The 72,089-nt window shown below is 33.5% G+C and overlaps 3 protein-coding genes, 1 long non-coding RNA gene and 1 pseudogene across 14 annotated transcripts; 1 reads left to right on the top strand and 4 right to left on the bottom strand.

Annotated features, from left to right (window-relative positions):
• Window positions 1-57: 57 nt before the first annotated feature.
• Window positions 58-4,153, bottom strand: LOC137820900 (filament-like plant protein 3). 10 transcript variants are annotated; one of them, XM_068625212.1, is made up of 6 exons: window positions 3,707-4,101; window positions 3,503-3,564; window positions 2,963-3,217; window positions 2,483-2,660; window positions 813-2,065; window positions 58-500 (listed from the first exon to the last, which is right to left on the bottom strand). In XM_068625212.1, exons 3-6 carry the CDS (start codon window positions 3,071-3,073, stop codon window positions 174-176), a joined length of 1,869 nt encoding a protein of 622 aa, XP_068481313.1. In that variant the 5' UTR covers window positions 3,074-3,217; window positions 3,503-3,564; window positions 3,707-4,101; the 3' UTR covers window positions 58-173. The 10 variants fall into 10 exon arrangements, with proteins under 10 accessions (XP_068481313.1, XP_068481315.1, XP_068481317.1 ...); XM_068625214.1 differs by lacking the exon at window positions 3,707-4,101 and adding an exon at window positions 3,272-3,353 and having other exon boundaries at window positions 2,963-3,163; window positions 3,503-3,686; XM_068625216.1 differs by lacking the exon at window positions 3,707-4,101 and adding an exon at window positions 3,272-3,353 and having other exon boundaries at window positions 2,963-3,153; window positions 3,503-3,686.
• Window positions 4,154-21,078: 16,925 nt separating this feature from the next.
• Window positions 21,079-25,578, top strand: LOC137820320 (CBS domain-containing protein CBSCBSPB3-like). Its single transcript, XM_068624349.1, has 13 exons — window positions 21,079-21,588; window positions 21,672-21,804; window positions 22,879-23,049; window positions 23,167-23,245; window positions 23,351-23,464; window positions 23,637-23,703; window positions 23,852-23,957; window positions 24,034-24,092; window positions 24,378-24,484; window positions 24,561-24,688; window positions 24,800-24,882; window positions 24,975-25,064; window positions 25,173-25,578. The coding sequence occupies exons 1-13, from the start codon at window positions 21,322-21,324 to the stop codon at window positions 25,344-25,346; spliced, it is 1,578 nt and encodes a 525-aa protein (XP_068480450.1). The 5' UTR covers window positions 21,079-21,321; the 3' UTR covers window positions 25,347-25,578.
• Window positions 25,579-27,520: 1,942 nt separating this feature from the next.
• Window positions 27,521-30,644, bottom strand: LOC137820321 (uncharacterized). Of its 2 annotated transcripts, none has more exons than XM_068624350.1 (6): window positions 30,453-30,644; window positions 29,970-30,060; window positions 29,548-29,633; window positions 29,341-29,415; window positions 28,970-29,048; window positions 27,521-27,702 (listed from the first exon to the last, which is right to left on the bottom strand). In XM_068624350.1, exons 2-6 carry the CDS (start codon window positions 30,048-30,050, stop codon window positions 27,610-27,612), a joined length of 414 nt encoding a protein of 137 aa, XP_068480451.1. In that variant the 5' UTR covers window positions 30,051-30,060; window positions 30,453-30,644; the 3' UTR covers window positions 27,521-27,609. The 2 variants fall into 2 exon arrangements, with proteins under 2 accessions (XP_068480451.1, XP_068480452.1); XM_068624351.1 differs by having other exon boundaries at window positions 28,970-29,056; window positions 29,355-29,415; window positions 30,453-30,622.
• A 1,954-nt stretch (window positions 30,645-32,598) lies between these two features.
• Window positions 32,599-38,184, bottom strand: LOC137820620 (uncharacterized; annotated as a pseudogene).
• Window positions 38,185-46,597: 8,413 nt separating this feature from the next.
• LOC137822880 (uncharacterized) lies at window positions 46,598-48,018 on the bottom strand. The gene is made up of 2 exons (XR_011083015.1): window positions 47,321-48,018; window positions 46,598-47,076 (listed from the first exon to the last, which is right to left on the bottom strand). It is a non-coding gene; the product is annotated as an uncharacterized lncRNA (long non-coding RNA).
• Window positions 48,019-72,089: the final 24,071 nt, after the last annotated feature.

Here is a 72,089-nt window from a genome sequence, read left to right as displayed (position 1 = left end):
ATTATGACATGGATGAACACAACCCACTCTGTAATTCTAATATTTATGCGTGAGCCATTTTAATTCTGCAAAAGGGTACTATTTATATGTAAACAAGTAAGATTGAAATTTATACACGTTGAATCATTATTGACCACATTTACAAATTCTTTTTTTTTTCTTCACCTTATTTTTCAGTGATCTCTTGTTCTGCTTACACTTTTGCTTCTTGGGTTGAACCTACCAAAACTATTACGGATTTTTTCATGGGTAATAGATGATGAGTTTAGTGAAACTGGTTCAGAATCTCTTTTGATCAAACTCAAATTACTATGTAAGTTCTTCAACTGCTCATCACCATTGTGGGGACCTGGTCTAACTTCACATGTTAACTCCATAGGGCTCTCTGAATCCAGTAGAAAGTCTTCCAATGTTGCTAGGGACTTCAACTGCAGTCCAAGAGATTCAATGGTTTTTCTGCATTCAGCAAATTTAGTAGCAGCCAATGCTAGTTCCTTCTCCTGCATTTAAAGATGCTAAGCTCTTTATATGAAAAGACTTGTGTACAACATTGTTTATGCAACATATTTAGACAACAACCATCACTTGTATTTAGCTACTTAGTAATCAAATGCAGTTCCAACTGATCTTCTGTAATTTGAGTCTGCATCACATGTTAATATTTCAACTAAATCTTTGTTTTGAGCATCATGCACTTGACAATATTCATCATAGAAAAAGAAAGATTATTAGCCAGTGTGTGTTTAAACAATATAGAATACATCGAAGAAGGCTTAAATTGTGGAGTTCGCATTGTGTGTTACCAAACTGACCTGCTTTAGCTCACTATTAACACCTTCTCCGGGAAGAATCTCAGTTTTTTGCTGGAGTTGAGCTTCATGCTTCATTCTCAAAAGCTCATCCTCCAACTTCCCACATTTGGCCAAATTCTTTGCCGACAAAGCTCGCTCTTTCTCAATCTCTTCCTCTAACGAACAAATTTTTGAGACCAATTCTTCTGCTTCAGTGTATGCAACACTGAGTTTTGATTCAGCTATCTCTTTCTTTTCTTGAGTTGCTTTTAGTTTTTCATATGCTTCTTCATTTGATTTGTTTGCAAGAGCTAACTTAGTTTGAAGCTCTACTACCTCTAACTCCACTTCCTTTATCCTGCTCAATGATGCTTCAAGCTGCTTTTGGTACTCGGTTATATCCATCTCCAGATCAAGTTTCTCTGCCTCCATTTTCTCTAGTTTCCTTTCCAATGCAGCATTCTTTTGAACCATACCTTCCACAAAAGCATTCATTGTGCCATGGCCAACACTGAGTTGGTCAGATGCAGTATTTACAACGGGAAAGCTACTTACACTTTCAGTATCTGGCAATGCAGCAAGCCTCTCCATTTCAAGGAAATCATCCATCAGATTGATCTCAGTTGAAAAGACCGTGTGATTTTCTCCGGCAGTGTTTTCATTCAGATCCCAGCCTCCCAATTTCGGCATATCACTTTCAAGTACTTGTTGCCTTTCTCCAATATCTGACATGCTATCAGTAAATGACTCTACATAAACTGAAGAAGCAGCTAAAGATCTGTGATCATTAGCAGAGAATGGTTTGCGAGTCACAGCTTTCAGTCTCCTGCACTCGGCTTCTAGCTTAGCCACCATTTTTATAGTTTCCAAATGTTGCTTGCTTGCTGTTTCAGCAGCCTGAGTGCTCAAATCCCTTTCTATGGTCCTGAACTCTAGTTCCTCAAGTCGAGATTGTAGCTCTATTTTAAGACTTGAATTCTCTCTCTCCATATCTTCAAGCCTCCGGTGAAGATCAGAGTGAACTAATGCAGCAGCAGGATCAACAGCTTCCCACTCATGATCAGGTGTTTTGGATTCCAAGCCACAAGAGTTATTTGATACAGCTTCATGAATCTTTTGCTCTTGTTCGTCTTTAGATTGTCGAAGCTCCCACATACACTCCTTGAGTGCCCCATTAAGATAACTAACTTGGTCTTGAAGAACTGAGTTTTTCTGTTTTGCATCGTCAAGTTGTTGTTTTAAAATCAATCCTTCATTTTCAGCATTCTCCCAGCCTAATCCCAAAAGCCATGTAATTAGTTAATATTTTAGCCCGAAAAAAGAACAGAAAACAAATTTCTTTAAAAAATTTAGATTAAACTTCCCAATAATCCCCCTAGAGCAGAAGTTTATGATATAGACACGGCTTCCCAATAATTCCCCTAGAGCAGAAGTTTAGGATATAGCCATGGCTTCCCTAGGCAGGCGAAATGAATCATTGACAAGCAGGTGAAGCACATTTTAGAATTACCCCTGAATCATGTTTGGATAGCTTTAGATATTCATTTTCATAAACCATAACTAAGATCAACACTTGAACAAACAGGAAGTCGATTGCAAATGCTCAAAGCCTCAATTGATTTGTCATTTAGATAAACTTTGTCAAATCAAGGGGAAGTTATTCATACGCAAGATGGTCGAAAAACAGATACCTGAGACAGCTTCTTCAGCAACCTTAGCATGCTGCTTTACCAAGTCTTCTTTGGCACTAGAGTTTAATAGAGCAGCAGATAACTGTTGTGTTAGAGTCTTCACATCAGTAACTTCTTCATCATTTGTTGCACCCTCCTCGCACATGACTTCTGGAGGTGTAGTATGTGTGGTATATACCTATACATCATGGTACAGAAACACCATTCATCAAATTTCCCTCAATTTATAAATATTTGAACAATCAGAATCTCAAACTAAAATGAGGGCAGAATGAATGGTCTATGTAAGCTTTAGAAACTTATATTCATGTCAAGTCTACAAAACAAACAGTTTCTGCTTGCCTGGAAACTTCAAATCATCTCAGGCAACTGACTAGTGGGTAGAAAAAATGAAAATGACGAAAACAAATATAACTAAACCATGATAGCATGCAAGAAAAGAAGCTAACAATATAAAGAACTAAAAGGGGGTGCTGCTACCTGATCATCATAGAATCTTTCTGAATGAGATGACATTGAGCCAGAACTCTCAGTTTCACCTGGACTTTTCAAAGATGACTTCCTGCGCCATAGCCAACTCCTCCGGTCCATCCACAATTTAGGCAAAGCAACACCTCCTTATGCCTTCACACAACAACATGAGCACCAGTGCCCCCAACAAACCCTTTAGCCTGAACAGAACTGGATCTGAGGCTATCAGTGGAATGAATAAGAGGAAGCAGGGAAATGTGGCAACTTCAAGCAAAACCCACAATTAAAAAAGAAGAATGTGAGAGCCAGGTGTTCAACCTTAAGAAGTAACTTGCAAAGAAAACAGAAAGTAGTTATGAGAGAGAGCTTTGCTTAGAATTCACTTTCCACTCCCATCTACCTAGATTTTAACATTAAGGGATCAGTGGTCAAATGTAGAAATATGGAAATAAAAAATAAAATAAAAAAATACTTTTTTGAAGTCTATCCTTTGGCCATCTACTATGATATTCCTTTATACACAAAACTCAGAGTGTGAGGGTTACGCACCTACCATGACTCCCCAATTTCACGCCATGAGAATGGACTGTCGATCTAGCAAGTGGTGAATCCTAAGATTGAAGAAGACAGAGAAATGAATAGAAGGAAGAAAAGAGGGAAATGTGAGAGAAAGTTAAGATAAATGATGGAAGATATTATTGAAGGAAGTTTGTGTTGTGATGTGGAAAGAGATATTGGGAAAAGGAGATGGACCATGTGGTGACAGAGAAATAGGATAAGAGTGTGGAAGTGTGAAAGGGGTCTGAAAAAGTCCACTGATTTAGCTTGATTTTATCATCTGTAGATCATATATGTGCAGGTAAGGTAACTTTGTCGGGATTGTATTCAAACAAACTCTGCCTTATTCCCGCTTATTGCTCCTGCGATTCACTACAGCCGTTAAAATTGTTTTGCCTTTCCTCTGTTTTTGTCTTGTTCTTGGTGTTATTATTTCTGCCACTTTTTGTGCTTCTGCTATTACGTTGTCTGTTCCTGCCTCTGTCCTTTCTTGAACGCAAATTGCGGGTACTACCCTGTCACTACTGACCCCTGTTTTGCTTCCTCTTCGCACGCACTACACAAAGCTACAAGTAATTCTAAGGGCAAATAACTCAGATGCTTGAAGTTTCTGTTCGCTTTAAAAGTGTTGTACAATGTCATGATGATTCAATATTAGTTGATTTTATTTTTAAATTATAAAAGCTTTCATGTAACTTGATATCTCAGTTCCTCTAACACTTTAAATAACAACAATCATATGTCATTACATGAAAAAAAATATTATTAAAAAAAAAATACAAAAATATGGGGGATTGGACCAAAACTCATATGTTAACAAAAACGATACATATTATACTTATATTACCGAACGGTCGACAAGGCCGAATGAACCTAAGAACAGACAATAAACTCGTAATTAACTGTAATTAAACCAGTTTAATTATAAACTATGATTAAGGCACAATTGAGTTTTCGCTTAAATCCAAAAGCAGACCCATGTAGGGGTGGCAAAGTGGGACGGGCCAGCCCTCTGAAAAAAACGCGGGGCGAGTGACTTATTTCAACCCGTTAGCCCGCCTCGCATAACCCGCACGGGCCAAGTTCGGGGCGGGACGGTTGGCCTGCATTACTCGTATAACTTTAAAATGTATAAATTTTTTTTTGCACCCCCATATTTTCTTCATGTAGCCTCATATTTCAGATTTCGAAATTTTTAATTACATCTTATTACGCATGTCTCATGAAAATAATATTATCAAACCATTTACCTAATGCATCTAAATAAAAATTCAAAAAAAAATATTTAAAAAATATTTCTTATGCGTACTAACCTGTAGGCCCGCGAGCCAACTCTTATGCAGGACGAGCTAGAAAAATCAGTCCGCAAATTCTATGCGGGGCGGGCCAACCCGGTTCACTTTTGCGGGCCAAGTGCGGGGCGGGCCAGCCCGCATTGTCACCCTTAAGCCCATGACAACTGAGGCTCATCCCAAAGTTATAAATACCAGAGGAGACCCAGTGTCAAAGGTAATTTTTTACTCTTAACTCACCTACATATTGTTCTCGGACTAACTTGAGCATTGAAGCACCTTCGCAGGTTCCTCACCTCGCTCATCTCGGAGAAAGGAAGTACAAACTAGAGATGATTAAGCTTAGAAGCCGTGAGGACGAGAAGACGAAGACAAAAGGAGTCACTCTAAGAGGAACTCGACCTTGTAAGAACATTTTTGGCACCCACCATGGGGCGGGAAAGAAACCCTTTAGAGTGTCCACATGGTAACAACTAGAAACGTGACGGGAAACGACAGAAATACGTAAGTAGGAGAAACTAGCCAGCTAGATCCGATGGCATTGATTTTACAAATGAGGAAGGAGATGGAACTTTTAAAGAAGAAAAATGAAGAAGAGGTTCAAGGGATGAAGGGGGAGAATGAAGAGGAGCTAGCGGCATTAAGAAGAGAAAATGCTCGAATGAAACAAAAGCTTAATGGAGAACCAACAGTCCAAGAGACTATAGAAGGAGAATGTCCTTTGACCAGAAACACTCATCTAAGAATTGAGGAGGCCGGAAGCTCTCATCAAGAGAACACTCAGCCAATTTCAATGAGCACTTTGGGAACGGTCTCTTGTCGGAGTCCTTTTGTGGAGTCCATTATGGAAGTACCCTTGCCAAGCACCTGGAAGAATCCAACACTTGACAAGTATGACAGAACTACCGACCCAGACGAGCATGTGGATGCATATATAATGCAAGTCAGTTTATACACTGCCGAGGATGCACTTTTATGCCGAGTATTTCCCACCTCCCTTAAAGGAGCTGCTTTAAGTTGGTTTACTCGATTACCGACATACTCCATTGATTGTTTTGACACCTTGGTCAAGAAGTTTGGAGCGTAGTTTGCTACAAGTAATCCACACCATCTCACGTTCATTGCTTTGGTTAACATTCGGCAAGAGAAGACAAAGTCGTTACGAACCTTTGTGGAAAGGTTTGGCAAGGTGGTGTTAAATATACGCAACCTAAGTCCTTAGGTAACCATGTATCACATGGTAACTGCCCTCAAGCCTGGTCCGTTCTCGAACAGTTTATGTAAGAAACCGGTCATGAACCTATATGAGTTACGTTAGAGAGCTGCCAAATTTATGCAGTTAAAAGAATTGAGAGAATTTTGTGCCAAGACTCAAGCACCAGAAGATGTCGAAAGGAGGACTGATAAGAACAGACCTATGTCATCCGGAAGGCTGAGAGATTTCCCTAAGCCATTGTGGTTTACTCGCTACACCCCTCTGACCACCGACAAGTCAAGGATCTTGGAGGAAGCTCTTAGTGCCGACCCCTTGACAACGCTGAAAAGGACAAACACACCATCGAATGCAGATCAAACTAAGCATTGTCATTATCATCGAAATTTTGGTCACACAACGTAGGATTGATGGGCTTTAAAAGATAAGATTGAGGAACTGGTGTAGGTTGGCCACCTCCGTCGCTATGTTCAAGGTAATAAAAAAGATATAAAGTTGAGAACCGACGAAAAGAGAACACGAGACTTTACTGATGATAACTTTAAAATTATTGACCCGAGGCATGATAATACGATTGTAGTGACTATCGAAGTGGCCAATTTTGTAATCATGAAGATGTTGATCGATCAAGGAAGCTCTGTAGACATCCTTTACTGGAAGACTTTTAAGAGAATGGGTTTACCCCTAGATGTTGTGGTGAATTTCAATGAGCAAAAAATCGGATTCTCGGGGGAAAGAGTAGACACTCGAGGATACATTGATCTTGACACAAAATTTGGCGAAGGTAATGAATGTTGTAAAAGTATAAGAATCAAATACCTGTTGGTGGATGCGAAATCCTCGTATAACGTCCGGTTAGAAAGGCCATCCCTCAACAAGTTGGGAGCAATACTGTCAACTCAACTTGCTATGAAATTCCCTTCTAACAGTAAAAGTCAAAGTAAGAATGTTGTGACCCTTCACTCAAACCAAAGAATTGCTAGAGAATGTTTTGCCGTCAGCCTGAGAATTCCCGCTCTGGCACCAAGTCGAAGGCCGAAAGTTCATCAAGTCACAATTATGAATGATTTAGATCCTAGGCCTAATGATGAGCCTCATGTAGAACCAAAGGAAGAGACTATCTTATGGCAACTAGGCAAACCGGGCTAAAATACCTATATGGGTTCAACTCTTAAGGAGGAGGAGAAGGAGATGATCACCACAATTTTGATCAAGAATTCTGATATGTTCGCCTGGACGACATGCCGAGAATAGATCCTAGAATTATCTCTCACAAGCTCTCGGTTTGTGAGGAGGCAAAGCTATTAGCTCAAAAAAAAGGAGGCTCGGAGGAGAAAGGAGGATGATTACAGAAAATGAGGTGCACAAACTCTTGGAGGCCAAATTTATCCGAGAGATACATTATACTACTTGGTTGGCAAATATAGTGTTGGTCCAGAAGAAGAATAGGAAGTGGTGGATATGTATGACTACATTGATCTTAACCGGGCTTGCCATAAAGATGCATACCTTTTGCCCAGTATTGACCGATGATGACTTTTTACGGCAAGTGCACAGCGTTTGTCAAAAGTAATAATTGTCCCTAAGGACGGATATCGATCCCACAAGGAACAGTGAATTATCGAGTACAATATTCGCTAAATATAACAACAGAACAATAAAAAGAGTTTGAAGTGATGATGTTGGCACTGATCAATAAGAAAACAAACAAAGAATTAGTTGCTTCAATTGGAAAAATAGAGATTAGGTTTCATCTCTTTCACTCTCATGTATTTTGATTACCGTGTTAATATTAAGTTTCTTTAATTGAAATTGATGCCCGTAGAAAATTCATTTATATCGATCTCTCGCATATAAAATTCTTAAGAATGTTTCTTAAATATCGATCTCTCGCATACTTATAAAAACAACTTAGAGCTCACACTCAGACGTTAATGGCAATTAACATTTCAAGTTTATCTCTAGCACTCAAATATACTAAGTGTTGATGTTTAGGTCTGAACCCTAAAAATACCTCTCGGTCAGATTTAAGATTCTCAATTTGTCACGGAAAGTTAAAAGTAAAACAACAATACCAATAATCAATCAAGAACCAAATATTAATATATAAAATATCACCTCAAATACATAAGAGTTTGAGCAGATTACTCTCAATCCCAAATGGTAGAATTAGTCATGCATATTTCTAGCACCTTCCATTCTCCCAATTGGATTACAATTCACTATATGGTGTTTTCCTCTCAATCTGGCACACTAGGGTTGAGCCTCTAGCCCTCTATTTATCCTAGTTTTCTAAGGTTAGGTTGTTTCTTGTGTCGCGCTAATGGGCTAAATGATAAAACATAAAAAAGGCCCAATTTTTCTTTGCATCTTTTTCTATTATGGGACCTTCCGGCTTTATCTTTTTAGCTCAAATTATTCTCCTTTATTCCAAATCTTCAATATTCCCTAGAAATCTGCAATTAACACCAAATTTGGGAATAAAATGCTCTTATTCAAATAAAGCTCATAAAAATGTAAAAAGGTATAAATTCATAAATTATGGATTATTTTATATGTACATTAGCAATAAATCCTCATAAGTACCTATATTTTTTAATATGAAATATTACTGAAATTATGCACTTATCAACCGATTAGTAGATGGAGCGGCCGGACACAAAGTGTTAAGCTTCCTTGATGCGTATTATGAGTACAATCAAATACCCATGTATGCAGCATACCGAGAGAAGACAACTTTCCAAACCGAGAATGCTAACTTTTGCTATGAAGTTATGCCTTTCGGATTAAAAGATGTAGGTGCAACTTATCAAAAGTTGATGGACCGGATGTTCCGAGAGCATATAGGGAGGACAATGGAGGTATATGTTGATGACACGTTTTTAAAATCTGATAGCACCAAGCAGCATACGATCGACTTAGCAGAGATCTTTGGCTAACTTAGGCAGTACGACATGCGCCTTAACCTTGAAAAGTGCGTGTTTGGTGTGGAAGGTGGTAAATTTTTAGGTTTCATGCTAACTAGCCGGGGCATTGAGGCAAACCCAGATAAATGTCAAGCCTTAGAAACCATGAGAAGCCCGCAAACCTGAAGGAAGTCCAATGACTGGCGGGAAGGTTGGTCTCGTTGTCTAGATTTATGCCAACGCTAACAGATAAGATAAGACCAATTCTTAAGCTCATGAAGAAGGCCGAAAAGTTTTCATGGAACGCAACATGTGAGGAAGCATTTAAAGCCGTAAAAAAAGCCTTATCTCAACCTCCCATGTTGAGCAAACCGACACCAGGAATGCCTTTACTGGTCAACCTTGTCGTGTCGTCGGAAGCCGTGAGTGCCACCCTTGTCCAAGGTAAAACTTATCTGAAACTAGTTTACTTTGTGAGTCGAGTACTGCAAGATGTCGAGACTAGATACCAAATGATTGAGAATGTGGCTCTAGCTCTTGTACATGCTTCCAAAAGGCTGCAACTTTATTTTCAAAGTCACGAAATCATTGTGCGAATTGACTGACCTATTAGTAAGGTGTTGAGGAAACTCGAATTGGTAGACCAAATGATCGGATGGTCAATAGAATTGTCTGAGTTTGGAATCAAGTATGAACCTATAGGGCCTATAAAGTCACATAGTCTAGCTAACTTTACTTCAGAACTGCAAGACAACTTAGAGCCGGAAGCAACATGAATTTTGTATGTAGATGGATCTTCCAGTAAACACAGAGCAGGAGTAGGAGTTGTCCTTGAAGGGTCGGGAAGCCTCTGCATAGAGCAGTTGTTACGTTTTGGCTTTAAAGCATCAAACAACCAAGCTGAGTATGAAGCGCTCATAGCTGGTTTGCTGTTAGCCAAAGATATGAGAGCCCTAAAAGTTGAGTGTAAGACAAACTCACAGTTGACGGTCGTCACATAAATGGGAAGTACCAAGTGAAGGACCTGTTGCTCCTAAAGTATTATCCCCGAGTGGTAGACATCATGGTAAGATTCAAAAGTACTATCGTATATCACATAAAATGAGAAGATAACTCTCGAGCGGACATGTTATCAAAACTGGCCAGTAATAAGCAGAAAGGCCAACATGACACTGTCATACGACAAACCTTGTTTGCTCCGTCGGTTGTAATTGAGGAATGCATGGCAACAGGCAGAGAGGATGTCAATTGGATTTCTGAGATTAAGAATGTGCTGGAAGACCGAGAAGATGGGAAGGAGTGCAACGATCTCGTTATGAGAAAAAAGGCCTCTCGTTTTGTATTAGTAGGTGATGATCTATACAAAAGGGGATATTATACTCCGCTGCTTAAATGTCTCAAAGGCTGAGGCCGAATACATCTTATAAGTTTGTTGAGTTCTATGACAGTCTCGGTGTCCGACACAAAACAAGCTCGATAGAACATCCACAAACTAACGGACAAGCTGAGTCCGCAAACAAGGTCATCTTAATAGAGCTGAAGAAGGGATTTGGTGGTACGAAGGGAAGGTGGATAGAAGAGCTCCCTGAAGTCCTCTAGGCCTATAGGTGCACTCTGCACTCAGCTACAGGGGAAACTCCTTATAATCTTACATATGGAACAGATGCCATGTTACTAGTTGAGGTCAGAGAGCTGACTATTCGATGAGAGCTTGATAATCTCAAACTCAATGAAGAATGCTTGAAAACTGAGTTAGATTTACTTCAAGAATGCACGACAAAACAAAACTATGAGAAGAAACATGTAAGAAAAGAGCAGCTAGAAGATACAACTCTAAAACCAAGCCACGCTCGTTCCAATAGGGTGATCTGGTATGGAGAATGAGAGGGGAAGCTCGCAAGCCGTCAGTAGAAGGAAAGTTCAACTCAAATTGGGAAGAACCATTCAAGGTAAAGGAAAACTTGCACAATGGGGCTTATCGTTTGCAGCGTCTTAGCTGATATGTAATGTCGATGTACTCTTTCCTACTATCGGTCTTTTTCCCAAAAAGGATTTTGGCTTAAGTAGGTTTTAACGAGGCATCATATTAATGAAAACAAACTTGTCAGCTATATGAAGTGAACTATTATCAGCAACATGTTAAAGAAAACCTCTCGATCAAGGTTGATTCATTCAAGAATCCTTGTCGAGGGCACGTTAAAGAAAACCTTTCGGTGAAGGTTGATTCACCTAAGTGAATCCTTGCCGAGAGCACGTTAAAGAAAACCTCTCGGCCAAGGTTGATTCACTCAAGTGAATTCCTGCCGAGAGCACGTTAAAGAAAACGTCTCGGCCAAGGTCGATTCACCTAAGTGAATCCTTGTCGAGAACACATTAAAGAAAACCTCTCGGCCAAGACCAATTCACCTAAGTGAATCACTGCCGAGAATACAATAAATAAAATTTTAGGCTAAGAAGAAGGAAATAAGAAGGTGCAATATACAATTTAATAAAAAGTCCATAAAATTCATAAAAGCCCGAATGGCCGTCAATTTACACAAAAAGGGGCACACGTTTACAAAGGAACAAGTACGTGTGCCCGATCAAAAGGAAGAGGAACAAGAGACCTAAAAATCTAAGTTTATCCTCTCGGCACCTGGAGTCCCTGACGGAGCCGACACGACTTCTCGGGACTCAGAATCTGATCAATTGGTAAGAGCTCTCCCTCATAGAAGTCCTTGTCGACATCGAACTTTCCCTCGTCCAAGGGAATGTTGTAGAAATAAGCCGCTTCATCGAGAGTCTTTTGAAAGCCGAGTTTGTGTTGTTCTATAACGTTGTTCCACCTTCTCCTCAGACTGGTAGTTCAAGAGGAACATATCCGAAAGGCTTTCCTTGAGCCCTCGAATCTCCTCATCCGCCTTCTCACCCACATCCCTTCCAGTCCTCTCGGTCTCAACACATAGACTCTTCCATTGGTTCACCTCGGCCTCGTGGTTTTTGTTCTTGGCCAGGAGATCATTGTTCCCTTCTAAGGTCAATTGAAGGTTGGCAGACGACTCCTCCAGTCGAGAATGAAAATTTTTCACCTCGGCTGCATTCTTGTCCCTCTTCATTAAGTCAAAAGCCATGCGCTTGCCGAGGACGAGAGTACGCGAGCAAAGCTCCATGAATGCGTCATGGACTTGCGAAGGCTAAGCCGACAAGAAAGAATATTGTTCACAAGGGTTGAGGGTCATGGTCACTCCCTCGGCAACCTGGAGGTCATGACTGGAGAAATCAAGACCGCTTGAACTCAACCCTTCAACACCCCGGCCTCGCTTCAGAGACTTGCCTGAAGATAAACGCTCTCCATGACGCCGAGAGGAACGACCACGATCCTTCCCATGGTCATCTGTTGTTCTCTTCTTTGGATTGACAGGAGGACAAACGTTATCCAGTGTCGGCACCACGATTATCGAAATGGTCGCTTTCGCAACAGGTGTGGAGCTTTTAGCACCTGCCTCTGCCGCTTGAGTCTTTTGTTGCCTCTTCAAGCGCAACTCCTTGAAATAGTTTTTGTTCCCCCTTACCGGCGTTAAACCTGTCATGATATCTGCAAATAACAAGGATTAAGTCAAACGTCAAAGTAAAAATGCACCGAGACGAGTAAAAATCACATACCGCCAGCATACGCAATTTTATCATAGGACAAGTAGGCACGGACGAGAGCATGGGTTGGGATCTTGTGGGGAAGCCCGTCCAAGACAGATAGTACCTCCACATCGTCCTCGATCATCAAGGTTCTCGACCACATATAGAAACATTGACACTTAAGTATACTTGGAAAAAACCTCACGAACTTTGTTATCTACCCACACATAATCGGCCTCTCGAGTTTCCTCCCCCGTGGTATGCACTCAAAGAGGATGACATTGTAGGTTTGGGGCTATCTCGACTTAGAGGACCAACAGCTCGAGAAGACTCCTTTTTGCTCTCGGTATCACTAGACACAGTATTTATGGCCATTGGCCTTTCCTTACTCGGACCCCTAGACACCGAAGAAAATAAAGTGGTGACGGAAAGGGAATGGAAAAACCAGTACACAGGCAATGGAAAAACTACTCTGCTCTTGGACTCTCGAAGCTAATTCACAGTTTACGCATGAAAAATGGAACCCACCACCACGTCTATTTATAGGTGAAGGAAAGGGCGAATATGAACCGTCATGCACGATCTCCACCATTGGATCAACTCGACATCAACGACTCAGATCACGCGAAATTATGCCCCCTGACATCACATCACATCCATGTGCCTCGAACGAAGTAATGAACTTCTCCACCCGACCTCTAGGATGCATAAACAAATCACATGGCGTAACGAGTCATAAAAACTCTCAACCAAAACTTACTTGCGACTTCTCAACTTGTTGGCCACTTTAAACCCTACAGTTCTTCTATAAATAGACTCTATGTTACATTTTTATAAATTCCACTTGAGTCCGGGGGCATATGACCTGGGATAGACGTACACCCAAAGACATAGCAAATTTTCTTTTATAGCCTTTACGTTACATTTTAATAATTTCACTTGAGCCAGGGGAGCAATAGTACTACCGGATGGCCGAGAGGCCGAATGGTCGACAAGGCCGAATGAACCAAAGAACAAATAATAAACCCATGATTAATTGTAATTAAACTAGTTTAATTATAAACTATGATTAAGGCACAATTGGGTCTTCGCCTGAATCCAAAAGCAGGCCCATGACAACTAAGGTCCATCCCAAAGTTATAAATACCATAGGAGACCCAATGTCAAAGGTAATTTTTCACTCTTAACTCACCTTGTTCTCGGACTAACTTGAGCTTCGCAGGTACCCCACCTTGCTCATCTCGGAGAAAGAAAGTACAAACCGAAGATCATTAAGCCCAAAAGCTATGAGGACGAGAAGACGAAGACAGAAGGAGTCACTCTAAGAGGAACCTGACCTTGTAAGAACAATACATATTCATAAATAATTCTAAGAACAAACTAGATTTAAGCCTATTATACTAATGAAATAATTCTCTATGAATAAATCCTAAATTAGTCAACTTATCAGCACACGTATTCCCTTCACGAAAAATACGAGTAACCCTAAACTTGATTTTCCCACAGTAATTAAGACAAGTTTCCATTGATTACAAAACATCCACAGAACATTAGTCCTAGCAGTAAACGCAACACAAACTAAGGCAAAATCACATTCAAGCTAGACATTAGTAAGTCTCATCTTTTGAGCTTCCTCCATAACAAGTATAAATCCACAAAACTCAGCAACCATAGCAGTCTGAACTTCAAGAAATGCAAAGAAAACACCAATAAATTCTCTCATATTTCCACGAAAAATACATTCACAAGTAGCAAGACTAGATACCCCTAGCAGCACCATCAATGTTAATTTTAACTCATCCTGGTAAAGGAAACTCCCATCTAACAGCAAGAGGACGAAGAATTTTAACACTACGAGTATTAATACCAAAAAATTTAATCACGTTGAAATCCAACATATCATTCTTCACTAGAGTTTTAAACAAATTTCTCACTAAACAAGTTAAATCTTTAATTACCGAAATAGCCATAGAAATCTCAATCTTATCCTAAAATCTAGCATAATTCCTCATACGTCATATAATCCAAACAGAACAAGTTATCACAACAAACTTAATCAATTTAACCAAATGACTACCATCACTCTTAATAAAAGAAAGAAGATGATACATAACATAATCAATTATATATTAAACAATTATATATTAAACGAAATCGATGTTACAAATTTGTAATTAATTATTATATTTATATTTATATTATAAATATATATAGTATTTTTTATTATAATATATGTAAAGTGTTATTTTATATGTGTATAAAAAAATAATTAAGGATAATTTTGACTTTTTAATAGTATTATGTAAAATTTTTTTAGCTTTTTTTTTCATATAGGGAGTTGATTTAATTTATCTCTCATAAATCAACGTTTTTCAATCGTTGTAATTGAATGAAATTAAACAAAAATATTTTTTCTTTCACTCATCCAAATTGAGCATAAGAAAATATGGGCAAAAAAAAATCACTATTTCAAATTCGTTAAAAGGAGGATAGAATAATAAGAAAATATGATAACATAAACATTCTCTTCAAAATAAGATATTATAAACATTAAAATAAATCAACCTTACATAAAATATTATATTTGCTCTTTCGGAAAACAATGAAGCTGTATGATAGAGATAATTAAAAAAAAAAAACTAGAATATGATTAAAGCTTTACTTAAACTTAGATAAAATTCTCATATGAGAAGTCTAGCTCTCATTAACCATTCTTCCACTTGAAAATTGGATACTTATTCATATATTCTTTTTCCATAATTTCTCAAAGATAATAATGAATTTTTTCATAGAACAAAAGGTTGAATTGTTTGTAATTTGAAAAACTTTTTGGAATGTCATAACATATAATACTCTTCTACTACTTATTTTCAACTTGTCTCATTAAGTTTTATGCCAAACACTGTCATTGCTTGTTACTTTTATACTTTATAAGGCTACAATAGTATCCAAAACACAAGGTAATATATAGCATGGAAGTATATAATACTCGAAGCATTTTTTATAGTTTTTCATTAATTATTAAAATGATTTCCGTGTATTTTCCTTCATAGTCATGATGTTTCCTTAGAGTCTGATAAATGCAGGTGGCCTAAATACAAATATAGGATATATTTTAATATGATCTTATAAATTGAACTAATTCTTTAATTAATATAACAAAATTATATTTTAAACTTAAAATCTAACACAATTTTATAAGTTACATTTAAGTCTTATCAGGTTATAGTTGAGATAGTCCCCACATATATCACGATTAATGTGAATTAGGAATAATTACCATTAAAGTGATTTTTCTAATATATATAATCCATATCTATGAATAGTTTATTATTGAAAAAAAAAAGTGGTAAAATTTTACGGAATAAGACCTTAAATACGTAATTATTTTAAGAAATGGAAGTTTTCGTAGTGAATTGTTGTTGAAGATGTAAATAATACGTAGTAGTGAATTGTTGTTGAAGATGTAGATAATATGTAGAGTATGCATAAGTATCATGTCATGTATATATTTTCTATATAAATTGTATTCTCTATCATAATATATACAGATATTTTTTTTTCTCCCCTTTCTTTGTTTTTTTTTTTCTATCTCTATGATAACCTTTACATGATATCATGAGTTAGAGTTTTTTTTTTATCATGTCTTTGTCTTTATATATGTTCTCTTATCCAAAAATAGCTATCTCCATTCATTACTTCACTATTTTGATTTTCTTTCAAGTTTAACGATGAAAACCTTCTTTCGTGAAAACATCAAATTCTCACCAAAATTAATGGATTAATGTTATCCAAGTTTCTTGATGGTTCTCAGGTTCTTCCATGGTACCTTCCTTCCACTGATGATTCCCAATCCAGTGATGAGAAAAACGCACACGAAAGAAACACACACAATCACGAATCAACTGCAGAAAAATAAACGATACAAGATTTAACATGGTTCGGTCGCTAACTGCAACCTACATCCACACGGGCAACTATTAGGTTTTTATTCTATCATGTTGCACACCAATTACAAGTACAATGATCTCTTTAAATAGAGATTATAAAAGTGACACAGTGATTAAGCCCACTCACTAAACATGTGTCTAGTCAGCCCAACCCAATTGGACCTAGCTTCATACCCAACAATCTCTCACTTGAAGCCGCGGAACAATGTTCACTTGCGCTTCAACTGTGTACAATGATTAGGCACACTCACTAAACATGGTGTCTAGTCAACCCAACCCTATTGGTCTTGACTTCATACCCAACAATCTCCCACTTGAAGTCACGGAACAATGTTCATCTGCGCTTCAACGGTGTACATGTACTTATGTAATCTGTCGATGGAACTCAATGTTCCACCTCTAGTTGCCACCAGCCTTCTTAATCATTTTGAAGACTTCGTTAAAACTCCCCTGAGTTTCAACATGTTAGTCACTGACCCGTTCTCTGTTCCTACCGGCTCCCACTTACAGGAACTGTCGGATCCTAGAACAACCTGAGAACAAACACTCTTCATATTCAACAAGAAATTTTCTAGAGAAGTTTCAACCACTGGAATACTGGTTCTCCTAACCCACTGTCGTCTAGGAACCTCAGCTGAAGCACAACCCGTGCTCCCACTGCCACAAGTACCTCTGACTGGTCTACCTGAACCTTTCCATGCTCGCTCGTTCATTCTGAATCTAACCTGTGGCTCTAGGTTTCCCTCTTGTAAAGACAACCATCTTCTGCCCACAAGATTCTGTGAACCAGACTTTGTTTATCTTCTGAACTGGGATGGTTACTCCCTCAAACGGTAATCTGACTCTATACAATGAACCTCTCTTTCTTTCGCGAGCCATGACAAGATTTCCCTTAACGACCTTCCACTGCTGATAACTTCACTTCATGTCCCTCTTTGTCCAATTGCCTAACAAAAATCAAACTTTTCGTCAAACTTGGAACAACATTAACATCCTTCAAAGTCCAAAAACCAACTGGTGTCCACTATGTTACCCATGCCCGTAACATCAAGAGTTTTGTTGTCCGCTAGTCTTACCTTTCCAAAGTCTCCAATAACTAGATTTTGCAATGCTTCAGAATCCATGACCCATGAATCCACATTGTTATCCGCGCAACAGACTAAAAGGTCCTCTTCTGCAGAGTCTTCTGCAATGTTGACTTGTTTATCATTTGGGCATTGATTCCTGAAATGCCCCACCTCCTTCTAGTTCCAACATGTTACACTTGAGAAATCCGAGTCTTTGACTGACTCCTTCTTTTGTTCTTGCTCCCACTATCTCTGATATTTTTCTTACCTTTGATGACATATAGTGATTCACTAGATAATTCCTCATAACTCCTTCTTCGGACATCCTCACCAAGAATGAGATCATGAATCTTCTCAAAAGTGAATTCATCTGATCCCGCTGAACTGGTAACTGCTGTAACCGTTCCGGACCAACTGGCAGGCAAAGACAGTAGCAATAGTAAATCTTGAACTTCATCATTGAACTTAATGACCACTGACGTAAGTCTGGCTAAGATCATATTGATGTGCTCAGTAACTGAACTCACAAATCCTCAATTTGCATTTTCCACCAACTGAAATTTGTATCATCGAATTTTCAATTCGGAACTTCCCGTTTTCTGCCATCTCAAACGACTAGTCAATATACTCGGTACAACTAATTTCAGATCTTGACAATCCTTTTTTTTTAAATCAAGACCACAAAAATTGCACCACCTAAAATCAGTCACCAACAGACCTGGATGCAGTCCCCAATGCACTGGCGCTCCACCGCACTAGACTGCAGCTGCCAGGACGCACACCGCCGCTGTTCGCGCTCTGCACCACCGTTGTTGCACTGCACTTCGTGCCGTTTCAAACCCGCACACCTGTAGAACGCACATGCAACCCTAACTTTGGGATGTCGTTGCCGCCCCTACGAAACCCTAACTTTGGGATACCTCTACGAAACCCTAACTTTGGGACACTATTGCCGCTTCTGCGAAACCCTAACTTTGGGACGCTACTGCAGCCCATGCGAAACCCTAGCTTTGGGACGTTGTTGCCGCCTATGCGAAACCCTAACTTTGGGACGCTACTGCAACCACAATTTTTATGTCTCGTCGATTAATTCTGCTGATCGCATCTCTAGTGTGTAAACGAACCAAAGCTCATGATACCACTTGATGGGAAAAACGCACGCGGAAGCAACACACAATCACGAATTAACTGCAGAAAAATAAACGACACAAGATTTAACGTGGTTCGGTCACCAACTGCAACCTACATCCACACGGGCAACTATTAGGTTTTCATTCTATCCTGTTGCACACCAATTACAAGTACAATGATATCTTTAAATATAGATTATAAAAGGGACACAATGATTAAGCTCACTCACTAAACATGTGTCTAGTCAGTCCAACCCAATTGGTCCTGACTTCATACCCAACACCCAGATTGCATCTGTTATAAGCAACAAGATAGTCTTATTGTCGCATGGATGCTAGCCTCGATGATCACATCTCTTCTAACGAAAATTATGTATTTAAACACTACTAAGGAGATCTGGACAAGATTAAACATCTACTTTTCGTCGCACACCATAGCTCAAATAAAAAAGCTATGTATTCTTCTTAAGAATCCAAAGAAAGATCGCATGGTCACTACCTATTTATTAGACATCAAGAAAATGGTCAATTCTTTGGCTGCAATTGGGGCTCTTGTCTGTACTGAAGAACATATAGAGGTGATTCTTAGTGGTCTTTCTGACGATTATGATCCCTTTGCCACCTCTATTTTGTCAAGAACGGATCCTTACACAGTTAAGGAAATTGAAGCTCTCTTTCTTACTCAAGAAGAATGATTTAATAAACATCGTATGGTCAATCCTCTCCCTATTCTAACTAACCTAGCTACCACTCACTAGATGTCTTCATAGGTTCAACGTGATAAACCAAAGTATAAGTCTAATACCAATCACGATGGACGTAGTTTTTCAAGACACCAAACTTCGCTCGCTTTCCGTGTTTGTGTCGAGTTTTAGCGAACTAATTTTCTTGTAGTGACTAATCTAAATATTAATATTGATATATATTATTATTTATAAAAAAAATAGATTCTTCTTCCTCAATAAATTATTTACAAATAATACAAAAGAGTACAAAATGTTTCTTCACTTCATATATTCATAGCACAAAAAAAATAAGTAAAATAAACTAATTTAAATTAAAATATCTATCACATGATATATAACATATATATCACTGCTAACAACAACATTTACATCATTTATTATTTACAATATTTACATCATTTATAATTTAAATGATATATAACAACATACCTATATATCAACATGTACATTATCAGATACAACAAATACATATATACCAACATGTCCATTAACACACATAACTAATGGATTAATTACATGTATATATTATTATACACCATATATATTGCACAACACAATTTGTGAATTACATAATTGCATTGTCAATAAGATAAAGATTTCCCTTAACAACACTCATGATTAATAACTTGAGTTGAAATATTATCCTTAGTCACATCTCAATGTACAATATAACTGCCACAAGATACCTTCCAAAAGACTCACATTTGTATCAAGTATGCTCCATCATAGATTAACATTTATCTTAGCCCAGGATATTTTATACACAAACTTATCCACTATATTTAGCTTTTTACCATTTGATATTTTAATTTATGTGACCAAACCATCATTTGAGTTATGATATTTTCATTTAGTTAATGAAGTAACACGCTTAGTAACACCAACCATGTCATTATATCATTCCAAAGTATCTCACACCCCTATAAAGCACTACATCCCACAAGAACCATACAAATGCAATTACCTTTAATAGGAATAGATTCATTTACCTAAAACTTTTAATAGGAATAGATTCATTTACCTAAAACTTTTAATAGGAATAGATTCATTTACCTAAAACTTCACTGTGATGGGTAGACAAGAATCTTCATGCAAACTCCTTAAGAATTTAATCTAAAAACACTACATGATCTAAATATTTTTTAAACTTAAAAAAATGGAAAATATAAGTTGGGTGGAATGGAATTTTAAACGAAATAAAAAATAATTATTTATCCTATAAAAATTTAAAATATAAATATTAAAATACTATTAATTTTCAATAATAGAGTTAATCATCCTTAACAAAAATTTAAACCTCCATTGATGTTATTCCATATTGAGTTGTCATCAACATGGGATGAAAATAATTATTATTGTAATTTAAGAAGTGTATAGTTTCCATTCATATGTGATGAAAGTATTAATCCTATAATTAAAAACTGAATAGATTTTAATATGGTGTACGATATGTATCAATATTTGGAAATGAATGCATGTAATTAATATTTGATGCTGCAATGTATAAATTATATGTTCCTTGTCCCTTCCTCGAAGGCAAAAGAAGTTTTTGTCTGAAATGCCTCCATGGAATTTCGAAGAGCGTATTATAGTTTATATTTTGTGTTTAAAAGAGTGATATTTAAGAGGTTGCAATGGTGATTAAAATTGTATAATATAGGAGATTAAAATGATTGGCTTATAAAAAGGAGAAAAGAATAAGAAGGTGTGAGTGGTGGGAAAAAAGAAAAGAAAGAAAATAAAAATTATCTTAAACTGGAGATGAGGGAAGAGAGAGGGCCCACAGAACCCTAACCTCTGTGATGTGATAAAGATTGAAAAAGGTTCATAAAAACACAAAAATAAGCGCCAAATCTGATTCATACGAACACCACACCACCACACACCATACACCATGACAACCCCTAACCATTCCTCCAGGAAGACCAAACGCCCTACTAACATTCACAGAAAGTCCATGTCCCTCCCCGCTCGTAACGGAATCTCCACTCCGGATGACGACGGAGAAAGGACCGTTAAGAAGCTTCGCTTGTCCAAAGCCCTCACCATCCCCGACGGAACCACCGTCTCCGAAGCCTGCAGACGCATGGCCACTCGCCGCATCGACGCCGTTTTGCTCACCGATTCCAATGCTCTGCTTTCCGGAATTCTAACTGACAAGGTCACCGTGCAATTTCACGCCGGTTTTTTTTTTTCCATTAAATGTCGTTTGCCGTTGTTCACGGTTCTGCGTGTCGTTTTCAGGACGTCGCTATGAGAGTCGTCGCCGAGGGGATGAAACCGGAGGAGACCGCGGTGTCCAAGGTCATGACGCGGAATCCCGTCTTCGTGACGTCGGATACCCTCGCCATTGAAGCGCTTCAGAAGATGATCCAGGGTTAGCTTCGTAAATCTTCTCTTGCAATCTCGAATTTCTAGTTAAATAATTGATGCATTTTTTTCACAGATTTTCGAATTGCATTCTGCGCTTTTTTTTTTCTTCGCAGAGGATGATCGTTGTCGGAAGTTATGTTAGTTAAGGGATATTAGTTGTTTTTTTCTACGTTACATAATTGCAGCTTGTGGAGCCCTGTGGTTATAAACATGTCTGGTCCATTTAAGTTAATTGAATTTGGAGGAAGCACTTTCAGAGCTAGATATGGAAAAAGTACATCACATGACGTATGTTAGTGTTGGGTCATAACTTTATTGCCTTTTACTACTGCCTCCAATTTTTTTTATGAGAACAATTAAGTAATTCTGGAAGATTAAGAAAATTATTAATTTAATTTATAGTATTAACCATTTCTTAAATTCATTGTTAAGGCAACATTTAGTTATGACAGGTACTGTTATCTTATTAGATTTAGAGTAATCTGTATAATAATAATTTCATTAAATCTTAATGCTTATTGCAGAAGTGAAGCGGAGAACAGTGTTAACAGAGTATCATAAATATTGCATTTAAGTTTTCTTTTTTCTTTTTTTTTGTATTATTCGCAACGTTAATGAAACACTTGTGATTAATGTATTTCTTCATTTACTCATTGAGTTAAACGTCAGGTTGATTTTGTGAAAAAATAATTAATTTAAAAGATAGTGTTAAGATATTTTAAGATTGATTCTCAGCAAAAGTACCCAACACTGCTTTTACTAATTGTTTCATTTTTTGTTTGTTTGTCCTTAAGTGATTCCTCAATATTTCTTTGGCGCTGAATGGCTTCAACTTTGTTGTCTTTCAATCCTGGTCACCTTGTGTTGTCCTTTGTAGAGTTTTTGTCGCTCTGTTTTTGTTTTATTTTATTTTTGCCCTTTACGTTTTCTTCTTCTTTAACTAGTTGATTATGCTAGAATCAGGCAAGTAATTTTAATAGATTCTCTCTGTGTATATGTATATTGTTTAATGGACTCATAATCTGGCTAGAAAGTATTTGATTAAGTGAGAAATATAATTTGACTTTTTTACTAATAGGTAAATTCAGACACCTCCCAGTTGTGGAAAATGGTGAAGTCATTGCCATGCTGGATATCACCAAATGTCTTTACGATGCCATATCTAGGGTGGAAAGAGCTACTGAACAGGGGAGTGCTATTGCTGCAGCAGTTGAGGGAGTGGAACTCCGACAGCCTAGTCATCTACCTGGTTGGTTAACAGTTTTACTTTTACATACATTCTTATTTATGATGCTAATTTTCCATGTATTATCTTCATGTTTTAATGATGCTAATTTTTTGTTTCAATTGTCAATGTTTTTTTCAGTTACAAATACTTTTATTGAAACATTGAGGGAGCGCGTGTTCAAACCTTCCCTGACAACTATAGTTGGTGAAAATACAAAGTAATTTCACATAACATTTTCTTGTTCTTTTACATGTTTCCAAGTGACTCTTTTATAATCAGATATGATAGTTTTACAACATTCTGTAGCTTTATGTGTTTCTAGGGTTGCTATTGCATCAGTATCAGATCCTGTCTATGTAGCAGCAAAAAGGATGCGGGAGTTGCAAGTAAATTCAGCTGTGATTGTAATGGAAAATAAGATTCAGGGGATACTTACGTAAAATCTTTTTCCTGAGGCTTTAGTCTCTTCTCTTAGAACATAATAGCAAATGACATTCATACCTGCATGCTTTTTATAAAAGCAAATGTCCTTGATTGATATTTATGAAATGGACATCGGAAATTTTTATTTTATGCACAATATATTGTCCTGTGAATCTGTTCTGCAGTTCGAAAGACATCCTTATGCGGGTCATGGCTCAAAATCTTTCTCCTGATGTGACTCTTGTGGAAAAGGTTGTTATGATTTTATTTTCTGAAGTAACTATACTGGAAAGTGGTTTATTCTGAGATGTGGTGTCATTTGCCTGCTATATTTGCTAGGTATCCTGAACTAATTTGATTTTCTTCTTTATTCTTCACTTTATTACTTATTTTTTGTTAGGTCATGACTCCAAACCCAGAATATGCATCTTCGGAGACCACAATTCTTGAGGCACTGACTATGATGCATAATGGGAAGTACTTACATCTTCCTGTGGTGGACAAAGGTTAGCTTTGCCTTCTTAATTGCCTACGTACTTCCTTACGTAATTGTGCTAAGTATTATTTATTTTGCACTTGCAGATGGAACTGTTATTGCTTGTTTGGATGTGTTGCAGATAACTCATGCTGCGATTTCGCTGGTAAATTTCATGTTTGAGTCTCATAAAATACATGATAAACGAAGTTTTTTTAATGGATATTGTAAAGACAAATATTCAGGTTATCCAGTGTGTCGTGTGACTCTGTTTCAGGTGATAACTGATGGTGCATGATAATGATTTTTATAACAATTGGGCCATTATTAATATTACACAAAAAATTACGTACAATTATTATGAATTAAGAATAAGAAGTATGTACATTACTAACATTTGGTACTATTAAACGGATGATAGTGCCCTGTTTCTAAGTTGTGTACTTTGTAGGTTGAAAGTAGTCCTGGAGCTTCTAATGATGCGGCAAACACTGTTATGCAAAAATTTTGGGACTCAGCTTTTGCTCTAGAGCCGCCTGAAGATTTTGACAGCCATAGGTACCTTGGTGATATCTGTTCTGTTTTCAATATATGTTGTTTTGTTCTGTAAATAAGCATATATGTCTGATTGCAGTGAAGCCTCTGGACTGATGACTTTGGACGGGGCAGATACCACAAAGTCTACATATCACTCTGTAGGTTTTGGAAATCCATTTGCTTTTAAATTTGAGGATCTCAATGGCCATGTGCATCGATTCTACTGTAAGTGACATCTTGGGGAAAGCTTTGCATGAACTTAAATTTACTGATCTGCATAAGCCTGGATTTATTATTTTTAGAAGTTGTAAGTATTTGCTGTTGTCTTTTTTATAGGTGCTGAACATCTAGACGAGCTTCAATCTGCTGTCATGCAAATAATTGGTGATTTTAATGAAGGAGAACGCCCTAAAATTCTGGTATGTTTTTATTCTAAATTAGTTTAGTCTGCCTTTTGGTCGTACTAAATGTATATATTATGATATGATGTCGGGTTTTGCTTCTCTTCTAGTATAAGGACGATGAAGATGATGAAATTATTCTCGAGACTGATAACGATCTTGTGGCTGCTGTCAGCTATGCTAGGTCTGCAGGACTGAAGGTGAAGTTGTCTTCTTTTTTTAGTCTTTTCATGTGACAATGTGGCCTTTCCATGGATCTGTTCTAATGTCTTTGATGCATGCTTACACTAAGCATCTTTTTATTTCAGGCTTTAAAATTGGATTTGCAGTTTGCCAATTCGACCAAACCAACAGAGGTATCATCTGGTACAGCCAGTATACAGAAATCCAGTACATTGTCTCTCCGTTCTGGTATTTTTGCGGGTGTTGTTATTCTTACGAGCATTAGCGTATTGGTGTACTTAAAGCGCTCTAAACAGTAATATATTTACTAGCTTGAAAGCAAACTGCTATAATCTTATTCTAATGATTTCCAGAGTATACTCGTTGACAAAGGAAATTATGGACACGGATTAGGTGTATATGATGTGGAGGTTTCTAATCACCTCTTATCTTTTTCTGTTTGGGTCATTGATGTATTATTTATAACTTACGGTGTAGTCGTAATTCTAAGTGTTACATTCTTCTCTATTAAGCTACTTGTAATTCTTTATACATCAACTTTTCATCACCCATCCCTCTAACCCTAAAAAAACTAGCTTTGCTTCCAGCAATTGTGATTCTCTTATCAGCTTTAGATCACCCTCAAGGTCAAGCCAATTGAACCAGGAAACGGTTTATGTTTTTGAACTGGAAACAATGTTCAGATCATATATATGTTTTGCTAGAATATAGAACATCTAACCTAGCTAGTGAACTGGATAAAAATCACTTTAACTGTTTTCTTAGTAGTGCTTGATTTGACACTAACTAGAGCTTCAAAAGCACCTGCAACTTTCTGTATTGTTAAAAATAAAAATTAATAAAAGTAAAATAATAGAAGTGAGCCATTTTATGGTCTGTTAATAGTTTGAGTGTGGTTAAATTGATAATGATTAAATAATGTTATTTCAACTTTGAAGCATATAACTCTTGAAATATAATTTTTTAAATTAACATGAAATTACAGTAAACGTAAACAGAATAATAATTTCTATTAGCAACGAATAGAAACTAAATAAATATAATCATAATTAGCTATTATCACATTTTTTGGTTAAAACTACATGAATTAATAGTTTTTTTTTTATCTCAAGTAAACCGATTCCACCAGATTTTGACCAGTTTTCGTAGTTTTAGACTCTGATTCTCTGCATGACCTATTTTGGGATTCATATATATAAAAGAGATGTATCACGAAGGCATCCAACATTTTGAAAGATTGGCCACGGTTGTTTCAGAAGTAGTGAAGAGCGAACTTGAGAGTCTTATTATCGATGAAAATGAAAGAAGGTTATTTTCCCTTCAGATCAATGCTCAGTTGTGTTACACTTTCTCCAGCTTACTTTCCATTGTAGCAGGTTTCGAGTTGGTTGACATTTATCCCCTAACCCTTTGTGTGACACGTGTAGTAATGAAGACTAAACTATGTTGCGTCTTCAACGTCATTGTGCTGATTCAAATCAAGTATGGCAACAACTGGAGTTGGACAGAGATCAGGATTTCTACTGAGCAGAACTGGAGTTGTCAACAAATATAAAAACTTCAGATGGCATTATCATACGGTGGCTTGCTGGATCATTTGGAAGACAAGAAATGCAATGATTTTTACTGATACAAACTGGAACTAAAATGACAGGGCAACTTGGAGACATTGTCCTTCTACACTTCGTTCATGCGTGCTGATGCTATATGGGAGTAGATATTAGAAGCTAATTGTTCTTTTATATATATACATATATATATATATATATACACACATATATTATAGGAGGTACTTGTATGAACAACTATACAATTTTTATAAGAATTCATTTTTCTCTGATTATAATCTGCTCAACTTTGAAAACCAACATAAACAAGTGCATTTGGAGTTCTTATCATGTTAGTTAAGTAAATCAAGGGAAAGTCCCTTTTTCTGTTGCACAGCACAAGCATATCCAAATCATACCCTGTTTTCCGGCAGCTTCCTTGCTTTCTGTCCCTATGTCCTTACCCGATTGATGAGAAAAAAACGTAATAAATATAGAAAAATCAAATGTCACCAAGTCCTAATAAGAATTTTATTATCGAATTCAACTTTCAAAAAGAAAAATCAGATTTTAAATACATTTATTGTTCAATAATACAAACTGAGTCCTTTACGAGGTTAATAGTGATAACATTTTGAAAATATAACGAATTATTCAAAAAGAAAATCGTTTCAGGACATGTAATTCGGTAGGAATAATTTAGAAAATCACTTTAATAATAAAGCATAAAAGAATAAAAAAATCTTTTTTACTCCATAAAATTAAATAGTTGAGCATTAAGTACAAGATTAATGTGTATTACAAATGAAGCCACTAGCAATCGAAATATAGAATAGTTTGTCAAGAATAGCCTTCATTGACTAACGTACACTATAGACAACAGCAAACTTACCCTTGCTGCCAAATCATGGATAAAAGGTTAAAGAGAGACTGCTTTTCAAATCTAATCAAGAACGAACTAGATAAGAATCAAACAACATAGCTATATGAACGACCACAGAAACATTAGCAATTTCTACAAATACTTTCGTGCAAGAGCTCGGACTTTAGTATCAAAATGTGATGACGTGATCCGGGAGCCAGGCAAGTACAGGGGATTGAGGAGAGTCTGCAATTTCCCAAAAATACAATAAAGTTACTTCATCTCTTATCACTTCAACAATCCATAATCCATGAAATGAAGTTTACAAACAGATTTAACATATGAATTTGCACTTATTTTCACAATCAAATTAAGAGGGCAATTAACAATTTCAACTTCTTTTACTGATAGGAGTGTTCCCAATCTTATCCTTTTGCGCAGAACAAAAAGTAGTAGTTGAAACTCTGAAACTCTAACTACCGTAAAGTAACCTTTGGGGACTTATTTTGTATTCTGCATATTGATACATGAAGAATATTGTTCTCCAACAATTAGTAAGGATGGAATATTGTAAGGCTTCTATAAAACTTTAAAATTTCAGTTTTTCTGTCATTCTAGATGTTATGTACCAAGTTAGGTAATTTAGCATTCCTATTATAATGAAACATTGAACTGGTAATTAGGAGAAAATATTGGAGATCCTATAGCGACTAAATATAAAGTCAATTCATACTATATGGATGGATGCAAATCTCATCTTACAAGCTTTCATACTATATGGATGGATGCAAATCTCATCTTACAAGCTAGTTTTGTAAGGTTTAGTTAAGCTTAAAATTAACTTCTTAAGATGGTAGCAAAATCATTTAGAACCTATCCTACCAAAAGTTTGTTGGGCCTATTGTGTCACTCGCTAACGAACCACTATTGGATCACCCATAAATATATAGTCACATACACAACTTGACTGGTTTTGACCTAAGATGTATTAGAAATTTCACATTGACTAGAGATAAAGTCAATTCATAGTATATGACCAAGTGCAAACTTCACCTTACAGACTAGCTTTGTAAGATTGAGTTAAGTCTAAAATTCACTTCTTAAGAGTAAAATGTAGAATGTGACTAATTCAATATTTTGATAAGACCAGGTTTTTTTTTTTCATTCTAACAGCTAAAGATACTTTGTATAGTATATGAACGAGTGCAAATCTCACATTACAAACTAGTTTTGTAAAGTTGAGTTAGGTTTAAAGTTCACTTCTTAAGAGGAAAATTTAGAATGTGACTAATTCAATATTTTGATAAGACCAGGTTTTTTCATTCCAACAGCTAAAGATACTTTGTATAGTTAGCGAAGCATCCTTCAAGGTACCGATAAACACTAACTTTCTCATAAATCCCATTTCAAGACAAGCATGTTGTAGAATAAGAAAAGGCCACATATGAGACTAACAAAGGCAGTGATAAATATGAAATATGTTATTAGGGTAATCAAGGAAAAAACATATCACCTTTATGTAAAGCTCGTGCACATCTTGGAAGAAACTTTTAATGCCGTCATCATTACGAGAGTCATGTAGCAACATCAATCTGGTATGTATGATAAGTCAAGGAAAATCTCACACAAATGGAGGAAGAATGTTTATAAGCTTTTAAGAATTCTCCACTCTTGGCTTTTTCATTTTGTTTCCCTTCAAATGACAGAAGGAGAACAAGGACAATGGCAAAACTATACAATTAAAGCAAACTAAACTGAATGGTCCTTAAAGGTGGGTACTCAGTACTTCGTTTATTTGGATAAAACAAGATTAAACAAAAAAAGGTGAGCAACACAAGAAGGGCACTACAACTTTTTTTTATCTCAACTGTAAATAAACCGCACATATAAAGGATATGACCAGCTGTAACATACACGGACACCACAAGTTCATTAAACCTGTCTACCGATTTCAAGTACCTGCGTAGAAATGTTTAAGGAACAAGATGTTGAGAAAAAGAACACGTAGAACAAGAAGCACAAAAGAGGATCATGATGTAAAAAGTTTCAAATTTGAACTAGAATTATGTATCAACCAAAAAATTAACTCACATAGCACTAGTAGTCCATGCAAGGTCCTGGACAATATCCAGAGCAGCGTGGAGGATAAATTGATGCAGCTGAGCAGCATCCTCTCTCTGTCACCAAAGCATGGAATTGAAAAATGATGTAAATTTGGTGAAGAAAAAGAATAAACTTCTTTCAAAGCCACATAAGACAAGCTGATGCACGAGATTCAGATAACTATTTAAATTAATCAGGTGAAAAATACAAAACATTAAGCAAACAATAATAGCGTAAGAAAATCACACAACTTAAAGTGATGCATGAGTGATCATGGGTCAATCCACCTAAATAGTCTGAACCAATATGCAGCAAGCAACATGTTAAACAATATAAATAAATTTCATACATCAACAAAAAGCTTGAAAATCAGAAAAGCTAAAATATAGAATAAATAAAGAAAACCACACTTTAGCAGCTACTCCAACTTCAGCTTCATATATAGGAATGTCATTTCTGCTAACGATGATGAAACAGGCCGTGGTTGCCATTATCAATACCCTGCACACACAAAATACAGAGAGGATATAAATATATTATTATTATGCTTATGCTCAATATAACCATAAAAAAAAAATCGAAATTGTAATGAAGCCAATTACAGAGAAGACAAATGAGGGGAATATGGGGACAACTAGTAATAGTCACGTGGCAGCTGACAGCATAGTAGTTAGAATTCGAATCAAAATATGGCTTTGCCGATTCAAATCGGAAGATGAATCGGGGTTTGAATCGTGACATGAATCGAATGAATCGTGAGATTCGCGATTCTGTTTCGTTATTTCCGATCAATCGATGAACGGCAGTGGAGAAGAGAAGAGAATAAATCGAAGAGAAGAACAATGGAGAACGCATAGAAGAAGAAAAGTGATGAACACAGAAAAAAAAGTTACCTCACTGGAGAAGAGGGAGTTCACCGGAGAAGAAGAGGGAGCTCACCGGAGAAGGAGGGTTTCTTTGGGAGAAGTAGGGTCACGAACGAGAAGAAGATCTTTGGGTGAAGAAGGGTCCGAGAAGAAGACAATTTTCTATGATAAACTTTTTAGTTATGAGAAGGAAGCACAATTTTAAGAAGGTAATGATATATTGAAATATTTTTATACATTACAATCTTTAATATTATTTTAACATTTGTTTTCAATATTATTATTTTAACATTTGTGTATATCATTTAATTACAAAATTATGATTTATTATATATATTTATATTTAAATTCATTCTTAGTATAAAACTCTCATCATTTCTCTTTTCTCTTTTAAGAAAAGCTGAACCACTTAATCTCAAGAGGTGGCTGAATCACTCTTAAATTTTTTTTATAGGATTATTTATTTTTAAAAAATCAATTTTATTTTTAAAACTATTTAAGTTTCTAATCATTTTATTTTATTTTAAAAAAAAACTGTATGGATCTTCTCGTTTCTTTATGGTGTCTTAATTTCTCATAGTGTCTTGTTTTTTTTTTTTGTCTTGTTCAATATTTCTGTTATTGTTTAGGTGTATTATGTCATCTCTTTAATGTACATGATCATACATGTTTTCAAGAAAACTTTCATCACAACTAATTTCACTCTATGTGTTAGTATCATGACGAGAGATGGAAGTCTATTTATAAAATATATAGAATGTGCAACAACATAAGGCAATTTTGATTGAAACATGAGAGATCTAGTGAAATTGAGAATGTGTTGGTGCTTTGTTTCAACAACGGAGTTTTGTTGGGGAATCTCCACACAAGTAGTTTGATGAACAATATCATATGTAACATAAAGATCTTTCCAACAAAATTCTTCGATATTATCGATTCTTATTATCTTTATGATTATCAAATTGATTTTAAATAAAAGTAATTAGTAAACTTCTCGTTTTTGTCTTGCTTTTCATAAAGTAAATCTAGGTGTACCTAGTGTAATCGTCTACAATAATGAGAAAACATTTGTGTCCATGTATAGAAGGGATGCTAAAAGTTTCCTGATGTCTGTGTGAATAAGATCAAAAGGACTTTTGCAAACACTCTTACACAAGGGAAAAGGCAATCTGTGTTGTTTAGCTAAATGACATGGTGTACAAACAATTGTTTTATCAAATTGTATATCAATATAGTTTTTACTCAAGCATTCTAGCACCTTTTTTAAAGGATGATCGAGCCTGCAATGCCAAACGTTTAGATCTTTAACATGTTTGAACAAACTTTCAGATTGTATGAACTGCATTCTTTCGTGCTGAATAGATGAATAAGATGTGTTATTCTAAAATACATATATTTTGTGATATTGTATCTTTGTAAGATATTTTTTTTTCATAATCATAAATTATCATACATTATAATTATCCATGTTTTATTATTTAACGTGAATGACTATTCTTTTGTTTTTATTTATTTTTAAAAAGTACATTGGTAAGAAGTGTCATTCTTTCCTGGTAATAATAATAATATTTCATTACTATTTTTGGAAAATAAATTTTATTTCATATAATTAATAATATTAACATTGATTTTATTTATCAGTTATTCAAAAATATTAAAGAATGAAGATTTTTTTGCACCTAAAAGTTGTATACATGGTAGTTAAAATCGAATGAATAGTAAGATTTTATTTATTATGTATCTTACTATTCATAATAAAATTTGAACGATTAAATTTTAAAAAAAAATTCACAATTCGAACCTCAATTCTACAATCATGGATGTATGGCATTCGACAAAGTCTTGCGATGTGGACTTTTGTAAAAAAGATAAAGAAATTACAGTAGGAATCACCTACAACAATTAGTGTCAATGCCTATGATGTGTTCTAGAAATTTACTTGAAGATTGTGACTTTAACTGTTAGTTTTCTTTTTATTCTCACTATTATCAGTGTTAGTAGAAGAATTTATTTTATAGTAAATATATTCTGTATTGTATATTCTTATAACATTTTGGAAAAACACAACTGTTTTATAAATCTTGGTTCCCCAAACCATTATACTGTGAAGTTGGAATGGAATAACCATTGAAGTGAACTATATAACTAGAAGAAGCACACACTGACACAGGTATAAACACTTAAACCAATACTCTTCTTCCTCTTTTACTCAAACCAATTTATGTCCATCTGTTTTAGTTTTGTAAGCCACTTTTGTGTGTCTTGAGAAATACATGGTGTCTTCATCTCACTATCTGCATGATCACTCCTCTTATCCTTACCAATGTTCTCATGTCTGCTCCTTTGTCTTACCTTCAGTGACAGAAGCCGAGAAACCTCCTGTAGTCCACCCCACTTTTCCAGTGCACGTGCAATATCATACCGCCCTGTGCCAAATTTCATTGCTACCAAGTCAATAATCATTGTCACTGTTCCACTGCCATTGCTTTTGGTAACACTCATCTTTGCATGTTTTATAGACTTCAAAGAAAGCTATAAAAGTTCAGAAAAAGAATATCTCAACCTACCTGCACGTTCAAATGACTTTCTACTGGGCATAAATGAAGGGTCTATTCCCCAGCTCCTTTGAAACCTACTTATCTGCATCAAGAAATGAAGTCTATTATGATCAAGATGTCAATAATGCCATTTATGTATCAATTTTCTCACACTGAAGATTTCATTTAAGGCATTTATGAAATCATCAGCATTTCTCCTGCAAGATAAACGACTGCTAAGTGGTACAAAGTGAAGAAGGAAAAGAAAGTATTTTAGATAGGGAAGAACTTTTGCAGCCTACCTCTTCCTGTAAATTTTCAAGATTGTCCCAATAACCCTTTGGTTTGCGGTGTTTGTAAGCCAAAGAAAGGTTCAATACGGTTGCAATCTTTCTGAATCCACCCATGCGAGTTATAGCCTTCTCAATATCCACTCTTCCATGCAAACGAAGTTGCTTCCTCATCGGCATGAATCCTTCCTGTCCATGTTCTGCAATGAATTGCAGGAGTTCAGATTTTAGGACTTCAATATTCCTCTGTAAGCCTGGCACTTTAGGTCTTTGCTGAGATGAACTTCGAGCATCGCAACTAGGAACTTCCTCGACTGAACCAGTGTTGTCATCATTTTGACAGCTTGATGAAACAATTTGTTGCCCTGAATTTGTATTCTGCTCACAAAATTCTGAAGATTTTGATGCATTCTTGTTCTCAATATAGTCTCTTATTGCAGACAAGTTTGATGGGAGATCTTCATAAATGACCTGAAATGACATTGTGCAAAAACATCACAACATTGCAGGGTACAAATGGAGAGTTAGGACAGATTTACCTTCAGAAGATTAAAAAAGAATGAAAAGACAGTTGGAATGTATCTCGCTTCCACTCATATTTAGCAGTGTTTCTAGTCAGCTGAGCTCCTTTGCAGTGTTTATCAAAAGGTTTTCTTAACGGATGTTGCAATTTCAATTTCGGAAAATAAGCTAAGAAAGTTTGAAAAAACGATCTGAAATTAAATAGATATTAAATAGATGAAGAAATTAACAGACAAACCTCCTCCATGATGGCTTCAGAAAGGAAAGTATCCTTGCGCATTTTTGACTCCACAGAGTACTTTAGCAGCGTGTGATGATTTCCTAGTTGCTCAAAAATCCATTTTCCCCGGAAGGAATCAAAGTCCCCTTCAACTTGTTCAAAACTGATTTCCTGTTCTAAATATTCACACAACTCCAACACAACACGAGCATGAAGCACCATATAAAGTAGGCCCTTACACCCTTCCTGCATGTTGATTAAACCAGTAAATCACATAATTTATAGATAAAAATGCAGTATAATGTCTCTTCTTATACTAGTGTTTGTGCTAAGGGATACAAGTTTGTTTAACCGACTGCAGATAATGATGGTAATACACTAGCTGTTATGAAACAATTCAGGATATAAACAGATATGATGTTCTCTTTTTAAGACTTTACTTCGTTAACACTGTCCCATACCTGAAGAACACGGACTTTATTGTTATCTCGTGATACAACCTTACTGATTGCTAGATTTGGAACTATCCTGCAACATATTATGTGGAATCAAGTTAGAAGAATGAAACAATAGAACTGGAAATCTCTTATTCAATGTTCCAATAAATCTAGCGTAACTCAGGAAGTAGCATACTCAGTAAGAGTCTCATAGGCAGTTAGAATATTCCAGACTTCGCGAACAGGAGCTTTAACTGTTATGCTTGCAACAACACAGCGATGAACACCTCCATTTTCCTTCAAATCAAAATCACTTTATTACTGATTATGACCAATTTCCGTACAAACAGGAAATTGTCTGAATTCAGGTCAACTAAAAATAATTAGTACATATAATTTACCAGAAGTCCATCAAATCTGCGGAGATGAACTTCATCCACCATTCGAGGTCTGTCAAGCCTGCAAACCTTTCCAAATACACCCCAGTTGCTTCTCACCTCACTGGAAGATGTGAGTACTGAACTGGAAGCAGAGGTGGCAATTTCTTTTTTGTTCTCTGCAGGAGACAACTTATCACTTTCACACAAAGCGCCATTTATCTTTTTAACACCTTCACACAAAGTACCATTTATCTTTTTAACAGATGATCCGTTAATTGCCACATAAGTTTTATGCAACTGGTTTTCTGACACTGGAAGTTTCTGATATTCCATAAAATTCTTTTCAGCTCTGTATGCCAAAGCTCGAAGGTTCACAGGAAGATCAGATCTGATAATCCTTTCCAAAAAAATAGCAGGGAAATTGAATCTTGGTATCACATTAACTTCATACGATAAAATAGCAGTTGATGACCTGCATAAACCCGAATTGGTGTAAACTATAAATGTAATATAGCAATGTGATTAATTTCAATAAGAACAGCCCGTATGTTATTAACAAATGAAGATACTTATCCCATAAAAACCCACAAGAATTGAGACACTACTATGAGTGATATAATTTAGGATGGCAATTGGAAAAGCTTTATTGTCTTGCAGGTAGAATTATTATTGCATATGGAAAGTTAGCCAAGTTATTTCATTCTCTTTCTAACATATAAGTATACATTGACACATTTTGCTTTGTACAAAAGAAGACGAAGACAACAACAATAGCCTTGTACCAATAGGTAAAATCAGCTATATGGATCATGTAATTTAATTGGAATTGATGAAAAACCAATTACTCAGATATTTGTCTTTAATAATTTCTTCTAAACTCCTGCTTGGCCTCCCTCCACCAACTTTCACTGGACTAAAACTTATGCAATCTATTGTTCCCACCTGTGCCTATCATTGAAAAGCTAATAAAATAGCCTTCCCATCTCCTTTGATATCTTTATCTATAAACAAAGTTTCCTTCTTGATTTATTTATTTACCCTATTTTTGGAAGTTTATTATCTTTCATTCACTGATCTTTGTCCCATGTTCTCGTAAAAACTCTCCTAAAATTTTGGATCGTGCCTCACACTCTCACTCACAGCTCTCCTTCTCTCATTTCCAGCCCTCGTGGTAATTTACCTAATTTTCAACGTTATTGCACCAGTTCTACCTTTTGCTTCTTACCTTTCCTTATACATTTTCATTTCACCATCAACATTTCTGATCTCAATCCAAAACCATTTTATTTACTTAAGAGTACTTGAGCAACCTTTCTAACCTTCTTAGACATCTCATACCAAATGTGATTAGCACTATCTTATAGTTCCCAATCACCTTCTTTCAGTAGCTTCACAAAAGTCAATTGTTTATTACCCTTAAGCTGCAACCACGTGATTTTTGGATTTGGAACTGGTTGGGTTTTGTGTTTACCTTCTTAAAATGGACATCAAGAACCAAGACCCTATGTTGTGCAGCAAGTCTCTTTTTTGGAGAGCCATACAAAAGAAGAGCACACTCAACATATTGTTGTGTTGTTATATATTCAAGATAATTATTGCCCCAACCAGGGTATCCAAAAAAGTGAACGCACAAAACAAGCCAATCAGATCTTGAAGCATTTTGTGCGGTGAATGAGGTCACTATATAAGGAGGAGAAAAAAAAGAGTAGGGGTGTGTGGGAAATTTGTAATCTGTCTTCCCTCTCTTGGCCCTCAGGGGAATACTTTCTCTTCTATCTGTTTTGCTTTGCTGAATCAGTGAATGCCTTCTTATCACTTGTAAGAAATACCGTATCTTACTACATCATAATATCACACAGAGACTGCTGTCATTCGTTCTTTTCTTGTGTGTGGGTTGTTTACAGTTGAAGCAGGTTTAACTAAAATGAAGTCTTTCATTAATCAAAATCAGAACTTCATCAACCTAAGTTTCATAGTTTAAGATTGATATGACATATTATGCTAAATATATAGACATGGTATCTTTAGATTGATGTAAAGCTGCTGTGCAAACAATGGCTTCATGAAATAGATTATATACCTTGTTCCAGATTTTACGGACCATTTGCCATCAAACTTCTTAAAGTCTCCATCAACCATGGAAAAGTGCAGTTCTCGATCCCATTCCTAAGAATTAAAAAAAACAAATATAGGAGTATTAATTTAACAAATTATTCACTTCTCTAACTTTCTCCTATTGACTGACTAATCTGTCAACTAAACTAGCACAGCCACTGCTAATAGAAACTAAACTATTCTTTACATATGATCTTGCATAAGGCTCATATAGCAAATTGTATGAGACACATGGGTTGGAGTATGAAAGATTAAGAGTATCTTTGATTATCTTCTCGCTTTCTGGTTTAAAAATTGTTTTCTAAAGCAATTCCACACTACCCAACAATCAATTTCTCATTCACAATCTACTTAAGTGCTTTAAAACCTAAAGAAACAAAAAAATTCTAGAATATGCTTTCTCCTCCTCTTCGGTTCTCATCATGTTCAGCTTCTCCTGCTCTCTATGTCTTGTACCATCATCTACAAGTTGTCTCAACAATCTCTTTCACAAGCCTTGAAAACTTAAAAAAAAAGTTTGGAAAGAGAAATAAAAAGCACCCTAAAGTTTCAATTGCATTCCAATCAAGTAAGGCTAGTGGTTAGCTACAGTGCCCACTTCATATAGTGTATGCATTAAAAAACACTCACTGAATTGACGACTTCCCGAAGATCCAAGACAACACGAGCTTCAATATGCCAATACATAGCCCTTTGGAATCCCCTTTGCTCTAACCATATCCTTCCTGGGTATGGACAAGGAATTTTCCCACTAACGAAAGAAAAGTGCCTTAGAAACTGCACCTTTAACTTAATCATCACCAATACAAAGTAAAAGCACTTTACTTTTCCTTTTTAACTTGAATGCGAATAGAAGCATTAGCATTTGCATTACCTCCATACAAGATTTGGGATGAAATCAGCGAGACGCTCATAATCAGTGAGAGCATTCCAAACGGATTCAGTGTCAGCATCGACTGTGATTTGGGCATTGACTCTGCGTTCCCTCCACGACACCACTTGGACCTCACAAAGCACCTCACGCTCACCCTCTTCCTCTTGCTGCTCAAAGCTTCCATCTTTGCCGTTGAAGTGGCACGTGAGCTTCTGGGTGGTCCTAGTTGACGAGGAGGAAAGTGCCACAGCAATACCTCGAGAGTGTAGGGTGAGAGACAGAAACCCTATTGTGGTGTGTGTGGCTGGTTTGGAGAGAAAGCACAAAGGGTGAGTTCCAATGTTGGAGGTGGAAGCGATCATGACTCATGAGACTAAGGAAATGAATGTTCCATTGGGTGGTTTGAGTACACATGGACATGGAAGCTAAGCGATGTTGTTGGTGACAGTTGAAGGAGATACTTCTCGCGTCGTAGCCACCAGTTTTGTTTTTGTCGTTTAGTGGGTCTCGTGAGTTTGTGGCTCCGACAACACATGATGGTGCGGTTGTTTTCGTCATTTCATCAGATTCTTTTTATTTGGAAAACTACTAGGTGGGACCATGTTCCATAATTAAAATAAAAATGTAAGAATGTTTTTTAATAGCATTAGCTCCTTATAAATTTTATTATTTTAAAATATTTATATTAATATTATAAAAACTATATTAAACATCAAGTGAAATCTTATGGAAATATCTTGAATATTAATTATCTCCAAAATGTTGTCTTCTCATATCAAAAGTTTTCTTCATTTTTTCTTTTTCTTCGTGTACTTTAGTGTGTGTTTGGATTGGGAAGTGGATGCATGAGGATTTGAGGGAATGAATGTGTGAGAATGTGGGAAGAAAGTGTGAAGAAAGTGAGTTTGTTTGGATTGGGGTATGTTAGGGTGGATGTGTGAAAAATTTACAGGAGTTTGTGAGTGATGTAATTATTGTAAGATTTTTTTAAATTTTTTTTAAAAGTGTAAAATATAAGTTTACAAATTTACCCTTGTATTTATAAATTATTTTCTGTACAATTGAATAATTTATTTCGATAATATTAAATAATTACTTTTAAAAAAATACGAGTTATTTAATATTATTAAAACATGAAAAAAAAATCATAAAAATAATATTATATAAGCGTATACAAATTTATTGTTATATTTATTTATACATTTTGAAAGTTTTTTATATTCATTGATTTTGATTTAGATTGTATGTAGATACATAACCATGTAGATATTTTAGAGAACATTTTATAATAAAAAAAAATATTATATATAGAGTGAATTGTATAATAAATTTATTTATAAAGAAGAAAAATATATATAATAAAGTATGAAATATCATAATATGATAATTATGATGGAAAAATAATAAAAATAAAAGATATTATTATATATATTATTACATTAATGACAAAGAAAAAAAATGTCAAAAAGGGAAAACACCACCATCTTAGGTGGCTTTCTCCTCAAATCTATGCATATGATAAGGATGAGAAAAATCACTGTTCATGGATATCCATTATCTCCCTTCCCTGCACATCCCTTAATCCAAACCATAAATATTCACTCACATTCTTCCTCTTAGACAGTACAATCTTGAAACAATCAGAGCTTACTGAAATTTATTTAAATAAAAATCAGTTAACAAATTATTCTTCAAACAAAAACATTGTTTATGTATCTTAAATCTCTGTCAGTAGTGGTTGTTGGACGTAAATATTATATTTGGTTTGAGGAAAAAAAACTAGAAGGAAAGAAATGAAAAAAAGGAAATAAGATAATTGTTATTTTTTTATTGTGTGAAAGAAAGAAAAATATTTATATAAAAATGACAATCTTTTAAATATGACAAATAAAAATGTTTGATTTTTTTCCCTTGTAAAAATATCTTTTGTTTTCCATTTCATCCAGAACTTGACAAATTATAAAAATTGTGGATCTCTTAATTTTTCTATATTTTCTTTACTCTTACAAAGCTATCAAATTATACAAATAATAGATTCTATTATTTATTTTTGTTGTTGTTTGTGATGGAACTTTGTTTTCAAGAATTGAAATACCTTAACTTAACTTTACATGAATCACTCTATAAGAGTTAAGATTATAATATAATTTGAGTTTTTATTTATTTATTTTAGTAATAGTATTTTTAACTTAAGAATGAAAAAAAAGCAGTGAAGAATCACGAACATTCCATTGATTATTTTGAAAGAACTTGAAACGAAAAATAAAAAAGCAAATTATGTTTGAAAAATATCATTTGGTGCAAAATTTTTACAGACATCCTTTTTGGGATAAAAGAAATGTTTCAACTTTTTCTACCATATACGGTCTGTTCGGGAAGTTATCGAAGTGATGAAGACATCGTATTCTTTAGACAAACCTTCTAAGATTGTTTCAATATAATCTTTAATAGTGATGTAGATCCAGCAGTGGCTAGAGAGTCAATTATTATTTTAAAATCTTTAAGAAATACTTAAATGGATTGATCTCATTTGAGAGTAAGTAAGAACGTATTTAATTTCTTGACGCGAGCAAGAGTGCATAATGAGTTTGAAGATTTGACCATATTTGGTGTGATGAAGAAAGACCAACCATGTTAGTGAGGAGAGACAAAGAAATGGAAGAAAATAACCAAGCAATGATTACTTGATCTTATTGATCAAAAGAACGAAAAGTAAGAAAAAACATGGAGTTAGATTCATTAGCGATAGAGAGGAATATCCTGAAAGAACAAAGGTAGAGTCCAAGAATTTGGTGATATTGAGACTACTTAAAGCAACAAATACCTGTTGTTTCTATATGCAATAATTTTCTTCATCTAATTCGAAGTGAATTGGACTAGTGAAAATGTGAGGATAGAAGGTCGAATCAGAAAAATTTTGGGTGGTGGTGGAACTTGAAGAAATAGTAGCTGAGGTTAAGGATCATTCCGCCATAATGACTCTGGATACGATGCGAAATTGAGTGAAAGAAAAAAGAAAAAAAATTATTGGAAAGTAAACATTATTAACGTAAAAGGATATAAATATATATATATATATATATATATATATATATATATATATAAAAGTCATGCTCTTACTCCATAGGATAAAATATTTGATTGCATTTGGGAATATACAATTAAAACATCATCTTCACTTTAGTTTTAGCGAGTAGGAGAGCTTTAAGTAAAATATTGAATCTAATAAAAAATAGTCTTTAAAAGATACGAAAATCCACGTAGATGAATTTTAAAAAGAAACATAAGAAATAAAGTGTATGGATGGATACCTTCGAAAACAAAAACAATGTTAAAGTGAAAGGCTAAAAGAAAAGATAATTACAAATAGAAACTGAAAAAGATGTAAAATTTAACTTCTAAAGAAATTATTTTAAAAAATTTATAATTTTAACATATTCTGTTCAAGTTTTAAGTAGGCATCCTTGGTAATGGTGAAGCACTTCGATCATTTATAAGATTATATAATTTAAACTTTATTTTTTATATATAAACTTTTATAAAAAAAATATATATATTATAAAGTTGAAATATATGAGGTGCGTCCAATTACGTCCTGAAATCCGTTTAGGTAGTTTATTAATATCATACTTTACCGTCACAATTAAATGATATAAAACAATGATTAATTTAAGATTGGAGATTTTTTTTTATGTATTTTTAAATACTAAATGTTTCTGCTAGGGAGATGGGACCTAGAGAACTATTGAAGTTTTCTTCTCCTTCCCTCGGTCGGTCAGGTGACTGGGTGATGAGTTGGGATTCTTCCTGTCCTCTTGCTTCTCCTTCGGCACTCGGTCTCGGGTGAACACCGGATGGTGGGGTACCTGCGAAGGCACTCCGACGCTCAAATCAGTAAAGCGGGTGGTCAGCTTTCAGGTAGGTAAACAGTAATAAATGACATACCTTATTCCTTGGGATGCGTGCTATTTATATTATTCTAATGAGTCTACCTTGTTGGGTCCGTTTATTGAGATGGATACCGCTTAGGGTTGCATTACCTAATTCTTAATGATGGATTAACTTCGCTGACCTTGGTTTGAGCGTTAATGGTAATCAGGAATGGCCGTCGGCCAGATCCTCAGGTATGAGTCGGCCATCGGCCAGATTTCCATGGTCTCGGTTGTCTCGGCCAGGTCCACAAAGGTTTCGGCCAGGTAGGTCGTCGACCTCATCATCTCGGCCAAGTCTCTCAGGTCTCGGTCAGGTTGACTAGGTCTCGGACAGGGAGACCAGGGGTCAGCCTCACCCCGGTACACTAAAATTATTTATTTTGGATTTCTGAAATAAAATTTTATATTATAAATTCATTTCAAAATCTACAATTTACAGTGCAAAATTTGCATTTTGAAATATATAATAAGAAATACAAAATTTCTATTCTGAAATATATTATCTAAAATATAAAATTTATATTATAGAACTGTATAATCTGAAATACAAATTCTAAAATATAAAACTTGTATTCGGACCATCTTCTCGAATATAAGGAATACAAAAAAATCACAAGTTTTAACTTCTGTATAGAAAGTCTCTAAATTATACATTTTGAAATTAAATAAAAAATTCAGTAAAAAATATTAAAGAGTAATTTGGAAATTTCTAAAAGTATGGGAGTTCAGAAAGAAACACAATGAGATGCAGTGAGAAATCCCCATTTAAGACCCCCAACTCTCGGCCCGTAACTGGTAGCTTCCTTAGAGCAAACTTTCCTTTTCCTGTGTGAAAAAGCCCAATGTTTGGGTCCGTCAAGAAGTATTAAATTCGTATATTTTTTAAGATGTATTGTTCCAAGTGAATCACTAAATCTAAAATTAGTATGAAATGCAATAATTATGTGGTATTTACCCTGAATTTCGTTGATACAAAGTTTGATCTAGTGACTTAATCATAAAAGATTAAGTATTTGTATGCCAAACCAACAATAAACTATACTTAAACACTATGTTGGTTCGATTTTTAAATAGGGAGAAGTGACTTAATTTTTCTAGAAAGGATTCAGTATTTTAATCGATGAAAGTGTTTATAATTGGATAGTAACATTTGGTATTAAAGAAAGCTTTGATCTGAAAGCAGGAAGAAATCTTGCGGGTGGTGTGTGTTGTCAACAAAACTGAAAGAGGAAAGATGGAAGATCTTCCATGTCTTCGGGATCATCTACCTACCAATTTATCATCTCCTGTCAATTTTAAGTATTATGTTTTCGTTTTATTTTTTCATCACGTCAACCATTTTCTATTACATTTCACTCTCTTCTCTTTCTCCTTCTTCTGTCTTTCTTTACTTTCCTTGTACAAATATAATTATATATATAAGAATAAAACTTCCATGTACATTCTCAGGTGTTGGTATTATTACTCTAATAAAATTTGAATTTCATTAAAGATTCATGACATAACCATATTTAACTATTGAGGAAGATTATGGTGGGTGTGGTGTGAAAGTAGTAGTTGTGAAAGAATGAGAGGAATTGAAGGTGCATTGCATGAGTCATGGTATTGAACGTTAGACAAGAAGTGGAACTGATGGTACATAAGCAAAAAATGCAGATGAGATTGATAAGAAAGAATGCATACAAACGGGGCCCATCACTTCCTCAAAACTCTGCTGAGAAGACACACTTACTTATGTGCTTGCGACTCAAGTAATCTCATTGTCCCTTTCCGATGAACCTTTTCTCTCTCTCATCTTCCCTTTCTGTCTGTTTCACACTCTTTCTATATTATATGTATCCCTGCACCACCAAAATGCATACACAAATGCTTACACTTTGCTGTTATATATAGTTTCTCAATCAGATTTCATTTTATTCCCATACAAGCTCTTTCTTCAAATTATCATTAGTTATCATATAGGATTCATTTCAAAGCATATAAGCTTCTGATATATTCCTAATCATCGTTCATTACTGTAGCTCGAAATCTTGTGGTGGAGACAGATAAGAAACATACCCTCTAATAAATTATAATAATTTGCATGTGTTTTACAAAAAAGCTGCTATTATAAGTATTAGATTATCCTTAATATTACACATATTGATGTGTCGGTCAATCAAAGACTTAGAAAGTACACAACACTTATCTTGAACATTATATAAACCCAAATGTAAATAAGATATTTTAGTTGGCAAAAAGACTTGAAGCTCTAATCAACCCCTCGATCTTAAATGCTTAGAAAGATTCAAGTGTGACACATAATGGGTAAGAAATAAAATAAAAGTAAAGACTATTTGGTTGAAAGTAAACAAATAAATATATAATTTTGTTTGCTTGAAAAAGAAAATAAATCACTTTTTATTATAATTATCATAAAATAAAACCCTTGTATACTACTCATGTAATTTTTTAAAAGAATATTTACTACTTTTACAAGAAATAAAATTATATATATATATATAATAAATAAAAATTTCATATATTACTTAATCAATTAAATAAAATCATAATTGTTTACCCATAAATACAAGATACAAGATATACTTACATAAATGATTATGTTAGATAACATAAAATGATCCTTGTAAGTAAGCATAACTGGTTATGCTCTTGCACTTAATTATGTTTATGAAATAACTGGTTCAACACAAAAAAATCATTGAAAAAAGGGTTATTAATGTAGGGAAAATATTATTAACAATGTATTTTTCCACATTCTAGGGATTATTTTTTCATTTTATGTTTATAAAATTCATGTTCATTTCTACTCCATTCTCGTTTTCAAAATAGAGTGTCATAAGAGATTTGATAAAATCAATCTCTTTTATCCTTTATTCTTATACATTGCATTCCACACAAAATGTTAGAATGAACTATATAGTTTTTCTCTACCTTCTATCCTCTAGTGAATAAGAAAGTTTGGCTGTTAAGTTTCACATCCGTGAAAATTGTAGGACAAAAGTAATTCACCCCAATTACCTAAGACACAGTAACAAAGATGTTTTTATATATATTAGAGTCCTTTTACATTAGGAGTAAAGTCTAAAGAGTTGAAGTAAATTATATGAATATTTGAGGATGTTTTGAAGAAAAAGTGAGATTGTAAGAGCTGTAACTTGCATGGAGTAGAAATTAAAGTGGTGAGCTGGGAGGAAAACCCTAGTATAGTATAGTAGTATTAAGAATGGATGGAGAATGATAATAATATTTAATTTGAATAAAAGTTATTCGTTTTTGAATTGAAAAAATGAAAAATGAAATGAAAAATGGTAGCTATAGGTGGGTAGTGGTGATAGTAAATTGATGATGAAACTGTGAACAATAAAGTTTGGCAGTTGTTTCCCCTCTTTAAAGAGAGCAAGTTGGGCATGAAAGGTTCCCCGGGTACCTCTGTCTCTGTGCTCTTTCTTTCTCTCTGTTTCATTTCCCAATAAACGTCAGATAGTCGTCATTTACTTCTATCTCTCTCTCTTGTTTAGGTATCCATCTTCTTTCCCATTTCAATTTCAAAATCTGCATTACTATCACAGAAACGAGGAGGAGCTTTAGAAGCTGATTTTACTGATCCCATAGACCTTTCCCAAACATGGTTTCTGAACTTTCAACAACTTTAAAAGCCCCATAAATACGTTACACAAAAACACACACACGTACATATCCATATCCATACACTGCATACAACACAACAATAGAACAAGAGAAAGAAAGATCCATGGAGAAGCAATTGCAGCAGCACCACTAATTTCTCTTTTTCCATGTTTACTTTGCATCACCTTACACACATACATATATCTGCCTCCTCATCATAATGGAAACTTGTATCTGTTCTCTACAAAGAATCACGCACACAGAATCCATACCTAGCTTCTCTTGTCATCACTTCTTTTTCTCGTTAACTGTTCCAGCACATCTCTTCTCTCTTTCTCTCTTTTTCTCTATTTCTCTATATCTATTCTATTTCATCATCTTGCCCCCCACAACACAACTTCACCAACGCATGCCTTTATTACCAGTACCAGTACTACTCCTGCCTGCCATTTCACTACACAACAAATTCAATAAATTCAACACCTACGTTTCAAAACCTAGCCAAATACCATCAACTTCAAATCATTTTAATTATCATTTCTCAACCCTTCCACCTTCAACGTACGTGTCATTCCACATTTCCAGCAAACTTCTAATATATATACATATCGTTTCTTTTCACCAAATGGTATTGCTCATGTTCCTTTTTAATTTATTCGTAAAATGTAAATTCTTTATTACAGGTAATTAATTTAATTTATAGTGTTAATAAGTCAGATATAATATATAATAGAGTTTTAGAAAATAAAAAATAAATGGATGTTTCTTTCTTATTCGGGACCAAGAAAATGCACTGATTGTTCTTATCCAACTAAAAAGTTACCGGCGGAAATATGATTAAACGAAAATATATTTGAAATTGAATTTTAATAATGATGTAATTATAGAAGTGAGATTATGAAACTTGCCCTGTAGATTTTTACTGCAATGAATTTTACTGGGTAACTGTTGATTTACCTGTAGTACAATTTTGATTCAGATTCATGAAAATGATGCCCTTTTTTGCCCAGTAAATTGAGAGGTTCCCTTCCCTATAATTTTCACTCACCAGTCTGAAATGGGGTTAATTCAAAAAAAAAGCTGAAAGGACTTCAGAAGAGGGAGGGTGTTGTAGTTTGAAACCCTAGAAAGACCTAGAGACAGAGTACTGCAGATAAAGCAAGGAAGAAAAAATTTCACATCTGATAGGTTTTCACTGTACATGCTTTCACCTTTCTTGTCCAGAGAAATGAACATTCGAGCCCGGACTGATTAGCCAATTTATTCAAATAATAATATTAATAATAATAACAACAACAACAATAATATAATCCATTCAAAATTTCATGTTCACGCATCTGTCAAAAGCTATAATCTTAAATTAATATTGCAGAAAACTAGAGAGACTTGGACATGGCGTTGGTAACGCTGAAGTATGCATGTCTCTATCATCTTTCTCTCTCCCAGAGATCGAGAGAGAAGAGCCAGATTCAATGGGAGTAAAGATGTTCATTCCTTCACGACTGAGCTACATGTGCTTCGTATACACAGCTGAAAACTGGGTAACTTTTTTTTCTCATCCAAAGGAAAAATATCAAACGATTCAATCATGTCAAAAAGTTAAATAAACTAAAATAACAATAAAAAGTTACATATGACCTCATTTGAGTGTAGCACCCTTCAAGCTTGAAACTTGGAAGAAACCATCATGTGAGGTCACTCACTCACTCACTCACTCACTCACTGTGTAATAGAAACAAAGCTAGAAAGTAAAAGCCTAAATTTACCATAGCATATACATCTTCATACAAGAACCATGTAACCTTAAATCTGGGAAGTCTCTAATCTCGTAAGAATTAACAGTAAATTAAAGAGCCTTCTACGCAAAACCAGAAAGCAGCATATATATAGATATAGATATAATATACATGTATAGTTAGCAGATGTTGTAATGAAAGAATTGCAACAGAAAGGCTTACCAATCCCTTGAAGATAAGGATCTTGTTAAACAAGGGCAGATTAAGAAGCTGTGGCGAGTAGCAAATGTTGGCTGGGGGGAATGAAGCCTGGTCCGAGAATCATTTAGGGTATAGATTAATTTCCATTAATTTACCCTGAAAACTGAAACACTTGATATATATATCATTATATATACACATATACACCTCAATGACCTCGAGCCAGACAACATTCCTCTCAACCTAACCTTTGCAAGGCAACCTTAAACTCTTGTAACCAAACAAACATACACAGATGATGTATAGCATTACCACCTTGTGTTTGAAACCAAATCCAAGAACATATGAGTCCCGAAGAACACAAAAAGAAAAGTTTTGAGGGGAATGAAGCCTGGTCCGAAGCCTTATAGTTCTTGCCAGTGAGAACCTCCTATGTGAAAAGCCTCGAGCCAGCCAACATTCCCCTCAAACACTACTAACCCATCTCAACTCAACGTTTGCTGTTTGTCCCCCTCATTCTGAAAACCCTAACCTGGTTATAGCTTGTTATATATAGGAGCACCAAGTGAGAGAGAGAGAGGGAGAGAGAAAAGACTGACTCACACTACACTAATGGCGCTTTTTAGTTAGGCTTTCAGATGTTTTTTGTTCCCAAATTAGCTTGTGCAAAAGGGGTGTTAAATTAACTGTTATGGTCAAAGATAAAATTGTTAAAAAGAAAAAAAAGAGAATGTATTTAGGCAATGCATTATTGTTATTATATTATACGATTAGCAATTGAGTTGAGGAGACAAGAGCAGCAGCACCCCACAAAAGATCTGACTAAGACTGAGATTGAGGAGAGGCCCCTGCGTCCCTAGTATCTGTAATTACTATAGAATGATAATAAAAAAGTAAGAAAAATGCATAATGCAGAGTGTGGTGGAGTTAAAAAGCAGGAAAAATGTTTGATTTCCTATGCGAGTGACCTGGTGATGCCGGTGACCAACCGACCTAGTACCTGCTACCGGCCGTTGGCTCCCATTGAGTCAAAGAAACACAGAGAAGAAGACAAAACTGGTTAGCTTTAATGCGATTCTTTCATGATTACCTTATTATTTTTAGCCTTTTCCAATCCCTACTTTCAAACTCTCCTGTACGATCGCATACCCGCACGGCCACACACCACCACACAACTCCACAATACAATCTAACTCTCTCTCTTTTTCAGCTTCTCTTCCTTCACCTTCATTTTTCACTTCATTTTTCACCATCTCTCTCTTTCTTTCTTTCTTTCTCTTCCACAACCTTTTATTCAATCATTTTTTTCTACATCAATTCTACCCATGTATAATAATGTCTGTTCTTATATACCTATCCAACTTTGTTAATTCTAAGCTACCATCAATAATTATCATCTACTTCTAACTTCTAAGAACTATGCTGTCAAATCATGTCCTACTTCTTCCATTGTCTTCTTGGATAGTGCTTACACGAGTAATACAAACTATAATTATGTTACATTTCAAAGTAAAGAAATTATATTACCTGCTCCCAAAACCTTTATACTTACTGCAACTATAGTGGCCATCCAATGCAACCCATAATTCATCATACACTTATAACCGATATTTTGTTCACTACACTACAATGAATATAATAGATTGTTTTTTAATCAGTAAATAATAAAATAAAATTAAAGTCAATTATTTGAGAGATACTTTAATTCGTATAAAATAAATAAATAGAGTCTTTCTCTGACCCATTCCAATCAAAATCACACATGAGACCATTTTTATGTACTCTAACCTTACAGACCCCATAAAACTTATTGACTGAACATAACTTTGGTTGCAATTACATGTATAAAGTTCTTAGGATTATAACGAATTGACATGCTTTAATTATAAATGATTAACCAAATTGTTATAAATACTATTGTTTCCATCTCAAATCATTAGATCCATCATTTCATTTCAAATATAGTCTTCTTTGAAACTTGAAGTTTAGAATTTCAAAACAAATAATACACCGCATAAGATTTTAAGATTATTAACTTTATTGTTATTATCACAACATATAAAATGTGGTTTTAAGAATTGAAAGGGTGTAAAATGCTAATTTTGGAGTATTTCAATTAATGAAAATTGTTTAATTTGGGATGTACTTAGCATCCAAAACATTACTAATAACCCCAATAATAAGAAACTAGAATGCTAACATTTATAATACAGAAAAAAAGTAAGCGTGTTACAAACTAAAATTTATCTCTGCATTAGTTTTTCATATACCTGTAGTGTACTTCTTATTATGCAAATAACATAACACAAACATTATAATATTTAGAAAGATTTTGCAATGACACTTGCATTGGGTAACATAAAGTGACAATGTTTACATAATTTAAATGTAGTTATGACCTAAAATTCGTTAGGCCAAAGCCGGGTGAGAGAGGGAAAAAATGGTGAGGTCAAGGTTGGTCAAAAAATGCATTGGTCAAGGTCGGGCTAGAAAAGAACAACTTGTGATATTTAGTCCAAGTGGTAACTTATGTTAATGCTACATCATCATTTAACAATGATACTTATAATAAGGACTAAAAACGTTAACAGAAAAAAATGACCAAATTTTTATTTAAAAACTAAAAAAGAGATCCCAAAGACACAAAAAAACATATTTTCCCATAAAATAAATTATAATTATTGGTTCAAATACTCTATTTGCATGCCCAATCACAAAAATCTGATTTTTATAATAAAACTATTATTATTGAAAATATAAACATTTTTTTTATCATACTTTTAGTTTTTGATATACATATTCAACATTTCTTAACATTGTCTTTATCTCTTACATATTTTTATTCTAAATTTTACTTAAACTTAAAAGTGCATACATAATATATGGAAAATTTTGGTAGGAACATTAGAAACATAGAGGACTTTGCCTAGGTCAAAGGTGAAATGACGTAGAACCCAAGGTTGAGGAGACAACACATTTTAAAATATAATCAATTCATTTATTTGCATATTTATATTTTTAAATCCCGCCGTAAATAATTTGCAATACAAATTTTAAAAGTTTAATATTTTAAAGTCTCGATTTTTTTATATTTAAAAAACCATCTTTCTAATCATTCAGTTTAAATAGTCATTAAGTAAAAAAAATTATAATTATTATTAAGAACTCATTAATTATATCATATCGTAGCTTAATGTTTTCAAAGAAAGAATATTAACATAATATGAAACAAAATATAATTTATGTATTTATTTGCAAAAATGTACCATATGTTAAAAGGAGGAAAAAACAATAAATAATGCAAAAGGTGTTTGATATATAAGTTGGGTCTGAGCATCCGTAGTCCACGGTGTTTGAATGGCGTTTGATAAGTTCCAATGCATGCTGGCAACTTAATTACGCAGAAGACTTATTGTATCAACAAAACCAAACAAGTCACAAAAAAATCACCCATTCTTTTACGTACAAATCTTATTTATTATTCCAACTAACTTATTTAGGAACAAGGTCACCTCCACCTCTTCAAAATTGGTACCAACTACCTCCATTTTCAAATCATACTTTTTCTTTTCTTTTCTTAAATATAACTAAAATTTAATAACATTTTCTTATTTTCCTTTTTAATCTTTTTTTGTTAATTTTTTCTACTCTTCTTCAATATTTATTCTTGATATTATTTGATATCATAAAATAAGAATTTTTTATTTTCCTTCAATACTTCCATACTTCCCCTCAAAATAGGTCAAGTGCATTGGTTAATCCAAACGTGGATATTAAACAAAGAAATTGCATGTTGAATAGTATCTTATTATAAACATGTTGAAAAATCTGATTTTGTATTTGATGGTACATGAAGTAGTAACCCACTTCAAAATGCTTTGATTTGCTAATGAAATGCATAAATGACTAGAATTTAGTCAAGCTGAGCTTTCGAAGCTTGGACTTGGCTTGTATAAAAAATTATTTGTTTAAGTTTGGCTCATCTATTCAATTAAGTTTAATTAAAAGTTTGAGCTTGACTGTTAAAAAAATATTAAGTTTGAATTTGACTTGTGTAGTATTTCTTTTATGAAAATGATTTTAAACTATTTTTCAACTATTCATAATATAACTTTTTTTACTAATCTACTCATAAAAATATTCATATACTTTTTTAGAAAAATTATTCGTGTATTAAAAATGAAACATAATTTAAATTTCACACTTTTATTAAGTAACTACTTAAACTTCTTAATAATTGAACAATTTGAAGAGGAAAAACACTAAGAAATCATCATGAGTTGATCATTAGCTGAGAAGACAACTCTATCAATTCACTACCTTTTATAGAGAATATGTATACAAGTCTTTATCACTTGTATATTGTTTACTTTGCTAATTTTTAAGCAATGTGTGACTTTAACTCACACCCATAATAGAAAGATTTTCGACATAACATCCATAAATCTATGGTGTTTCTTTTTACTTTATCTCACACTATAAAAAATTTGTTAGTTACCTATTAATATTTATCTACAGATTTAGATTTATATATAAATTTTGATATACATACGAATATTAGGTATGTACTCATATTCATACATGAATTTTTCACATGTATTAGTTTTTCAATAACTAACACTATATTGAACTGGGGACAAGTGTTCCCAGGAAATATATGCATAAGCTTGGTGTGTTCGGGGGAGAAAGTTTAATTTGTACGTCATGTTAATTCCATTAGTATGTAAATAAAGACATTTATTACATGAATTCTACATATGTAATGGGATAAAATAATAATTACAAATTAAATTTGCAAAATGTGTTAATGAGTTTTGTAAATTTTGGAAAACATTCCGAACTAGAACTTTGAACCTGTAACCACCGAAAGCACTCATCACTGTAACCCTAATGTGAAAGAAGTCATTGTTGAGCCAAAACATTATCCTTTCTTGTCGTCACCACTGTAATCCTAAAAACTCCAATCTCAGTTTCCCAAACTATTCCAATTTCAGTTTTCCCTAAACTAAGCTTTTATAGTGTTCCTTGAACAAAAATCATGGTGTACCCAAACTGTAAGAATTGATGGCTTTAAACAAGAGGGAGGGAGGAGGGGGGGTGAATTGTTTTATCAAATATTTTCGCAAATACTTGCTTCAGAATGAATCCTTAACAAACAACTCAGATAAGCACTTAAGGAAGGCAATCAAACAATCCAACAAAACAGTTATCAGAATTTCAACCAGTTAAAGTCACGATTTAATCGGTTGTTTATAGCAGCGAAATATCAAACAGTTAGAGAGTTTGAGGGAAAGAGAGATTTACACACAGAGATTATACTGGTTCACTCAGTCCCTGAGCTACATCCAGTTCTCAGTCAAACCACTGAGTTCCACTAGCAATCAATCACAGATTACAAGTAGACACCACAAAAAGGTGACTTTGAATCCCACAAAGCCTACTCACCCCCTTTGCACTTAAGAAAGAACACCCTTTGTCTTTACATGATTTCAAACACAAACAATATGTAAAAGATGTACAATTACAAGATACTAAACAGGATAGAAAGCACCTGGATTTATAGAACCAGAGATCCTATGATCAGCACTTGTCACCAAAGCAAAGCTTAAAAGCAATCTTGCTTCTTTTGAAAAACACTTTCAAAACCAAATCTCTTTCTCAAATCTGAATCAATACTTGTTGTATTTCTCGTTGTTATTGATTTGAAAACGAAGCTATATTTATAACCTTTGAAAAGCTACCGTTGTAGGCAGTTTTGATTCACTAAATCAGTTAAAACGGGTTTTCGAAAAGCTGTTATGAAAACACACATTTAACCGGTTGAAACCACGATTTAACTGGTTGAATGAGTCAAACAGTTACACAACTGATTCAAAAAGCAGTTTCAAAACTTCCAGCCAGCTAAGTGACAAACAACCGGTTATTTTGATAAATCAATCGGTTGTCTTCCCTTTGCTTGGAAAAAACACTTAGTTGTTTAAAACATATTTAATCAAGCTTTGTGTAGGCTTCAAGGACTGATCTTACAAAGATTCTAAACACCCTAATCTAAACCCAAACCTAGAAAGGAGCACAACTTCAAGCTTCATATGGATTTGATACATCAAAGCTCCCATCTTCAACACAAACCAATGAACCCCAATGATAAAGCAAGCAAGTTGGAGTGTAGTATAGTGTTCAAGTGAGATGAATGTGAAACACCATTGACAACCTCGTGAATTTACCCAATGAGAAAGGTCATTTGATTAGCCATATTCATGTGTGATTTTTCTTAAACTTTTGTTTTTCTTTGGTTTTGAGAGATTATAAATGGCAATCATTGAGAAAGTTTTTTTGGAAAATAAAAGAGAATTTTGTATGAGTACATCAGTTTGACCTATTTCTTTGTCCTTATATGTGTTTGAAAAATCATATTGATCACAATTGTTGTTCTCTCCTTTCTAAATCTACTTGCAATTTTTATTTGTAGGTTGATTCTGAAGTTTTGAAAACCCTACATTGATGTGTCCTAAGAAAACATGAGTAACTCCAAGCCTAATAGCCTTTGTGTCAAGTAACCATTTGTAATGTGTTTATGAAGTCGTTGTTTGAAATTATTAATTTTGTTCTCTTAAGTATGTTTGTTGTTATTTGGTCTCTGATTATCTATTTCTTTTTGTTTGGAGGATTCTTTGTATTTGTCTTTTTCTTTAATCTCCATTTCATTTTCAATTTTCTTGATTTATGCAATTGATATAAATAATTCTAGGAAAAGAGCTATACTGAAAGAATTGAAGATATTAAGGATTCCAATGAAAGAATGAAATCCATTTTTTTAAAATATAAAGAATTCAAAATTGTTTACAATTCACTCTGAATGCCATGTTCAAACTTGCTCTTTCTTAATTAAGGCTAGTCAACTAACAACCATTTCATATAACTAAAACATAACTAATAAAACAAAAATAAGAGAATTTGAAAATACCTTCCCATAAAAAATCTTTGTCCCCAAGGATTAAATTCTAGATACTTCCTCTTGAGATCATAGAAGAACCCTAAATGCCTTCTTCGAGAAATTGATGCTTCCATTTACCTAGGTCCTTAGTAAGAACTTTACTGCTTTGCTTCACAATGATGCAATAAATAATTACTTCTAGTTCCTTATGCAATGACACTTATATTATCCATAGAAAATAGATTATGGACTTTAGAATTAGCATATGTAGTTTATAAGTCATTACTCGATTTTTTTTTTCAACAACGAATGGACCAAAATACTTTGAAGAAACTTAGCATATTTTCTAAAAGCCAAAAATATTTTCCTATAAGGAGGCAACTTCACATACACTACATCAACCATCTCGAATGTTCTATTGCTTATGTGTTTGTGAGCTTGTTGCTTCATGTTATCATGTGAAACTTAATCAACCTCAAAGCTTGTTCTCTCTTTTGCAAGTTTATCATGGAGTTGCTTTAAGGAGAAGTTGTTATAATTAGTTTAGTTATAAAGGATGGTGGTAGAAGCTTGAAGTAAAAGTGATATATGGAGAAGAATGTTAAGACCTGAACGATCTATGATTCACTAGCCGATCTGACAACCAAAAGAATCATATGTGGTGTTTATGTTTTTATGTTTTGGGGATAAAAAAAACTAATTGAATGATTTACTTGTATCTTAATTGTTCTAACAATTTTTTTTTTGTAAAATTGTAGTTTTAAGTAAATCCTCTAAGCATTTACAACATGTATTCATGATAGACGGTTTAATAAGAATAATTGATTACATAACAAACTTCAAAAATTCAGATTGAATGTCTTATTTGTGATTTGAATGATATGTTTTGTCTATGATTGGAATGATCAAATAGTGGTTAGTGAAAGTTGCAGTATACAATAGACCCTCTAAGCGTCTAAAACATGTTAGACTATTTCATGAATGTGTTGAACGTGTAACAGGTTTGTTTAAAACAATTATTTGTGAAAAATGAAATCTTATAAATACATACAACTTCTAAAAGAGCATTCAATCATAAAGAGATTATATATGAAAATATAAAGATTTTATCTGCAAGTTTTGTGGAACAAAAATATATTAATAACGTGTTTTTAGGAAATAAAGATATCTTGTTTATCTCTTTCAAAATTATCCTTCTTAAATAGATTTATCAATTGTGATCTTGTGAATATCTTTAAATCTTTCTTATTCATAAATGAATTTAATAATTGAGAGTCTCAAATACTGTGTTTTAGTATCACATGTTATCCGGAATGAATTTTTTGTTTGTTTATGTTTTATTTTATTTTTACTAAACCGTATTGCAAATACTTTCTAGTTAGTTTTTTAAACATATTCAAAGTAAAATTGAAAGATAAAAAATCCAAACTTTCTGTTTTGAGAGTCTATCACAAAAAAAGATGAAGATATTTCAAAATTCAAACTTAACCAATTCAAGTGTTCAAGGACAAATTTGAAAAGCTATACAAAGGGATTGAAGGTGAAGAACTAAAGGTAGGCAAGCCAAGTAATTCAAGTTGTTCAAGTGATCTTGCTAAAATTACAACAATTGTAATGAACGTCTAATCAAGATGTTAGAGTGTCTAGTCTTTTGAGTTGAGTGCGAAACCATTGTAACTCTCCACCCTTATGAGATTTGTTTATGCTCTCTTTGAGAATGTTCCTTATTTTCTTGAGATTTCTTAAAATTAGGGGGATGTTTAGAATGTGTAACTTGGAGATGTGATACTACTTATAACCTAGAGAGGTGAGAATACTTATTGTAATGAAGAGTGTTGGTTAGTAGAAGATCTTAAGTAGTTGTTTAAGGCGACTGGATGTAGCCCAGATGGGTGAACTAAGATAAATTCTTGTGTGTTGATATCTCGTTACTCTTATTGTTGCTCATGTGTTGTTGTTTACTCTATTCTTCTTAGTCAATGTTCTACAAAAATGTTTCTAGTTGACGATCTATTAGACGATCAACTAGATGCTTTATTAGAAAATTGTATTTTTCTATTGCGAAAAGAGTCTAAGGCTCCATTCAACCTCCCTTATAAAGCCAACTATTCCTGTACATAAATGGTGGATGAGAGTTTCCAATGAGAGAGGTTTTGCCAACTATCAAGGAGAATGTCTAAGAGAGACAAATTTAGAAGACTATTATAGAGAACTCAAATGAGTTTGAGGCACAATTTTGACATCAATTCAATACTTATTCCAAGTTGATTTTACAAAGAGGGAAGATTCTTATTTATAGGAGTGGTGACCGACCCTTGGAAAGGCAAAGGAGAGGGAAATTAAAATTTGAATTACCTCATGTGCTCCTAAAAAGGTGGCACAAATAGTGAACGAAATGACACTTACCCATTCATGCTTTCTACACACACAAATATGTGTAAAATGTGCAAAGTACGTGTACTTCTCCATGTGTGACCAACCTAGGGTTTCTTTTAGGCTTAAGTGAGTCTATTTGAAACCCTAACAAATCTACTCTAACCCTAGTTTACTATAAGTCCCAAATACAAACCAAAATTTTTAATATAGTTAGTCCAAATATAAGGTCCAAATGTCCTAGACTACTTAGCCAAGTACAAGTTTGTTTTTTCCTACTTTGTACATTTTATTACAAGCTAAGGTTGACTCATGTTGAGAGTAGCTTTGGCTTACTAAGATCAGTGGATGCCTTTGTTGGGTACTTCAAGCTATAACCCTAATGGTTGGTCCTTTGGTCTGAGATCTTCCATCATCCCCTCCTTTTGAAGAAGGATTTGTCCTTAAATCTTTACGGTTTGCCCTCATCATCTGTTCCATCCGAAAAAGGTATAAGATAACAAACATTAAAAGTGAGATTCACTCCATAAGCATTAAAAAAATCTAACATATATGCATTATCATTATTCTTTTTAAGGACTTGGAAAGGACCATCATCCTAAGGGTTGAGTTTGGACTTCTTAAAGTTAGAAAATCTGTCTTTGCGTAAGTGAAGCTACACCCAATCCCCTTTCTCAAATATGATTGATTTCTTCCCCTTATTATTTTATTTTGTGCATCTATTTTTTTGATGTTGTATTTGAGTTTTAACCTTCTCATGTAGTTTCTTTACGAAATTAGCCTTTGGATACACTCATTCCTTGTGGATGGAATCATTAATATTAGGGAGAGGTATCAAGTCCAAAGGTGAAAGGGGTTAAAACCATATGTAACTTCAAAAGCCAAAATCCTAGTAGTCTTGGGTACTACTCTATTATAGCCAAGCATAATATAGGAGATATACTCATCCCAAGATTTTTTATTATCCTTTAGGATAACCCTCAACATAATGGATAAAGATTTGTTTACAACCTTTGTTTGCCCATCAATTTGGGGATGACAACTGGTAGAGAAATTAAGCTGAGTTCCTAGTCCTCCCATAGACTTATCCATAAATGACTAATGGACTTAGTATCTCTATTAGACATTATTATCTTAGGTAATTTATGAAGTTTAACCATTTCTCTACAAATAAGTTTTAGTTATGTTTCTTGCGCCATTCACTTTGTAGTAGGGTATAAAGTGTACCTTCTTGCTAAATGGTACATTACCACAAAGATGGAATTAAATCCCTTTTATGTTGTAGGAAATCCAAGGATAAAGTCTATGTTGATATCTATCGAGGGAACAAAAGCAATAAGAAAATAAGTATAAAGTCCATGAGACATTACTTTAGACTTGGCATGTAAACATGATATGTATCTGTAGTGCTTTTGGACATCTTTATATATGTAGGGCCGAAAAAATTATTTTTTAAGTAAACTTAGAGTTTTCTGAACTCCAAATTTTCCCATGAGATATCCTTCATGAGTCTCACTGATAATGAATTTCCTATATGATCCTTAGGGTATACAATTTTTTCCTTCTTTAAACAAGTACCCATCATATACATAGAATCCCCCGTTATGCCCTATGTTGGCAACTGGAAAAGGTGTAGGAGAAACCAAAGTCTTTTGCATGCAACTTAAACATGTGATCAAATCCAAAAATCTAGGCTCTCAATTTTGAAACTAAGGTGTGTCTTCTAGGGATCAACCATAATGTTAATTCTTGAACTTTATCACATATGAAAATTGTTTTAAACTCCACCAATTTACATGTCTCTTGTTAAGTTTTCCTTGATCCGTCAAATATTTAAGTGACTCATGGTCATTGTGAATGGAAAAATCCTTGGACACTTGGCAATGTTCCCAACTTTGAAGGGTCCTAATTAGAGTATATAAATCTTTGTCATAGGTGGTGTAGTTGAGGGAAACTCCTTGAATTTTTTCACTAAAGTAAGCAATTGGGTGTCCTCCTTCCAACAAAATGAAACCTATGCCAACTCCAAATTCTAGCTCAAAGGTTTTAGAAAATTCGGGTAAGACTAGAATATGTGCATTAGTGAGTTGAGCTTTAAGCTTCTATTAAGGCTAGATCATTCCAATATTGGATTGGAGGATCATTATGCATAAATACTTCTCTTTCTTGGGAGGTCTAACAATACATGGCATATACCTGAAAACTAAAGGTAACTAAGATAATTTTCCCTTCCTCACTTACTTGGTGACATGGTAATAGATGCTCTACCTTCATTTCTCAATCAAGTTAGAGTTCTACATCATCCTTACCATTAAAATGAGGAAGGTCAACCTTAACTTCTCTAGGTTGGGTTTCCCTTTTAGGCCTTTTAGGGGGATGGGTTGATAGTAGTCATCATGGTGGTGACTACTTGATGTGAGTTAATTTTAGATTGACACATTTTAGAGGTTTTCACTTTTGTTTATGAATTTTGGATTAGCAAAACATGGTGAGAAGCTCAAAGAAGTTTGCCACTGGACAAGAACTTAATCAAGTGGTTAAGTAAGTGTGAAGGTTCTCTTCTAAAGAGAAAAGGAGAAAACACAATATAATGTGAAAATGATGATGTATTGCAAAAAATGAAAGAAATATATGAAAGTGAAGATAAGATATGGACCAAATTATATAATAGAGTACATTAACACAATGAAAGGAATGGAATGTGTAAAGGAACATAAGAGAAAAGTGAAAAGAGCTTATATAGAAATGATGATGGTCACACCATTTGGAAGGAAAGATGCTTCCAAGATGAGTGGTGAAGAGTCACCACTTGTAGTTTGCTCTCACAAGATAAGACCCACAATTTACGAGAAAATACTCACTACACACTCAAGCAGGGTTTCTTTTCTATTTCAAATTAAAGGTGAAAATACAAAAGGCAAAGCACCCTATTTATAAGAGAGGGTGCCTTGGTGGATAAGAGTGAGAAGAGGGGCGAAAAAAGGCAAGAAGCCTTCTAGAAACTAGGTTAACCTAGTGTGCCGCCCAAGTTATGAAAAGCTTTCAGAAATTAGGGTAAAAGGATGAACAAAGGGGCGACCAAAGTGTTTCTAGAAGCTAGGGAGAGTTGGGTTTAACTCAAGCCCAATTTAGACTAAGTACACCTTAATCTACCGAAATTAAAAATAATGAAACTAGATGGTGCTCAGCTCCAATCATGTGGGCTTTGCTTCTAGTAATCCTCCAAGGAATGATATGCTCTTATGAATTGCCTATGGATTGATCCTGGCCTAGCCCTGGGTTCTGTGTCATGCCCCTGGTCATCCTTCTAGAAGGTTGGGCTAGCTCAATGGTTGCTTTATCTCTCAGGGTTCCATCACTATTAGGCACTCCTTCTCTATGGGAGTTTGTGTGGTTCATTATGGTACTATCTTCTCTTACTAGACCTCTCACTATGTTTCTTCTTGCCCCTTTCTTGATTTATTATGAGTTGAGCAAACATCCCTTTTATTTCTTCAATATCTTTTTCTCTAAGTCTCTTCACCTTATCCCTTTGATTTATTTTCTCTAGAGGACCCCTAACTCTTCCATATAATCTTGATGAATGTGAATGATCACTCATTTTCAATTCAAAAGAAAAATCGTTTCATAAAAGTTTGTTTTCAAAAGATCAGTGATAAAAGGTTTTCACAAAAGCTTTTCATGTTTAGAAGTTCCAACAAGGTTAAAATGTCAAAATTTCTCTAGGTTCGCCTTAGGAAAGAGAGGAGGGTCATATGGACACTCTTAAGAACCAAGTGTTTCCTATCCTATCCAAAGATTCCCTAAAGTTTTTTCACAATTTTTCGTTAAAGAAACTTCAAAAAGGGTTTTTTCCTATTGTGTGTGTAAGAAGTCCTAATGACCAAAGGAAGGTCAACTATTAAAGATACAAGACGTTTTCCTAATTTCCAGGGAGACTTAAAAGCAAGAAAATAAAAGAATAAAGTTGTAAACAAAATTATATCCAAAAGAAAGCAAAGAAAATCTAAAAGAGTTTTCCTATGTGAAAGTGCATATTGATCCTTCTTTTGTGTCTCACTTCCTTTAGAATGCTACCTTGAGAGGTTAGTTAATCTCAAAAGGAAACAATTCAATCCAAAGAAGAAAACCACTTCAAGATGTCAATTTGAAAATCTAAACTCAAGAGAGATATGTATGAGATAAGACTTTAAGGAATATTCAAAACAGGTAGACAGACTAGAAATAAGGTTCACAAAGAAGTAGAAAGTCAAAAGAAGAACCTAAGATTAATGCTAGAATAGATGAAAAAAAACCAAACTAAAGTTAAAGAGATGAATTATTAAATATTTTCTTATTTTTGTTTATTTTAAAGTGAAGAAACAAAGAGCTTAAAGAAGATCCCCATTAGACACAAACTTAACCAAGTTGATTATATTAGTTTAAAGGTTCACTTCCAAGAACAAGTTCAATTTTAGAGTCTTTTAGTAGTTGTGTTTAATTTTTTAGGTCGATTTTGTTGTTCATTTCGTTACTCCTTCTTTTGGATTTTCTTACTTCAAGTCCCTTATCTTTTAATTTTACCTTTTTCTTCAATGAATGTGCAATTGGTTAAAAAAGAGATACACAACTACTAATCAAATGCTTGAATTGAAGTTAGAAGCAAATAAGCAATTAATAGCCAAAAATGAAACCAAAAGGAATCAAAGTAATATGCTCAAACTCAAAAGAAAACACAATAGAATCATATCTCTAAGAAATTGTTAATGATTTGCTAATAAATATGAACTAAAATATGCAAATCAAAAGCACTCAAAAGAACATAATTTTCGGATTCAATTTGTAAGTAATTGTAGAATTAAACGGTTAAACTAGAGAATTCATGACAATTAGAACTACACATGACTCTAGACAAAACATATGGATCATCGAAATCCAAATGACTAAAAAATAAAGAAAATGAATCAATTAAAAGTTGTAGTAAGACTCAGAAAAAATCAAAAGCATACTCGATTCCATAAACTCCCAAAAGCACAAGAATGAATGGTTCAAGACAAAGCAAATGAAGTTGAAAAGAATTTAATGACAAGTATGGAGAAGACAATAAGTGCAAACAACTCTAAACAAGCAAGATATGATGAAAACAACACTGATCAACCAAGAAGAAAGGATTAAACACTTATCTCTTAAATAACCAATGCTCTAGATACCACATGATGGAGTTGCTTTAACGAGAGATTTATGATAAATCACAGTTTTCTCATATTTTTCTAAACTAATTGTATTTTCTAAGGTTTCTTTTATTCTTATTTTTTTTTTAGAATAGATTTGTATATTTTGTAAGAAATAAGAATTTTTTACAAAAATATAATAAAAACTAATTTTCTAATGCCAGATAAGCTAATTTATGACAAAATTTGACTCTCCGAAAATCAAATTCATATCTAAATAAAAAAGAATCATGCTATCTGTGTAGATATAATAGAGCAATATAGTGTACAATGTGTAATGTGGAAAAAAAATAACACTATGTTAGAACAAAATTTCATATATGAAAGTAATTTATTAAAAAAAACCAAAAATCTATTTTGCATCTTTACCTTCAAATTTAAATATAGTTTTGGTTGTCTTGAAACAAAAACCCAGATATGTTAAAGTCATAACAATATTATAATGCATATTTAATGGGCTAAGCAAAAAAATTTAAAATGTGTTTAATAATATTGGTGGAAAGATATCTCATAAAATTGTGCTTAAGCTTTAATATTGAATGTTTAAAATATTTTTATTTTGGTTCAGGTAACCTTTTATTTTATTTTTGTTGTCAGTAAAATAAGATGATCTTCTTTTTATTTTCTTGTCTCCAATTTACCCATCAATTCACTCATTATCTTTCCAATCTACTTCAACTTGTCGATTAAATGTTTTCTTTTCAAGAACGATTTGATTAGTAAGTTAAAAGAGATTGAAAAGGGTTGAATGAGAAACTGAAGATAAAAATAAGTATTATGTCATCCATTAACCATAAAATCAAATGAGATAACATTTCGATAAAAAATAAAAAAATATTTTAAACATTCAATAGACATAATTTGTTTAATAGGAATATAAATGAAAATACCAAATTTAAAACATACTTAAAATTAATTAACTATTTTTTAATAATTTTTTAAATTTAAATTACTATCCCTTTCATTGTAATTAAATTTATTTTAGAAATTATTTGGAGAAAGTAGGTAGTGTATGATGATGAATAGGAATATGAGTTTATCGGGAAATGGTGGGAGACTTAAATTTGTGCTCACTCTCCGCTCCTACACCTACGCTTACGCTGACACTAACACCACTATAATGCTCCTTTCACCTCAACTTCGTAAAACAACATATATATAATACAAATAAAAATCATTTAATTCCAAATAAAGTATTATTTTTTTCATTATTTATATAATTACAGTGAGCCTTAAAAATATTTTGTTTTATACAAGACACAGATATAACTTATTGTTTGTTAAAGTATTTTATAAAAATTAATGTGAAAACATTTTTCTTTTCAATTTGCTGCAAAATATATCTAACAAAATAGAAAAAAAATTATATAACTCATTTTGAATTAAAATCGTCGCACAATTTTTATGTAATCTCATTAAACTAAAATTAAATCACATTAACACGATTCTTTTACAGCAAGATCGAGTGACATTTGCACTTTAAAAAATGAATACATTTTAATAAAAAAATAAATATTGCTAAACTTTTGTAAATTACATTCAGAATCGATTATATACCAATTATATGTGATATATAATTAATTATGGATCTTTTTTCTAATGTTTAAATATAAAAAATTAACAAAATAAAAATATATAAATAAGTAAAATAATATTATAATAAAAATAATTTCTCATTATTGAAATCTCTCACTTTTCATCATATCACCCAAATAAAATAATAATTAAAAGAAAATATTCCTATTAAACCATAATCTTAATTATGCTAAAACAAGTAATAATATTGTTACTTATCCATTATACATGTGCTTAAAATATTAACTATTGATACAAAAGTTTAATCTCTGAATGGACTCAAAGTATTGGTTTTTACTTTACCACATGATTCTCCTTTCTATGTTAAAAAGTGGATAACTATCATTACAATGAGAATCAAACAATTTCAAGTTTGACTATATTTTGTTTTTAAGTAAAAACATATTTGGCATATCCATAAGATTTTGAGTTTTGACTTAAAACATTTTTTTTCTAGAAAGACAGGTTTTGTTCTAGTAATCAATAAATATGTCTGTTGATTTTTTAAATAGGAAAAATTATACAATATAGTATCTATCCAATTATATATTTACTTCTCAAAATTTAATTTAATTTTCTACCAATATGTTATTTTCTCTTAATGGAAGGAATCATCAAGGTATTTGAGTAGTTGAAAAATAGTTGAGTTCTTTTAAAAATACTGATATGAATTTGATTTTCTGGTTAAAAAATACATTGTTGGGATAGATAACATTCTATTTGGTGACTTGGGTATTGGTGTTAGGACTTTTAAGAATGCCTTATTCAAAGAGAAAAAATGGTTTTACTTTAAAAGTTAGGTCACTTTTTTATCCAAATTTTAGAAATTTTTCTTATTCATTAATGCTACCGGTGTTATAGATATTGAATTAATGGCAGCTATCTCATATATGTTAATAATAATAATAATACATCTAACTAAAATAAACTTCATAATTTTTTTGTTAAAATATATTTTTAATGCCTTAACTTTCAATTAAATTTTATTTTTAAAAAAATTAACATCTCTTATTCTAACTATATGTAGAAAAATTGTTTCATTTGGTTTTTTATAAAAAGATTAAGAGATGGATTTTTTTAAAGGAATTTACTTATAACATTTTTGTCATGATTAGAGTTAAGTGAACAATAATATTTTCTAATATAGGTGTACTTTAATATCAAAATTTAAAATTAAATTAGGACTTCACCATTAAAATCATTCTCAATGTTAATTGTGTTATCGGATTTTGTAACAATGTTAATTTTAAAAATCAAAATCAATCATTTCAAATTTAAAAGACCTAAAAACACATTTTAAATATTTGAGTTATTGTTTTTACTTTTTTATTTTATTTCTATATCTGATTTGTTAAAATGTTGGATTATGGAAGGAAGAGAAAGAAAAAAAGAAAGTGGAGGCACGTGATATGATTTAATGGAGTGGTACGGAGAAGGGTGGGTCCCGCAGCGGAGAGGGGACAAGAGCACGTGAGATGGGGAGTGGGGCCCATGAGGTTGGTTGGTGTGGGGACCACCATTTGGTCAATTATGGGATCATGATAGTCCTCATCACCACTCTCACCAATGTGATGCTATTTTTTCCTTCGCTTCCGCATTTCCCGGGCCTTCGTTTTCACTCACACTGTTCATTACTGCTTTCTTCACCCACTCTCTACATCAATTCTTCTCATTTATCTTCTCTCAAACATTCTTCCTTCTCCCTTATTCTTTCTCACTCTTTTTTATTTCTTCCTTTTTGTCAAATAAAAAGTTAAAGAACTTCCCATAGTATAACAACTTTATCACTAAAATATGTAATACTCTATCAATAACTATTCTTTATAGGTAAAACTTAGTTAACTACAAAATTCTTCCACAACTTAATAGATGAGAGAGGGTTTGTATCAATTAGAAAGTTTCTAACAATATATTCTTACATCATTAATTTTAGAATAAAGTATTTTTTCATGTTATAACTTTAAGTATATTAAAAGAATTCGTAGAACTTTTGTTATTATAGGAAAAAATGTTTATAACTCCACCATATATTTTCTTTCTTTAGAAAATAAAGGATTAATCATAAAAGGATCACGAAGAAATTCTCACTGAAATGAGAAATATTATACTCTTAGTTTATCACAAATTATGAAGATGGTAGAGGACTTTGAGAGGACAAACAAAAGAAATTTGGTAGAAAGTTGAAGAGGCTCGATAAGACTAGGAGTAACTTCGTAAAAGAAATGAAAAGCTACAACAAACACTTCAACAAGTGGTTAACAAAAGAAAGGTTGACTGAGCCTGAAACTAAATAACACAACTTCCAACCTTCTTGGTTCAGGTCATGAATGAACCAATTATTATTAATTACATGGTTTCAAAGATTAATCAATTTACTGACTCGCAAGACTCAGTGTATCACTTAAAAACCTTCCAAGCACATATGCTAATTAGCTAAGGTTTGATGGTGTACAGTGCAAGATGTTCAATAATTTATCGAATGGCGTAGTGAAGTCTTTTGATGACTTCTCAAATATTTTTTAAATCTAATTTGCAATGAATAGGTCAAAACCATCTAAGTTGAGTGAAATCTTTAATGTCAAGCATAACTCTAATTTGTTGAAAGATTATAAAGATATTTTGTGATGTTACAATAAAAAAATTTCAACTTGATGAAGCCATGTTTGTCAACACTTTTGTTAAACGACTCTAACCTTATCCTTTTAGTGAATTTTCTATTTAAAGACTAGCAGAGCACAAGGGTGTCTGATCTCGAGTTGCATTCCATATTAAGGTTTGAGAAGTTATGGCAAAAAAGAAAAAAGAGGAAAAAAGACATTAGTGCTTCATATAAACATCACAAAAGACTCAAGAAGTGATTGGCAAAAATCCTACTTACGTTCATCCCCTAACCATCGACACTACAAAACTTTTGAGAGTAGTCAGGATGGTTTGAACTTTCATCCAATGCCACTTAACATAATGAAATGTCAATTTTTGAAGGAAGTACATGTAACAAACTTGTTGACATTTCCAAAAATATTAGATAATTTGACCAACCATCATCGTGATGCATGATATGATTTCCATTACAATAGTGGGCATGGTACGAAAAAATTATGTTTTGATGCAACAAATATGGAAGTTTGGTGATGTATGAGAAATGGTAGGCAAATGACAACTTCAACAAAATTTGAAAAGAAGTATCAATGTAATGACTAGCATGAAATTCCCCTCTTAAGAAATTTCAATACCATTGCATGAGGTTTTATCGGAGATGGGTGCTTAAGTTTGACCTAGAAACGATAAAGATAATGGATATACCGCTTACGAATTAAACATTTACTAAAACTCCAACCATCACATTTCAAGAGGAGGACTTGCAAGATGAAATTCCACATGAGGATGACCTCATAGTCATATTTGTGACCATGATGAGTTTGAATGTGCATTAGGTTATGGTCAACCAAGGGAGTTTGACTGACGTACTATATTGGGATACTTTCGTTGGCCTCAAAATTCTAAAAGATTTTTTAAAGTAGTTTGATGGAGTGCTAGTAGGTTTCTCAGGTGATAACGTGGAAATTATAGGATATGCAAAGTAAAGGGTTGTCTTTGACTCGATGGAGTTAATTAAAATATTTCTCATCAACCAATTGATGAATGCTTTGTCTTCATAAACTGCTTTTTTGGGTTGCCCCTCCTTGAATAAATTAGGAGTTATTGTTTCTACCATTCACCAAAAAATCAAATATCCTTACTCAGAAGGATATGGGCATCAATCGAGTAGATCAACATATAAGTCACATATGTTACATGGGCATCCCGTGCAATTGATACACCTACTCCTTGTTGAAAAACAATCAAGAAGTAAATGTATTGGATTTAGATCCAAGAAGGATATTTGATGAAAGACATCCCCATCTTTCAAAAGATTTGAAGGACATTTTATTGAAAGATAGAAAAAAAGGTCAAGGTAGGTACTAACCTGAATGAACATCTTGAAAGAAAGGTTGTTCATCTATCAATACTTAATATCAAATTATTTTCATGGTCAATCATTATTTTGTTGGATTTGAACTTGTTCGCCAAAGCAATTAGAAGTTTAGGGGAAGGGAAGAGGTAGGGATGATAAAAAAAATTATACCTATAGATATCTGTTGGGAAAATCTATAAGGAATACTGAATGGATATCCTTAATGGATACATGTGAGTAATGGGTATGAGTATTTTAATTACTCACTTGTTGATGGAACAAGTACATGTATATGGAATCCAACTCGCGGATACCCGCTACTTGTTAATGATCATTGCTAGTAAATTTTATTTAAGTATTTTTAAAAAATCAAGTGATCAAAATAAATTTATTAGTGAAATAATAAGTATAATTATTGAAGAATTGTTTAGAATTTAATTTTATATTTTTTTTATTTGGAGGTATGAAATTGAAGTTATTTTAAAAAAGATTAAATTTTTAAAACTTATATTTTGGTTCAACTCATTTAATTTTTTTTCTAGAAAGATCCATTTTTTTGCATTAATATGTTAGTATAAAATTTTGTTTTGAATTGTACTTTAAAATTAATTTTTTTATCCGAGTTTATATTTTAAAGACTTATTTTAAAAAAAATATTTAAAATTAAAAAGTAAAGTTAAAAAATATTTGTGCGTATCCATGAACACATGCAATTATAAAAAAAATCATGAGTATTTTTTTACGCATAACCAACAGGCAGCGTGATGTGTAATGTGGTTAATTTTTTTTACAAGACGGGTAATGGTTAGGCTCTACCCACACCTACTTCGGCCTGTTGCCATCCATAAGAATAAGGGATGATAAAAGCATAATTCTAAAGCTATTTGAGGTTATTTTAATCTAGAAAATGCAATATCTAATTGGGTTTACAAATGTTGTAATGTTGAAAGTCTTCAACAGATGGAGAATGTGAACCAATTTGACAAATCTAAATAAAGCATGTCTCAAGGACTCTTACATATTGCCCAACATTGATTGTTTAGTGGTTGGGACATAATCAGGTTGTGGATGGGGCATCAGGTTGCGAGCTACTTAGTTTTATGATACATACTCATGATATAATCATATTTGCATGGGGATGAAGAGAAAACTACTTTCATGGATGAAACATTTAACCATCGCTACAAATTTATGTTTTCGAGATTGAAAAACATAAGGCAATATACCAAAGGCTCATAGATAAGATCCCTCACCCCTGCATGGTAGAATGTCAAAGCCTATGTAGGTGATATGGTAGTCAAATCCACAGTCATCGATCAACATTTATCTAATCAAGAGAAATTTTTCCACAACATCAACAAGTATCAATTGAAGTTATCTAGATCTGTGCATTTGGGTTACAAGCAAAAAATATTTTAGACTCTATGCTAACTAAAAGAGGAATCAAAACAAATATAGAAAAGTGCCAAAGTATAATCAACATGAAAAACCACGCGAATGTAAAGTAAGTAAAACAATTCCACGGACGATAAATGTCATTATTTTGGTTCATGTTTACATTAGGTGACAAAGGTTTTTCACACTTTCAATGTCTCAATAAGAATAAACATTTTCTATTGTCTCATGCACACAACAAATTTTTATACATCTAAAAATATTGTTGACTCACCCACAAATCTTGTCAAAATCAACAACACATATTTCACTGATCTTATACATAATAGTTACTTATTAGGCCATTAAATTAACTCTTGTTAAAGAAGTAGAGAAAGTGTTGAAAAGTTATTAACTTTGTTCATGTAGTCAATAAGGGACCCAAAATCCTTATCAAAAGATTGAGTGTGTTGCTCATGGAATTTTTATGATCTTTTGAAAACTACACTACTTTCAAAGCTATTTGAACAAACTTGCCATTTCAAAAAACACAACATAAATTTTACTTTGAACAAGAATTAAATCATGTGTGGATCTTTAGCTTAAAAGCTTCATAGTACCTGTCATATTATTAATTGTGAGTCACATTGGACCACAAATATTTTGACACCTATCTTTTGGCCCAACTTCACTGTATCTATTAATGTCTCATTCGGCTTGGTTGCAAATAACTTTAAATGTAAAAACATAACGATTTTTCAAGGTTTCATATTTCAATGTATACAGTATGTAAGCTCTCTCTCCTAGATAGTTGTATGAACATTCTCGATTTTCTCCATTGAGCCTTCTTTGGATCCTTGGATATGGTGTTGAAGTTGCTGGTACTATTATATTTGATGAATCCAATCTTAAAGAAGCATTGAGAATTGAAGACTTAGTTTTATATAAAGTATGTTATGTTGTTTTTTATTTGTATGTCTTTGCTCTTTGAAACTAGGTTGATCTTGATAAATACTTAAGAAAGCTGATTTAATTTTTTTAGAACTTTTTGTGGTTAAAGGATAATTTCAATTAGTTAAAACATATTTTAATCCATTTAAATATTTTTATCAAAAGTCCTAAAAGGTTGTAGTGAATATTTTAATTGATTACATTATCTATTTAATATGTTAATACAAATTTTTAATAGATTGAAATTTCATGTGTTATCAAAAAAATCTTTATTAGTCTAGTTTAACATAATGAAAGAGTGATTTAATCCATTATTTTCACTAGTAAGTGAAATTAATAAATTAAAACGTTGTTTCAATCGACTAAAATTAACAAGATACATTTTATATAACTCTCTTTTACAAATTTTTCAAAACACATTAATAATTGAGAAAGTTTTTCTTGTGAGTCAAAAATTGTTTTCGTTGGAGCTTAATTTTTGTGTAATTGAGATCAATCTCTTCAATTTGAGGATTTTCACCCAAGCATTTTTGGATTCAGCCTAATCTTGTAATCAAGTGATATTGTTCTTGTGATTCATTTTGCTTTGTTGTGATTGACTTTGACTAAATATGATTTCTAATTATGATTCTATAACCGAGTGTTATAGGGGTTAAAGAACACTTTTGTAGGGTTCAAGAAAGGTTTTCTTAGTGAATCTTTTTCTTTTAAACAATTATTTTAGTGTTAGCTTGGCTTATTTAGCTAGGCGACTGGATATAACTCGTGTTTAAAAGTGAAACCAATATAAAAATTTTGTGTCATCTTCTTTCTCACTCTCTTTATTTCTAAGTTTGAATGTAAATTTTTCTTGTTGTAACCAGTCTTTTAATCTTTTAAATTTTGTATTGGATTCACTTTAATCAATTAATTTTGTAAGCGATTCATTCTAATTCTTCTTAAGTTTTTGAAAAAGTTTTCAAAGATGAATTCACCCTGCCTCTTCTTGAACTCAACCTTTTTTTCTAACATATGGCAGATTCTCTGCTCCCAGAATAAAGATCTTTCTCTAAAACTTTGTAGGGTCATATGAAATTTGAAAAACATTTTTGTATTATGAACCTCTGCTCATGCGATCTTCTTTTAAATAAAGGGCTTAATATAAGCACTGAAGAAGATAGTCATTGAGAGTTCATTTGTAGCTGCTGAGAAGCTTCAACTTTTATGCATGTCCTTTCTACGTCTGAGCTTGACATTTCATGCAGCTTTAAATGCTTGTCTACTTCGTGTAACTTTGATTGTTGGAAATGCTCATCTCCTCAGGTAGCAAAAAATTTTGCACTAATTTATAGTAAAAGTGCACACCGTAGAGGACAGACAAGTGAGACAGAGTTGAAATGTCCTTTGTATCAAGATGTTGAAGAAAGCAACTTTAGCTTGCACCTTTAATAGATATTTTTGGCAAATAAGGTAGTGAACATTTCCTACATCAAAAGAATAAGTGTACAAATGTTCAATTAATGTGAAGTTAGCTTAATTTGTGAGCGTATTGTCTGACATAATGAGAGTTTTATCAAACATAAAGAAAGACTTCACATGTTGTATCGTCTGACAGATAAAACACTTGCATATTACGTGATTTGTTGTTGAAACCATTAGTCTTATAAACGATGCATGATTCATGTTTTATGCTTTGTAATTTTCAATACTTAATCAAAATCATAGAATGTTGGATTCAATAAAACATGATAATTTTGAAAAACAATTTCAACATATCAAATCATTAAAAAGATTTTTAATGTCATACAAACTTTGCATAATATATATATATATATATATAATATAGTCTTTAAAAAAAAATTTCATCTAGTATTTAAATTTTCTCAACTTCTAGCCTTATCTCCTCTTCTACAGCTTTCTTCTATAGGGAAAACTCTCTAGAAGCATGATGCCATGTGAAAACACCAGGTTGTTTTCCTTGAGAAATTATACCATCAACCTTCTAAAGAAAACAACATCTTTGGCATCCTTATCTAGCTAGGGCTTGATCTCAATAAAGGATAAGTGATGAAGGTCATAGTATCATCTCGAGTATCTTGATTTTTGAATTGTCTCAATATCTTAATGCGTGTACATCTCAAGATATTGTAAATGAGCTCAAACTTGACTCAAGGATATTGTGTTCCACAATCGATCCCTTTTCTTTCTTTTTTTATAGAAAATCCATAATTTTCAACAACCTAAAAAACACAAAAATCCAACAATTAAAAAAAAACTCAACAAATCCAAAAATTCCGCAATTTTTAACACAACAAACCTAAAAATTTAAGCAAAACCTGAAAGTGCTGATATAGATGGCAAGTCTAGTAAATCTAAAAAAAGAAAACTCAAACTAGCAAAGTGTCGCATAGAAGAATATAAAGAATCTAAATAAGAAGG

Source organism: Phaseolus vulgaris, chromosome 9 (genome assembly GCF_000499845.2).
Source record: "Phaseolus vulgaris cultivar G19833 chromosome 9, P. vulgaris v2.0, whole genome shotgun sequence".
In the NCBI taxonomy this organism is placed as follows: Eukaryota; Viridiplantae; Streptophyta; class Magnoliopsida; order Fabales; family Fabaceae; genus Phaseolus; species Phaseolus vulgaris.
The sequence above is the reverse complement of the archived record's forward strand: the minus strand, read 5'-3'. Positions and strand labels throughout refer to the sequence as shown.

Excerpts from the sequence above, each read along its gene's own strand:
- LOC137820320 (XM_068624349.1), top strand. The coding sequence starts at position 21,322 with ATGACAACCCCTAACCATTCCTCCAGGAAGACCAAACGCCCTACTAAC. Across the intron at positions 23,050-23,166 it reads ACAGCCTAGTCATCTACCTG|TTACAAATACTTTTATTGAA; the intron begins GTTGGTTAACAG and ends TGTTTTTTTCAG. Across the intron at positions 24,689-24,799 it reads CCATGTGCATCGATTCTACT|GTGCTGAACATCTAGACGAG; the intron begins GTAAGTGACATC and ends TCTTTTTTATAG.
- LOC137820321 (XM_068624350.1), bottom strand. The coding sequence starts at position 30,050 with ATGGCAACCACGGCCTGTTTCATCATCGTTAGCAGAAATGACATTCCT. Across the intron at positions 29,634-29,969 it reads AAGTTGGAGTAGCTGCTAAA|AGAGAGGATGCTGCTCAGCT; the intron begins GTGTGGTTTTCT and ends CTTTGGTGACAG. Across the intron at positions 27,703-28,969 it reads TGCACGAGCTTTACATAAAG|ACTCTCCTCAATCCCCTGTA; the intron begins GTGATATGTTTT and ends GGGAAATTGCAG.
- LOC137820900 (XM_068625212.1), bottom strand. The coding sequence starts at position 3,073 with ATGGACCGGAGGAGTTGGCTATGGCGCAGGAAGTCATCTTTGAAAAGT. Across the intron at positions 2,661-2,962 it reads AAAGATTCTATGATGATCAG|GTATATACCACACATACTAC; the intron begins GTAGCAGCACCC and ends CATGATGTATAG. Across the intron at positions 2,066-2,482 it reads TGCTGAAGAAGCTGTCTCAG|GCTGGGAGAATGCTGAAAAT; the intron begins GTATCTGTTTTT and ends TTTTGGGATTAG.